Source organism: Centroberyx gerrardi, chromosome 13 (genome assembly GCF_048128805.1).
Source record: "Centroberyx gerrardi isolate f3 chromosome 13, fCenGer3.hap1.cur.20231027, whole genome shotgun sequence".
In the NCBI taxonomy this organism is placed as follows: Eukaryota; Metazoa; Chordata; class Actinopteri; order Beryciformes; family Berycidae; genus Centroberyx; species Centroberyx gerrardi.
In genome coordinates this window covers 31,065,496-31,137,584 of record NC_136009.1, presented here as the reverse complement: position 1 = coordinate 31,137,584, position 72,089 = coordinate 31,065,496, and the positions used below count along the sequence as shown (strand labels likewise).

The following is a 72,089-nucleotide window of genomic DNA, read 5'->3' as shown; positions in this document are numbered from 1 at the left end:
TAATACTAGTAACAGTAGTAGTAGTAGTAGAAGTAGTAATACTAGTATCAGTAGTAGTAGTAGTAACAGTAGTAGTATTAGTAGTAGTAGTAACAGTAGTAGTATTAGTAGTAGTAGTAACAGTAGTAGTATTAGTAGTAGTAGTAACAGTATTAGTAGTAGTAGTAACAGTATTAGTATTAGTAGTAGTAGTAACAGTAGTAGTATTAGTAGTAGTAGTAACAGTAGTAGTATTAGTAGTAGTAGTAACAGTAGTAGTAGTAGTAGTAGTAACAGTAGTATTAGTAGTAGTAGTAACAGTAGTAGTAGTAGTAGTAGTAGTAACAGTAGTAGTATTAGTAGTAGTAGTAACAGTAGTAGTAACAGTAGTAGTAGTAGTAGTAGTAGTAACAGTAGTAGTATTAGTAGTAGTAGTAACAGTAGTAGTATTAGTAGTAGTAGTAACAGTAGTAGTATTAGTAGTAGTAGTAACAGTAGTAGTATTAGTAGTAGTAGTAACAGTAGTAGTAGTAGTAGTAGTAACAGTAGTATTAGTAGTAGTAGTAACAGTAGTAGTAGTAGTAGTAGTAGTAACAGTAGTAGTAGTAGTAGTAGTAACAGTAGTATTAGTAGTAGTAGTAACAGTAGTAGTATTAGTAGTAGTAGTAACAGTAGTAGTATTAGTAGTAGTAGTAACAGTAGTAACAGTAGTATTAGTAGTAGTAGTAACAGTAGTAACAGTAGTATTAGTAGTAGTAGTAACAGTAGTAGTAGTAGTAGTAGTAGTAACAGTAGTAGTATTAGTAGTAGTAGTAACAGTAGTAGTAGTCAGTCTTCAGGTCAGTCAGTGTTCTCTCTTCATTTTCTCCACTAGATGGCTCTGTGTTGTTTTCACAGCTGCAGAAATAATAACAGAAGAACCTTCATGATGTCATCAGGTTGGATTCACTGTTGGTTCTGGTCTGACTGAAGGACTGGACTGTATGAACTTCACTTTAACAGTCACATCCACTAACAGTATTGTTTCTTCAGTAAAAACATGAACCAATGTGCTGTTTCCCATTTAACTCAACATCTTCCAACAAGACAAATCACTCCTCCTCTGTCAAGACAGTGTCTCCTCTTCATCACCTCCTCTTCATCACCTCTTCATCACCTCCTCTTCATCACCTCCTCTTCATCACCTCTTCATCACCTCCTCATCACCTCTGATCAGCTTCAGTTCCTAGATCAGCAGGGAGGTCAGAGGTCAGAGGTCAGAGGTCACAGCAGCAGATAACAGATAACTAATATTCCTGATGATCACTGTCAGTTATTCTGGATAAAAACATCAACTAAATGACTAAAGTGTAAGAATTTCAAAGTAGTTTTTCCTCTGTATTCTCTCTCTGTACTGGATGGCAGGTTGAACCTTTAATGCAGAAAGTGTAATTCTGTAGGGAAACATCTAGTTCAACACAATCCAAATAAATCCAGTTCCCTCTCAACATGGTGACAGGATATATACTGACTGTTTCACCTTTTCAAATCCTTTTAAAAGACCACATGAAGACTTCATTATTCACTTTATTATTCAATCATTGTAAAATCTGTTGGATCCGGTCTGTAAAGTGTCTCCGTCATTAAAAATACCGTCGTTTGGTTTGACTTTGTGCTATGAAGCATTTTGTCAGAGGAAATCTCACTTCAAAATATCTCACTTTAAAATATTGATGTCATATCATCACAGAATCAAACTCCATATCGGTGTGATTTTCTTGGTGATCAGGTTTCATCTGGACTGGGACTAAAACTCTGACAACTGAGACGGTTTGACATCTGGACTCTATTCAATTCTGTTTTTGTCTGAACTGAAGTTTATATTTTACTAAAACACAACAAGGGAAAAATATTTTCTGCCGTGAGTCAGTTTCCTGTTTCAAAGCCAATGGAAGGAGAAAATATTCATTTAAATCAGAATATTAAAACAAGTGGACAGCAGCATCTGTTTGTCTCTGTTTCTATTATTGACTATATTTTCTAATTCTTTGTTATTGACTGTATTATCTAATTCTCTGGTATTAAAACTTTCTTATTGATTATGGATGAGTGTGTATGGTTTTGTGTTTTAAAGGACAGTTCCTGCCAGCAGCAGCCTGTTGTGTTTCAGAGGATTTAGGTAATATTAGCTGGTTTCCAATAACTAATCAATTCTTCATCATTCATGTTTTTGATTCTAATTGATCACTGTATATAGAATATGGTATATAGTGAAAACAATATTTGATTGATAGAAATATTTCTCTCTTATTTTTTATCATTTCTGTTTCCAGTTGTTAAATATAGTAGTGAGATTTCTGAATAACAGCTGGTGGCTTTTATTTTGTTCTACATTCAGAATTCTGTATTTTTGTTGTTTTGTTTTTTAATTGCTGGAAATTAATTAAATGAGAAATTTCACAAATATACAATAATTCATCCTCTTTATTATGATCTGAGCAGCAACATAATAAATTCAGTTTTTATTTTTAAAAGTTTTTAAATCCAAATTTGAATGTGAAGTGTTCTCTAACAAAAGAATGTTGATTATGTAAAAAAAAAAAAAAAACTAATAAAAAGGTAAAGAACAAAAATTAGATTAACATAAATCAAGAGATTTTAAAATGGGAGTATTATATTCAATAAAGTTGAATTGTATTCAGTATTGTGTTCATTTTTTTTTATTTCATCCATGGTAAATTCATAAATTATATTTTCAATTTGATTTCAGTGTAACTTTACAAGAAATTTTTATTTTATATGATTTGCAAAATGTCTAATTGATGTTTTCTATGATAACTGTGTCACGCTGCCTTTGTTAATATTCTAAATATTCAGCAGTAATTTACATAATGAATGTTTTGCTTTATTAAACTGCAAATGGGAGAAATAGATTTATAAATTAGTTCTGCTGCTTCTTGGGCTGATCATAATGTAATCCAATATATTTAGTATATAATAATATAAAGTCAATATATACTAAAAGCCATTTCTCTGTCATCATGTTGTTTATTTTGTTTATATTTGTAGTTTATTTATTTGTTGGGTTGAGACTCATTTCCACCATGATGCAGTTTCTACAGAATACGACATATTTAGTGAAAGAGCAGCAGGCTGATGCTGGATCCAGTCGTCCATCTGGATGGTAACTGTGTTTTGGAAAGTGCTTTATGAATACAGATGATTATGTTCAGTGTTAAAATAGTGACTAACTCTCTGATGTGTTCTAGGATCCAGGATCCAGTCGTCCATCTGGATGGTAACTGTGTGCTGCCTGTTGCTCCTCTGGTCCGCCTCCTCTCCCCTTTAAAACCTCTGACACAATGGAAAACTACACCATAGGTTCAACTGAGCTGTCGATCACAACCGGCGGCCTTATCTGTCCACCGCAGGGAGCGATGGGAGGTTTGAGGACCTGTTAGAAACCACGCGGCCCTCATGTGATCTCACAAGCCGTCCTTATCTGGCCTCAGCTGAACCGGAGCCGCACTTCTACCAGGTTCAACAGAGGAAACGTCACTGGAGAAAATGCTTTTCCTCCCAAGTGTTGCTCTGTGCTCTCTGTGTTTAGGTGAGTGTTTCCAACCAATCAGGATCCAACAAACTCAACATTTAACAAACTCTGTGACAGTAACCTTCATTTATGTGTCCGTTTCTCTACAGCAGCGGTTGCCATGGCAGCAGAGCTGCTTCAGGACCAGTTATCATTGACCAGCAAAGTTAATGAGAAGGTTTCCTTCAGCTGTAAAGACACTGACCAGTGTTACTTGGATTATGTATACTGGTACCAGAAGAAAGAGACAGAAACATTCACAGTGATTATTCGTATTGATATTAGCGATGGTGACGTTAATTCAGATTACAACCATCCTCAAATAGCTGATTTCTCAGTTGAAAGAAAGGGGAAAGGCTGTGAGTTGCGGATCAATAAAGTAAAACTCCTCCATTCAGCCACCTACTACTGCTCCTGTTGGAAGTCAGGTTCCCACAGTGAGAAGTGATACCTCCACCCTGTACAAAAACTCTGCAGCGTTAACCAAGAAATGAACAGATGGCGACTCTGTTTCTCAGAGGAAGAGACATTGATCTGAGAGCAGGAAACCACAGCCCAGGTTCAGATATTTCACCTCCCATCTCAGTTGTCATCTGGTTCTTAGAGGACACTGCTGAAGACACAGAAATGTCTCTGAGCTCTGAAGCTTTTCTTTACATTGTGTCGTTGCCACCGTGAGTTCTTCAAACCCATCTGCCGATAAAGAACCAATATCCTGGGTGTTGAATAAACTGAGGTACAAGTCCTCAGTTCTCCAGCTTCCTCCAATGTGTACACATCTAAAGAAGCGTACACATTGAGCTTTGGACAGTGTAACCCCCCCAATATTATATCCATTTTTAAACTTTGAAGAAGAGCTTTGACTTCAAACAACAATGTTATCAAGTCAGAAATTACTGCCAGGAAATCTGATTCAGACTAAAATACATTTGACAGAAATACACAGTGGAAATACTCTGTAACACCGTCACATCTGTACCACAAAACCACAGATAGATTTAATGATCAACCTGCCAGGGTCTTTACTGCTGGGGTTGATTTATACATTTGATCTGATGATTAGATGTAAGACAGACAGACAGACAGACAGACAGACAGACAGACAGACAGACAGACAGACAAACAGACAGACAGACAGACAGACAGACTTACTCTAAAACAGGTAGTATGTAAAAGAGAAAGAGAAAACGAGAGAAAAGAGAAAAAGACAACTATTCCTAATTTCTACATGTAATTTTTTATATATTGTTTAGACTTTTGTGTTGTTTCTAATGAAAGAGAGAGAGAGAGACAGAGAGAGAGAGAGAGAGAGAGAGAGAGAGAGAGAGAGAAATGCCAATAGACATTTTGCTGAGGCTGGCCACCTTTTTGATGTCATTAATCTGGGGGGCACATCGTTGGGTGATAACCTAGCACCCCCTCTTGTTGATATTGACCCCATAGAACCCATAAGACACCCTCCACATTTTCCTCTCCATCTCTTTACTCCCAGGATGATTGCTGATGCACGGCAAGCAATTGATACCAAGAGTTCTACTGGGGAAGATGGGCTAGACCCCTTCTTCTTGAAACTCTGTGCCTCTTTGCTTTCAGAGGAAATATCACACATTTTTAATCTTACTATTGTTTCTGGTATTATTCCTCAAACTTGGAAGACTGCCCATGTTGTCCCATAATATAAAGGCGGTGAAAAAAGTGACCCTAATAATTACCGCCCTATTTCTAAATTGCCCTGTCTAGCAAAACTCTCTAGTAAATGATCAACTGAAAAGATTTCTTTTGCAATACTCAGTCTTGAGCCCCTGTCAGTCCGGTTTTAGGGCAAATCATAGTACAATAACTGCCACCTCCTTGATTGTAAATGACTTTGTGTCTGCATTGGACTGGAAACAACATTGTGCTGCTCTTTTTGTAGACCTGTCAAAAACTTTCGACACTGTCGACCATTCTCTACTTTTGCAAAAACTGCAATCCATAGGTTTTGACTCATCTGCACTTGGATGGTTTCAAAATGATCTAGCTGATAGATACCAGTGCATAAAGGTGGGGAATGTTGTCTCAGAATATCTTCATATAACGAAAGGGGTTCCCCAAGGTTCAATATTAGGTCCAGTACTATTCAGTATTTATATTAATGATATTGTTTCAGCCTTAAACATCTTTCATTTCCATCTTTATGCGGATGACACTATCTTATATTGCTTCGCTGACTCTGTACAATTAGCCACCGAGAAGCTACAACTCTCTTTTAATGTCCTGCAACGTGCACTTATCGATCTTAAATTGGTATTGAATGTACATAAAACAAAATTTATGGTGTTCTCTAGAGCCAGGAATACTGAGTACAACAACCTGCAGATTTCCACTGTAAATGGATCTAACATTGAGAAAGTTACTGAATACAAATATCTGGGCATTTGGTTAGATGAGAAGTTTACTTTTAAATACCACATAGACAACCTAGTTAGTAAATTACGGCAAAAAATCGGCTTCCTATACAGAAATAGAACCAGCTTTCCTATGTTTAGCAGGAAAAGGATTGTTGAAGCAGTATTCATGTCAGTCTTGGACTATGGGGATGTCATTTATAGGCACGCAGCTGCTTCCACACTTAAGCCTCTGGATTCAGTGAATCAATCCGCTCTACGTTTTATCACTGGTGATCCATATGACACCCATCACTGTATCCTCTACCAAAAGGTTGGCTGGTCTTCTGTGTCGATTAGACGAGATAATCACTGGTATTTATTTATCTACAAAGCCCTTATTGGTAAAATACCATCTTACCTAACTACATTATTGGACTGGAAACATTTACTAAATTAGACTTTAACTCACTGGAAGTTGCTCTTCTGCAGCCGATTGAAACTGCTTTTGAAACTTTATTTGTCATTCCTACAGTTTCACAGCTTCACTCTTGAGCAGGGGGTTCAGCGCCTTGCTCAAGGGAACCTCAACAGGATTAAAGGAGGGGAGAGCGTTACTCCTTACTTTCCTTGGACACATTTGAACAAGGAGTCTTGGGATTTGAACCAGCGACCTCTCAGCCACAAACCTGCTTCTTTAACTTCCAGGTTTACAGGTGCACAGACAATAATCTTCTACTCAACTCATCAAAAACTCAAGAACTCATTATCGACTTCAGATGCAAGTCACGCTCCGAAACCCCTGTACTCATCTCTGGCGAACCCATATCCATCACTGACTCATTCAAATTTCTTGGCACTCACATAAGCAATAACTTTAAATGGAAGATCAACACAGACCACATCTTCAAAAAAGCCCAGCAAAGACTATTCTTTCTCCGTCAGCTCAAGAAATTCAGAGTGAGGAAACATCTCCTGCTCCATTTCTATTCAGCCATCACAGAAAGCATCCTCACTTCATCCATAACAGTCTGGTACAGCAGTTTGGACACTCACTCCCGGAATAAATTACAGTGCATTGTCAACAAATCATCCAAAATCATTGGCATCCCCCTCCCATCAATCGAATCACTTCATCACAAACAGACAGTGAAAAGGGCAAGAAAATTTATTTCTGACCCCACTCACCCAGCACACCATGTTTTCCTGCTGTTGCCCTCTGGGAGGCGCTACAGTTCTCTGCTCACCAAAACAACCCGTTTTAAAAAAAAGCTTCTTTCCAACGGCCATACGAACTCTGAACTCCCTCTGACAAATTCCATTATGTCTACGCTGTGTCTATGCTGTTTTGTTTCATATTCAGTGATCTATTACTATGGCCATGAAACTTGGGCAATATATGTTATGTTTACTGTACTGTGATGTGGGTCCTGTACTGTGTATTGTACTGATTGTATGTGTACTGATGTGCTTATGTTTTTATGTTGGAACCTTGCTTAATGTATTGAAAACAAATTCCACCAGCCTGGCTGTGTGGTCATTAAAGAATCTAATCTAATCTAATCTAAACTGATAGACAACACGTCTCCTCTGTTGCACTCATTTTAAATCTAGGAGGAATCTAGGATCCCGCCTCTTTCTGCCTCAGTGGCTCAAATAAAGGACCAGAAATGAAGATTTGACAGTCATGTTGATATGAACATTAGAGAAACATCATGAAGCCCAAATATGAGACTTGATCAATAATTTGGACATGTTCACCTCAGCTGACAGATGGAACAACACAGACAGTTTATGTTACAGGATATTTCACTGTGGGAGGCTACTTGTACGGGATCTTTGGTTCTGGCACCAGACTGTATGTGACAGGTAAGACAAAATGTTCCTTTTTCCTGCAGTGAAAATGTGTCTTTAGTTTGTTTTCTGCTGCTTTAGGCTTTACATGTTAGTCTTTCATCACTGGTTGAGAATTCAATATGCAGCCATTCATACATTAAAAACTAAATTAGTATGTGAAGGACGTTTGTGTTGCTTCATCATTTTCTTGTGCAGCCGAACATCTTAAAAATCTGCCAAGTGATTTGAGAAACTCAGCACTGATTCTCTAATTCCATTCTATATTATCACAGGCTGATATTCAATGTATGTGACTGAATTATCATGATGGAGGAAAAGGATTTCTATTGCTTCATATTCATACAGCCCATAATAACATCCTCTTAATCTGTAGGTTACAGATATTTTATTTATTATTTGATCTATCTCATTTATTTGTAAGGGACCATGTACAATGTTAAACATCAATGTTACCATTTGATGTATTGTACCAGATTTAGCTTAGAGCTCATTTTCATCTGCAGTCCCTTGGCAGGTTACAATTCAAAACATACATATATACAATCTGCAGCAAATACAAACACACAACATTAACACATAATAGACATTGAAGTATACAAAATGTAAAAACCAGTGCAGAGTGCATGTGCTTTAAAAATGAAGTCAGTTACAGTCTACAAATCAGTGGTTGCATGTTTGTTTAGCTTTAAGCCAGATTTTTAATTCAGCTTTAAAACTGCTAAAGGAATATACAAAATATCATAAATAATTGTAATTATTCAATGATGGTTCATATATTTTATATAGTATATAATGGTAAATATATTTTGATGGTCGATGATGTTAAATCTATTTTATATAGATGTTCTATATTAAAATATATTTACCATCATATAATAGGCCTATATAAAATATATTTACCATATGTATTTTATATATTATTTATATGTATTTGTTTATTTGATAATAAAAAAAAAATGCACAGCCATCAGTCATGCATTAATTAAAATCATCCAGGAAAACACATAAAGTTTCCAAAACTTATTTCCAATGTGTTCCTCTTTATATGATGGGAAATATATTTGATATATTATCTGATGGTAAATGTGTGTTGTATGGTATCTGATGGTAAATGTGTGTTGTATGGTATCTGATGGTAAATGTGTGTTGTATGGTATCTGATGGTAAATGTGTGTTGTATGGTATCTGATGGTAAATGTGTGTTGTATGGTATCTGATGGTAAATGTGTGTTGTATGCTTCATGATGTGATGTGGTGTTTTATCTCTGGCTGTAAACTGCTGTTGACTAGATGAATGTGTGACTGTCTTGTCAAACCTCAGCTGAGCGAGTCGTGAAGCCCAAAGTGAGCGTGTACCCAGCGTCCAGAGCGGACCTGAAGGGGAAGAGCTCCCTGCTGTGTCTGGCCACATCCATGTTTCCTCCTCTGGTCCGGTTCTCCTGGAGGAGAGAGGAGACCGGGACTACCGAGGGAGAGACGGTGGAGCTCGGAGAGCCGGGCCGCCCCGCCGCCATCCTGCTTATCGATCGGGAAAAGGCGGCGGCGTATCCATACGTCTGCTCCGTGAAGCACCAAGGAGGCGCGGTGGAAGCCCTGATACCAGCACAAACTGACTGTAAGATCACCTGCTGCCTTTGCAAATTCACAACAAATCATTTGTACAGTTTGGGGGATTTACAGTGTGTGATGATCAGAATCTAAACGGCTTTCCTGAAGACTAAATGCAAAACATTTCCATAGTTGGATGAATGAGCAAACAGAGAGGAATGGTTGACTTGTGCTGTTTGTCTTGTCTCCAGTCTCCTTCCAGTCCCAGTGCAGGGTGAAGCTGCTCTCTCTGGTTTACACAGTGATGATAGTGAAGAGCATGGTGTACTGCTGTGGACTCTCTCTCCTCATGATCCATACAAACAAGGGAGGCTCCACCAACACACATGCTGACTGACTGCCATGTTCCTCTGCTTTCTGTCCAGCTTTTCATCCGTACAAATGTTTCTCTCATCTTGTTGTTCCTGTTTCAAATTGTTTCAATAGAGGAAAAAATTGAGTTTTTTATTCCAGATTCATGATTGTGTATTTGTGTTGTTTTATTTGGTATTAATTAATAAAAAGAAACAGTTTTAATAAATTTGTTTAAAAAATAATCCAATCTGTCTCATAATTGAGTTCACCAGAACAATCTGAGCAGCAATCATAACAAATTCAGATTATGTTTGTCTTATTTAGCCAAATTGTGAATTTGACATTATTATTAAAACAAATGTAATGAACATGTTTGATGTGTTAAGATCATTAAAGGATTTTATGAAGGCAGCATTGTACTTTCAGATATAAATTTTCATTGATATAGTTTCTTTCTTTCATCTAGATAGTTTCTTCTGCTGCCTTTTATCTTTTTAATCTGTTTTCAGAGAAACTTTACAAAATATTTAAGTTAGTATCAGTTACAGCATTTGTAATTTTTTGTCTATGATAATATTCTGAACATTTATTTGAACAATGAATGCTTTGCTCTATAATATCGTATTGCTTTGCTCAGCAGTAGATATATTGTTTATTATTGTCTACTATTGCTTCTCTTTTTTCTTAACATCTGCATTCTGTCAGGAACGTTTTATTCTTATTTTATTTTTGTGAAGCGCTTTGTAAGCATTTTTAAAAAAGTGCCATATAAATAAAGACATGAAATTGTACATTTTGTCATTTTAAGAACACTGAGCATGATGGTTGTAATTTCTCTGAGAAATATCAGTTTTTTTTCATGAAGACCTTGTCAGTAATTCAGTGGTAATTCCATTATTCAGTGTAATGAAGTGTGTTTTGCTTCAGTTCATTGACTTTATATAATGTTTGTCAGGTTTGCTGCTTGCTGTACAGTGTCAGCAGCTGAAATGTTGCTGTAAGATGAACTCAAACAGAAATAAATGGGACTGAAATAATAATAATAATCCCTTTGTGAATTGCCAATCTGTTGTTACATTTCAGACTGTGTGTTTATGAAGTCAACATTCGTGTATCATAATGTTGGTGAATGCTGAGCAGCGATGAGGCGGGAAGGGTCGGGTTCAGGCTGTAAACGAGCTGATGTGGTTTCTGTTTCAGTCTTACTGTGTGGAAACAAAACCACTTCCTCAACAACATGATTAGCTTTTTAATGCTGCTATTCTTCCTCCTAGAGATAGAGAGAAAGAGGAGATCATATGAAAGATGGAGCAGGAGTAAGTCAGTCAGTAAAGCTTCACTTAAATAGACACTTTTTAAAACTCACAGTTTACAAAGCGCTTCCCAACAAGAGGATGAAAGACAGAAAAGACATGAAAGACAGAAAAGATTGAAGAGAAGACAAAAGCATCTTAAAACAACACAACCATACATATAGAAAGTAAAAACAGTAAAAACCATGAAGCATTTCAAACCCCATGATGATGAAAAGGTTAAACCTATACAATACACACATAAACTCCTCCATACACACAAGTCCTAACCAAATAAAGAGCAGAGACCCGTCCAGCCCCTCGTCAGGAAGGCCGGCCTGTAGAAGTGGGTTTTCAGCAGCTGCTTAAAGGAGACAACAGACTCTGATCTGATCGGCAGAGGGAGACGATTCCAGAGAGTTGGGGCCAAAACTGCCGAGACACGTTCTCCCTTAGTTTGGAATCTAGAATTGGAGACGACCGGCAGACCTCCACCTGAGGACCTAAGTGAAGTCACGGGCCGATAAAGAGTCAGCGGCTCACAGATAGAACCGGGTTCCAGGCCGGTCCAGGCCTTGTAGGTGATTCAGAGGATCTTAAAGCAATATTCCACTTAGTTTTAACATGGGGGTTATTTATTTGAAAAGCAGAATATAAACTACTCACCAAGACCAGATGCAGCTGGACCAGTTTGTAGAGTTTGAATGAGCCACCAAAATCTCCTGAAAACTGACATTGAACACGTTGGTGAACAGATTCAACAACAGATCCTGCTGGAAGACAATAAAGCAGCAACTGGTCCGTCCTCATTTTGCATTTCTATTCTTGCTTTACACTAAAATGAGTCAAATAAAAGTAGATCCGGTCTCCCCAACAGGAACTATCTCTCCTAAATGGTATCCCTCCGCTGTGTTCTCTTCTATCAATAAAAATGCTGTTTGGTGAAATTCTGTTCTGAAGCGTGGGACCAACAGTCAGCTGGAAATCACAGCAGCAGATCTGTTGTTGAATCTGTTCACCAACGTGTTCAATGTCACTTTCCATTCAAATGAATGGGAAGTCAAAATCTGAACGCTACAAACTGGTCCGGCTGCATCTGATCTTGGTGAGGAGATTATATTCTGCTTTTCAAATAAATAAGTCCATGTTGAAACTAAGTGGAATATTGCTTTAATATGCTGATTATGATCTGATTATAAGCCTATGCATATAATAGCTTTATTAAGGCAAGGGTTTCAGCATCTGTGACTGAAGTAAAATTAATTAATGATATTCCTAAAGGCTGGCAATTCAACAACGCTCAGAATGAAGAAATAATTAATGCAAACTGAGCATAGGTTGCTTTAACTTCACTTTGATCTTTTTACAACAGCAGCGTAACGTTCATAGTTCGCCTCTATGGGTTTAACATATTGTTGACAGTTCAAAACATATAAGCATATTAGCAAGTTATGGCATAAGATGGAAAATGTTTAATAAGCAACGGTAACTTGCTTGATGATCTGCGGCCCTTGGCGGTCATGATCGTTTGTTTTCGTGAACGGCCGAATGGTGCGTCGCTTTAAATGTTGCTGCCGCAAGGGATTGTGGGACTACATTATCTCTCATTGAAGCACCTTTCCTTAGCATTTAGAGATATAGAACCTCCTTGATTTAAAGAATTAGAGAATTAGAATTAGATTTAGATTTAGAGAATTCGACCAGCTCTTATCATGGCTGCCACTTAGGTACTTCCGGGTCATTTCACTCAGCTAGGAACCTTCCGATTGGGCCTACTCGACCGCTATACGGCTGGACCGTATTCCGGCCGACTTCCGTCTTCATAGCAACACTTTCTGGTGTGATATGTATGATTGTTCCTTAAGTGTTGTTGATATGTCGTCAGTATGTCCTTATGAAATGGTGTAAATAAGTATATTGGGTTTCATGGTAAGGTTAGACACCTTTCCATAAAGGGAAATATTGGGGGTTATCGCCGGAAGTATAGCGAGCATTTTATTTTACGAACTGCGCTCGCCGCACTTCCGTTGGCTTTACTTTCCGGTGGCTTTACTTAACTCTTTGTTTCGGGACTTTTACCGGGAAGGTACGCAGTCTCTCTGCTCTCTGCACTGTCGCTGTTTTTGTTGTAAATGTGAAGTTAAGTTACTTAAAAACATATGTAAAGTCAGTGTATTAACATTGTTATGTTTTAGAGTTGCAATTTTATTTCTTTTCATGCGTAAATCTGCTAATTAGGGGAGAAGTGTGTGGAGGCCTGTGTGTGTTTCAGGGCTGCCGTGTAGTTTGTCAGCTAGAGTGTACTGTTGAGCCTGTTTGCTGGCATGGGGCATTTAGTGACTTTACTGTGATGTTACACAGGGCTGAGAGCATTTATGCGAGAGAAACCCTGTGAATGTTTTGTTTCTTCACAACTACAGGTACGTGGGTTTATGCATGTTTTTTTTAAAATTTTCTGATAGAAAATACAGTATGTTAGATTAATTTATTTATATAATTTGCATTTTGTTTATTCTTTTTTTTTTTGTAATGCTACTGTGCATATTCTCTTTGTTTCGGGACTTTTACCGGGAAAGCGCTGAGAGCATTTATGTGAGAGAAACCCTGTGAATGTTTTGTTTCTTCACAACTACAGTTGCTGTTGCCGCTGGTTGGCAAATAAATTGCTCAGAGACAGTCCCAGGAAGTGTGTCCTTGCCTTCTACACAACACGACGCAGAGTCAGACCCACTCCATATGCAGCTTGGGGGGCTGGTCATTTCATACCTGGCAAGATGAAGAGACATTTAGCGCAAGAAGCTTTGGAGAGAATCGCGCAGCCTGCCGACAGCGAGCGGCCTGTGTCGGATGAGGATGAGCAAGCCTCCGAAACTGAGGACGATAACACGGATGATGAAGTCTGGAAGCTGATTCCTCCGGTTGAGTCGGATTCCTCCGATGACTCCGCTGAGAGTGGGGAGGACACGGAGGAGACGGCGGGTCCTTCTGATGAATGGAAATCAAAGAATGGGCAAATTGTCTGGTCTCCCACTCACGGCGAGACGCTGCGCTACGTTCCAGCCACCGGTGTGATCCCGGGACCCACACGGTACGCCACCACCCGTATCAGCAACGTGAAGTCCTGCTTCGATCTCTTCATGACAGAAAAGATCATCCAGCTTCTTCTGGATATGACAAACCTGCAGGGGAGACGCTCCGTCACAGATTGGAAAGACATAGATGCCACTGACATGCAGGCGTACATCGGGCTGCTGATTCTGGCCGGTGTGTACAGGTCACGCAACGAGTCGACCCGCAGCCTGTGGGATGGCCACACCGGACGGGCCATCTTCCGGGCCACCATGTCCCACCATACATTCAGCCTCATAAGCTCAAACCTGCGGTTCGACGACAGGCTGACACGACCTGCGCGTCATCTTAAGCACGACAGGCTGGCTGCCTTTCGGACCATCTGGGAGAAGTGGGTGCATCGCCTCCCCCTTCTATTCAACCCGGGCCGGGATGTCTGTGTAGATGAGCAGCTCGTCCCGTTCAGAGGCCGCTGTAGATTCCGCCAATACGTGCCCAGAAAACCTGCAAAATATGGGATAAAGATTTGGGTCGCCTGCGACGTCGTCACATCGTACGCATGGAAGATGCAAATCTACACGGGAAAATCTGACGGCAGTCCGGAGGTGAACCAGGGAAAGAGGATCGTCCTGGACTTGACGGAGGGGCTCCAGGGGAACACCGTGACTTGTGATAATTTTTTCACCTCCTACGCACTGGCGGAGGAGCTTCTGAGAAGGAAAGTGGCCCTGGTCGGTACGATTCGGAAGAACAGGCCAGAGCTTCCCCCGCAACTGCTGCGGACAAAGCAGAGAGCGCCCCGATCCTCCCTCTTCGCCTTCACCAAGACGCACACAGCGGCGTCCTACATACCGAAACAGGGGAAGAACGTGCTGCTCCTCAGCACCAAGCACCGCGAGCCGGCCGTGAGCGACGCGGAGCACCAGAAGCCAGCGATAATCACCGACTACAACCGCTGCAAAGGAGGTGTCGACAACCTGGATAAGGTATGTGCCGTTACGCATCGATTACGCAGCACTTATTTATTCTTACTGAACTGATGTGCTTGTCTGAGATATATTTAGTGCTTTTATTATTCAGTATTTCTTGCATTTATATAAAGAATGAATGATATATTTGTGTATGATGAGGAAGAATATTTGTATTTATTCATTTTTTCTTTGGTCTTTGTTTGTTTCTGTTGCAGGTTGTCGGCACCTACAGCTGTAGGAGAAGGACCTGTCGGTGGCCGCTGGTTCTCTTCTACAACATCCTGGACGTCTCTGCCTACAACGCCTTTGTGCTGTGGGCAGCCGTGGATCCCTCCTGGAACCAGGCCAAGACCTTCAAACGGAGGCTGTTCATGGAGGAGCTGGGGAAAACGCTGGTGTCCCCGCAAGTGCTTCGCAGAGAGCGCCTCCCCCGCACGCCGGCCGCCGCCGCCATGGTGGCGGATCTACAGGACTCGGGGGACAACCCGGTCCCGGACGGCACCGACGGCAAAAGGAGGAGGTGGTGCGAGTTCTGCACTGGCAAAAAAAAGAAAACTGCCACCACCTGCATCAAGTGTAGCAAGTATACCTGCAAAGACCACACATCCCCATACTGCAGCTCCTGCTGCACATGAACTGAACTCTCTCTCTCTCTCACACACACACACACACACACACACACACACACACACACACTCTCACTCTCTCTCTCTCTCTCTCTCTCTCTCTCTCTCTCTCTCTCACACACACACACACACACACTCTCACTCGCTCTCTCTCACACACACACTCTCACTCTCTCTCTCTCTCTCTCACACACACACACACACTCTCTCTCTCTCTCTCTCACACACACACACACTCTCACTCTCACTCTCTCACACACACTCTCACTCTCACTCACACATACTAGTATTTCTGTTCTGAATTTTTTGATATGTTCAATGTTCTTGAATTTTGAAAAATAAATCTTGTTCTTCTTCAAAGTGATCTTGTATTTTTGCTTTATTTCTAGAGCAAAATAAGGTAATAGGCTATTAGAAGGTAAAAACTTTGAAGGGTAATAGGAGCAATAAAAAAAGCAATAATGGACATTTTACATGGACTATAAGTTAACAGGTGAGATTCTTTACTTTAATCTAATAATAATGCATAAAAATCAATGTTGTTGCTAATCACTGACATATCCCAGACTGTGATAATAAAAAAACAACTTCCCCCTAGCCTTTAGTGTATTTAGTGTGTTTTTTCTTTTATAAAAATTAGTGGTATGTAGCGATACCAGGGAGACATTTGCAGAAAGCCCACAACCTTTCTGTTGCTTTCTTGAATCAACACCAAATGGCCTATCACAACAAGTGGCCATAAAGGTGTCTATTAAGACAGTCCATGGCTCGAGGAGTTGAGTCTGTCAGCCAGAGTGTCTCCGCAGGACAGCTCAGGAAATTAACGACAGGATACCAACCCGGCGAAGAGGTTTGAAACTCTCTCACACATTCCACAGTTAACAACCTTTATCTTTCAGCCATCAGGAGGAGAAGGACTCAGTAATACTAATGAACTATACAATCACACATCCATACTTCTCACACATCTGAATATAGGGAATCACCCTCCTTTCTTCATTTGGAGTACCAGACTGTTCTGGTTAATCAGAAGGGACAGTCACCATTGGGTGAGAACGGGAATACACACCGTGTCAATATGAAGGAACCAATGACTGCTGTTGACACTTTCCAGAGTCTCATCACCCCCCCCCCCCCCCCCCCCCCTCTCTGAAACAGGACAGTCATAAATCTCTTCCCTTTTCACATTCCTTTAAAACCTACTTTCAACTATATTTTCCAAATGTCTTTAATGGATCTATTTTGTAGTTTGAAGTACACTAGATGTGTTAACTATAGGCCCATATATATGTTGAAGATGTTTAATCAATAGCTAAAGTTACATGCACAGACCATGATGTGTTAAATGATTGAAGTGTATCAGATATTCATCCAGAAACACTCTCCTATTTTCCTGGTCCTACACTGCCACCTTGTGGTCATTTATAGCAACGACATGTCAGTATAAAATATCAGTGCGTCCGAATGTATTAAATGATTAAATTGTCTTTTGATATTAATCACGCAGTTAGAAACACAAGTCACATATATGAGTTAACTTGGTGAAGACTTTATAGCCACAGATTTGACCAGGAAGGTTTATTTGATGTCCTTATATTGATGTGCTAGCTATATAAGTTTGAATGTAAGTTCACAGGTTTTTATTATTTCGATCAATTGACAACAGTTATTGGTGGAGATGTAAAATACCGACGTATTACTTTAAAATAAATCTTTATTAAGATCACTTAGTAATGGAAAAAACTCACTTAGTAATGGATCCCAAACGTTTTATATCTCTTTGAATTTTCAGGCGTGGTTTGCCATGCAAATCAAAGAGCTATAAAATGTTCTTATCTGGGTTTTCAGACAGTTCAACATTTCGCCCTCGCTAAGAAACCTGCTGAAGCCAAGACCAACAATTTAGCTACAATTCGACTTTAGTTAGCTGAAACTTAGAGTTTGAACCTGGAGTTAGAGACGTCTTCTCCAGATGAACTTAAGAATCTCTTACAAGAAGTTTGAACCTCGCGTCTAATAGTTAAGAAGTTATCAACGCTCGGAAGGAACGAGATCATTTAGTTTTATAACAGTTAGCAGAGCTAGAAACTTCAACTCTTCTGACCAGCAGCCAACACTGGTTCAACATCGCCGTGTTTCCACATCCAGAGAGGCCTGTTGTCTACAGCTGTGAAAAGCCGGTAGCGCTGCTTGCCTCGTGACGATAACACGTCAGAGACCAGCTGTTCCAGCGTCTGCCGTTGCCAGGTAACCGGCCAAGCCGAGCCCGTCTCTCCGAGCTCAGCTGGACCAGACAACCCGACCGGCAGGACTTCTCAACTGAACAAAGTAGGCTCTGATTATCCACGTCTTTACTGCTGAGAGTTGATGCAAAAGTTTAGATTCAAATTACTTAAATAGATCAGGAAAAGTTTAAAGGCTTTTATAGTTTAGTTGCCCCGTAGCTTTCCGCCTCGTTTCTCTGGTTGATTGATCCATACATACCTCCATTTACTGCTGCCAATTCTTATTCCCACATTTCATTATCATTTCCCTTTCATTCTTATTTTGTTTCATTGCATTTCATGTCTATTTTTAGTCTATAGTTTCCGTGCTTCATTCTGGTGATCAGGGTTAAAGGGTTAAAATTCTGATGATAATCAGGACTGAGGTTGGTTAAAAAATGTAATAATATTAATATATAGTATTTTTATGGCAGTTTTAGGAAGGGGACATTTTTGTCCTCTAAGGTAACAAGTGTGATTTTTCTTTAATCTGACACTGCACAAAAAATAATAATGCATCAAAATCAATGTTGTTGCTAATCACTGACATATCCCAGACTGTGATAATCCAAAAAAAAAAAAATCCCCTAGCATTTAGTATATGGAAAATAATTCATTTTTGAACAACCTAGAAATTCGACCCAAAGGGGTCGACAACATCGTGGCTGATGCATTGTCCCGTGAGTGGACGTGACGTGTCACTCAAACAAGTTTGAAAGGGTCTGTACCAACTGTAAATAATAGTGTAATGTTTATTGTAGCCTTGTGTTATATATTGTATAGCCTACTGTATTTTTAGATAATTATTCCAACTGTATGTTTGTTCTTATGGGAGGGGGTGTTACGGCCTATGCCAGATCCTGGCCATGGTTTGGGGTGTGTTGCTGTCTGTCTCTCTCTATTTCAGACCCGCCCCCTTTGACTCAGTGATTGGTTGTGAAGTGGCCTCACCTGGAGCTTGTTGGCCATCAGGACCGGTATAAAAGCTGGAGAGAAGCTCCAGTCACTGCCACTTGGCCACTCGACAGCCATCCCCTCAGTTTATGTGTGTGCCTGTTGTAGCGGTTGCTAATCACTGTTGGTTCAAAATGTATTTATTAGGATAAACCCCTTGAGATGTACCATCTCGTTTTCAAGGGGGTCCCAACATATATCACAATCACTACATAACACCAGAGGCGTGTCAAAATAAATAAAAAGATAGAAATACAATTATCAATACGGCAACGTACAGACGGACGACAGAGAAACAAAACAAGACAAAAAAAAAAAACACACATTAATTAATGAAAACATTGAAAACAAGGTGGCCAAACACAAGGTGGCCAAAGTGGCCAATAATAGATAAACAGTAGAGTGTGAGTGGATCACCAAATACACTCAGGTATAAACTGTGACAGCTTCATTGATAACAAGAGCAGTCCATCTCAAAGTAAGGAGACAGGGCAGCTTAAACATACCAAATGATGAAATGGATCTAATATCAACAGGTAAATTATTCCAATCTGCTCGGGCTTTAAACATAAAAGCTCTTTTGCCAATTGTTTTCTTAGCATGAGGGACAGAGAAATAGAGCTGAGCAGAGTGCCTAACATGATCATTTGAAGTAAAAGGTACAAGATACTGTTGTAAATAAGGAGGATAATTGAAATGAATACATTTAAATATAAGTGAAGCCAGTGAATGTGTCTTCTTACATTTGGAGATGGCAATTTAAGTACATCATACATTGTACAGTGATGAGTGAGAGAAGGACATCCAAGGACAAATCTACAGAGTCTATTATATGCTGTGTTAAGCGGAACAAGGTCTGATTTTGATGCGTTTTGATAGACAACATCACAACAGTCAAGCATCGGAAGTATAAGTTGAGAGACAAGTTTCTTACGAACACTGCGTGTGAAGCAGTTTCGAGATCGATCTAAAACATTGATTACAAAGTTGACTTTACGTAAGACATGAGCAATGTGTGATTTGAATGAGAGTTTGGAATCAAGCCATATTTAATATTATCAACTTTATGCCGAGGAGTGCCATCATTACAGGTTATTACACAAGAACCAGGTTTGGATTTGAGTTTCTGTCTGGTACCAAAGATCATAATATAGGACTTTGTTTTGTGGAGCAGTAGTTTATTATGTGAAAGCCAATCTTGTAAGATGTTGAAATCAGACTGAAGAGAAGCTTGAATTTGTGGTAGATCAGGTTTAGATGTGTATATGACAGTGTCATCAGCATAAAGTTGAACAGAAGTTATTGAAAATTGATGGTAAATTGTTTACATAAATAGAGAAGAGAAGTGGTCCCAGTGTTGAACCCTGGGGCGCACCTCTTTGTTGAATCAACAGATCAGATTTATTCCCATGTAAGACGACACATTGTTTTCTGTTATGAAGGTATGAACTGAACCACAGAACTGTTTTCAGAAAGGCCGATAGCATGGAGTTTATCTAAAAGCAGATAGTGATCAACAAAATCAAAAGCTTTAGTTAAATCAATAAAGATTGCACCTGTAAGATCATCATTATCTGCAGCAGAGAACACAGCATTGGTGAATTTAAGTAAGGCAGTAGTTGTGGAGTGATTAGGCCTGAAGCCAGATTGAAATGGTGATAAGATATTGTTAATGCTGAGATAATGTGAAAGTTGATTATAAATTAGTTTTTCAAAGACTTTAGCAATAGAACAGATAATAGATATAGGTCTATAATTGTTACGATCAAGTACATCGCCTCCTTTATGGAGTGGAGTAATGCGTGCACATTTCCAGATAGCTGGTAACACGCATGTAGACAAAGAAAGGTTGAATAAATCCGCAAGTGGATACATAAGAATATCGGAGGCTACTTTAATAAACCTGTTTTCCATTCCATCAAGTCCAGCACCACTGTTCACATTCAATTCATTGATGGCATTCTGAAGTTCAGTTGGTCAAATTTTCCTAAAAGAACAATGGTACTGTCACTTATCAGACAGGTTCGAAAGTAGTTGGATCCAAAAATGCAGTACAGGGTTGTAAAGATTGCAAGATTCATTAGTTACAGCAGACACACAAAACACATAAACACAAAAAAATAAACACAAAACAACCACACTGTTGTGTTTCTTCTCTTACACTAACAGCAATAAAATGATGAGTTGAACCACGAGATACAGTTTAGGGTCTTTACTGCTCAAGTGCAAATTCAATCACAACAGGTATCCCTACGCTGACGTATGACTTAACCTATTAAAGGTATGCTGACCATTGTATCACTTAACAAAAGTAGTGCCAAATGCCTATTCTAAATACTGAAATAATGTATTATTTTTCCAAATACATAACACACCCCCTTCAAGAACGACCCAGCAACCCCAGACACCATATCCCAGAGCATTTCCGTGATTAAACCAAACTGTGTAGGTAAAGACCATCTATTAACCTCAAGGCTCAATCTGCATTAATAAGAAAAAGAAGAAGAAAGCGTAGCTCAAAAAAGATACTTCACAAGCAGCATTAAACGTTAACAGCTGAGGCAGTAGTAGCCTAATATGCTAGCAGGCTCTCACGTGCCAAAGAAGTGACGCAATCAGCTTTGCGACGGCAGAATGTAAACAAACACTTTTTTTTCCTTTTTAAAATAAAAAGTTTTATAAACAAAGGAATAATATACAAACATTCAGGTAAACAATAGCAGCACATATCAAATTTAAGGACACAAATGTATATGGGGAACATAGAGGGAAAATTTAAAAGACAATTACATAAAAATAAAAACAGGAGTACACATACACACAAATATAACATATTTAGTCAGAGATTTCAGGGAAAAAAGTTCCAGAATGTTTCAACAGCTTATTAATGTAAACAAACACCAACTGAGAGAGATCAATACCTGTTGCATCCAACAACAACTAAAACACAAGAAGAGTATCAACAACACCTCAAGCAATAACATCACAGCAGCGCAGTCGCGTCTTTTGAAAAAAAATTAAATAAAATAAAAAAAAACAGAAAAAGAAAGAGAAAGAGTCAGTTTGATGGACTGTCGGACTGAAGGCTAGTGTGCTACGATTAGCCGCAGCATCAGTCAACAACCCCACCTCAACAGGTTATCATTATCCTGGAGAAGTCGAAGAGGACATGAATGCAGCTTCAGCGACTTTGTGGCAGCTGAAACCTTGTTTGCCATCAACAATAACAAAGCGTGCAAGGACAGCGGAGAAAGTACTTCATATTGAGTTCACGAAGCTTGCGTTTGACAGGATCAAAGCTCTGGCGCCTCCTCGTCAGGTCAGCACTGAAGTCTGGATAGATGTAGATGCTTGTCCCGTTATATTCTGGCTTCTTTTTCTCCCTGGCAAGGCAAAGGATTTTCATCTGATCCTGGAAGTTAAGAAGTTTGATCATAATAGACCTGGGACCGGCTCTGTCGCTTTGTCGGACAGTCGGAGAGCGGTGGGCCCTCTCAATGATCGGCGGAGTGGGGAAGTTGTCCCGTCCCAGAAGCTGTGGGATCAGCCGGGACATTAAACCACTGATATCATTGCCTTCAGCAGACTCTTGAACTCCAACGAAGCGAAGATTAGAGCGTCGGCTTCGGTTCTCCAAGTCATCCACTTTGTCCATCAGGTAGGAGTTGTCTTTCTCTAGCTGTGGAAACCGAGCGACAAACTCCTGAACATTGTCCTCATTAGCCCCAACACACTGCTCTAACAGGTTCACTTGTTCTCCCAAAGTAGTTCAGGAATTCTGAATGCTGCTCAGACTACTTTGAATGGGATCCACTTTTGCATCAAAATGCGTCAGCATGTCAGTCTTAATTTGTTGAATGGCGTCCCACAAAGTTTGGAGTGAAATGTGCCGCTCGTCCATTGTGGCACGGGCGCAAAAAGATCAAATAAACAAATCTCGTGGCTGTGTAGAAAGACTTAGTTAATGCTTGACTTATTTAGAGTCAATTCAGGTCAAAAATATGTGGATCAGGATAAAGGAGAACTTAAAAAGCTACTATAACAGCGACAAGCAGACTTGAGCTTGAGACGCGTTCACTCACGCTGCGGCCATCTTGAGACACTGGTTTGCCATTTGTAAAGTGTTTCTTTGCTGGCTCATATTGTGGAAGCTCTGTAAGGGTGTGCTGCCACTTGTTTTACTCCCCCCTTTTCTCCTGTTTGGTCAGTCAGGGAGTTTAGAATTGTACTTTTTGTTTAACCCAGTTTAGCCATCTTTGTTTCTAGGCGAGCTGTTGGTAAAATAAATAATCTTTTGTTCACTTTATCCCTGTTTTGCTCCCTTTCTCCTGGACTTAGCTTATGTTACCCCCTTGGCACCCTAGACAGCATTTAGGGGTTGTAACAGTGACGCTGACGATAACAGACAGGCTGTGGTTTCACTGCAGCTCCACACCGCTCACTGTGGTTTGTCATATCAACAAAATGACAGTTACAATTATTTCTTTTGGTTAAGAATCCTTCCAGGAAGCCCGGCTTTATTTCCACAGAGTCTCAACTCAATCTGTGGGATTTTCCTGACCGAAGTCACATGTGAATTCAAAGCACATGTGCATTTTGGACACGTGTTGCTTTTCACATGTGAACGTCTTGATTTGTTTTACATTGTATTCTGACATCATGTGACAGTTTTTACTTCAGATGTGAACATTTCAGTTCATAGCTGAAGTGTTTTTTTCATCTTCCATTACATGTGAAAACTTAATTTCACATGCAAACAGACAGTTTGTGACCTTGGAATTATACGGTTCTATGTGACTTTTTGTCCAAACTGAGTTGGTCACATAAACCTGTGGAACCTATTCTACCTATTTTTGAGTCTGTCATTTCTAAAACAAAAGGCCCCGACTCCATTTAACTCAGTGGATGCTGAACATTTTGAAGCTCAATATGTCAAAACTCCTGAAGGGAGATGGAACCATATAATTCTAAGCTCATATATTTCACTCATTCAGTCATTTCCACAGAGGAAATGAGAAATTTCACCTTCAAATCTGAAAAGCAACAAAAAGCACATGTGCTTTGAATTCAATGAGGCTTTTCACATGTGACTTTGTTCTCAAAAAACGTTTTGTCTACTAATTGTTTATGTATTCATTTTTCAGTGTTTTCTATTTGCATTTTCAGCGTCACATCACAAGTCGCTCTGCAGCAAGATTTCCAGAAATCCTCCTTCGACGTCACTGCTACACTAAAACATTTGAAATCATATATAATAAACATTATGATTTATCAGACTGAAAGCACAAAAACACACTGAGACGGTTCAGTGTGAAGTTTCTGTGCAGCAGCAGCCAAGACTCTCAGTTTCCTGTTTCAGGAACAAAAAAACATGTCGGTGTTTAGTTTTTCTAAGCAGAACTTCGATGTCAGCGTTGATTCCTCACAGCGCAGAGGAATGAACTGCTGTTCAGTTCATTAGTTAAATAGCTTCATAAAGTTCATAGATTCCTGCAGAAAAACATGTGGAGTGTGGTTGTGATCAGTGAGGGATAAATCTGACTGAAGCAGCTGTCTGCACTATAGAGACAGCAGATACGACTCAGTAACTAACAGGAGAAAACTGCTTTCTTTACAGCTGAATTCTACACAAGCTGATGGAAACTAAAAGCCTTCGTCACGTGACGTTTTGCCAAAGTCAGCGCCAAGAGAGCAGAGAAATGACAGAGAGCATCCAATAAAAATAAGGATCTTCACACAACTCAGACAGTGATGATGCAGTTTATTGACAATATCTATCTAATAATTCATTTGATTTTAGTCATATTTATTTGTTTATAAGTGACGAGGCCGCTCCAGTTAGTGATCCAGTCAGAAAACAGTCAGTCAGCATGTGTGTTGGTGGAGCCTCCCTTGTTTGTATGGATCATGAGGAGAGAGAGTCCACAGCAGTACACCATGCTCTTCACTATCATCACTGTGTAAACCAGAGAGAGCAGCTTCACCCTGCACTGGGACTGGAAGGAGACTGGAGACAAGACAAACAGCACAAGTCAACCATGAGTGTAGATCTGAACAGGAATGACGGTTCTATCACTTCAGATTCTATGTTTGATTCCTGCAGCAGTCAGTTGATCCTGCAGTGAGCTGACTGAGCTCAGTCTGCATCAAATCACCAGACAGAACAAATAAAACAACAAGAACAAATGTTAAGATACAACAAATGATATTTGTAATGTAACAGCTGGTTGACAGGCAGGAGATCCTGACTGAACTCTGTGGTAACAGTAACAGCAGATGAAGCAGACTATCTGTAGTGAGGTGTCGCCCCCTGCTGCCTGCAGGCCGCAGCTACAGCGGAGCGCTACTGTCAGCTGGAAAGTCAAATAGAACCAAACGGTTCCACTGCATTGGTCACAACTCCGCCATCTTTTACCTGATTCCTTAGCTACTTTCAAACAAAGTAAAGGCAAGTCCAAGAAGCCTGCAGACCGAATCTGGAGTCATTCTGACCTGCGGTTCATAAGAAGATTTTTGAAGCTTTTTCCAAAAATCCAAAACGGCAGAATGTTTTGTAGGCGGAGCTTATGGGTCCAAGAGGCAAAACTGTTCATCATGATCAGATACATATCTGTACCAAGTTTCACATCTCTACGACTAACAGGACGGCGGGGCTGAGACTGACTGACTCAGACTTTGGGAGCTTATTACAGCGCCCCCTATGGGCCAATCAGTGACATCATTTGTTTCCCAGTAGCAGTTGACCTGAACTATCAATATGTCAAAATGGACAAAGAGTTATCAATGTATGGACGAGTTATTGGACAAAATACATGGAAATACTGCTAATAATAGGAATTACAGCAATTGAATTTCTCGTGCATTTTAACTTGAATTCAGGCATTAGCAAATGATCGCTGATTCAGATAATAGTTTGATTAGAGTTTTAATTGACAGGCCTAGTTAGGATTTCCTCAGTGAAGTTGAGAAGAGACAGGAGACGGTCAGGAGTTTAGGACTTGCTTCTGAAATAACAAAATGCGATTTTTCCTATCTTTGACATTTAGGACAGAACAAACACTCAGGATGTTTTAATAAAGAAAAGATTCACTGGAGCCAGGGGCGGAAATCACGGGGGGGACAGGGGGGTCCGGACCCCCCCTTCCTGGGACTAACAGAGAGTTGTCCCCCTCAATATATCATTGTAAACATAACTATATAATTTTAAATAATATAATAATATGCATTGAAAGCACTTGTGCTAATTATAGACGCAAAACAATGCGTTTTTAAGTTTCGAAAGATTGCGTCCCCCCCTCATACGCCTCACAGTGGTTTGGTCCACTGCCTACCTGCCTCCCCGAACCCCCACACACACACATTAGCCCTCGGTACGAGTGTGTGTGGAGGATCTCTGGAAGTGGTGGCAGAACTCCAGTAAGAAGTTACTTTGCAGAGGTTAACTTAAAACAAAGGATGTGTCAGACATTTTTCTTTACTTCTACCACTCAATAGAATAAAACACTTTCACAATTGTAATCAGACTACATTTTGTTCCGTTACCTCGCGGTTGAATCTCGTGCGTCAGCGTGTTGGTACGGAGCCGCGTCTCCTAATGCATGTGTGTGTATGGAGGCAGGAGGTCTGTCCACAATTAAAATCCTCATAACTCACTGAATTTTCGACCGATTTTCAAGCGGTTTGGTTTGTTACAAATGCCAGACATGTATTTATGATACAGGATAGTTGGTTAAATTAAAATGCGGGATTTCATACCAAAATACTTTATCTTTTGTAGATGGTAACAGTAATATTTCTATAATATAATATTTAAGATTAACTTACCCTATGTAATTAGGTTCTAAGTATATTATTTTTTTCTTACTGCATGTAAAATGGCTGCCACTATGTTATTTTGTTCATAATTTTGGAAATAAATGAAGACTTAATTAATAAAAAAGACATAATTACAACAAACATTATGTTAAATATAAGTACGTTTCTGGCAGGCTTCATAGCGTTCTGGACTTTTACACATTGACAGCAAAACATTAGAGATCTGCTTTTTCGGGAAAACAAAATCTAATTAGGCATATATTAGCTTTAGTTCAGTTAATGGGTGTTGCATCTCACCTACTACTGTAAATAACCTACATGCTGTGTGTGTGTGTGTGTGTGTGTGTGTGTGTCTATTTGTCAGCCAGCCAGGTCAGTTAAAATGGCAGAGAAAAGAAAAACAGACATCCGATCATTTTTCAGTGCACCGAAACGCCAAGTAGAAAGACCCCAGTAATATCAAAGGCAATTTGATAAAATCTTCATAAGAAAGGAATGAAGTGCTTATGGAAATGTTTCATAATGGACCTCTATATACATTTAATACAACAGTACTTTTGGCGGCACCTTTGGTGTCCCCTTCAGGAATTGCTCTTGAGAAATTTTTCTGTTTATTGTCCCCCCCCAACAGTGAAATGAAATATCCGCCCTTGGAATGACGGTTCTATCACTTCAGATTCTATGTTTGATTCCTGCAGCAGTCAGTTGATCCTGCAGTGAGCTGACTGAGCTCAGTCTGCATCAAATCACCAGACAGAACAAATAAAACAACAAGAACAAATGTTAAGATACAACAAATGATATTTGTAATGTAACAGCTGGTTGACAGGCAGGAGATCCTGACTGAACTCTGTGGTAACAGTAACAGCAGATGAAGCAGACTATCTGTAGTGAGGTGTCGCCCCCTGCTGCCTGCAGGCCGCAGCTACAGCGGAGCGCTACTGTCAGCTGGAAAGTCAAATAGAACCAAACGGTTCCACTGCATTGGTCACAACTCCGCCATCTTTTACCTGATTCCTTAGCTACTTTCAAACAAAGTAAAGGCAAGTCCAAGAAGCCTGCAGACCGAATCTGGAGTCATTCTGACTTGCGGTTCATAAGAAGAAGATTTTTGGAGGTTTTTCAAAAAATTCAAAATGGCAGAATGTTTTATAGGCGGAGCTTATGGGTCCAAGAGGCAAAACTGTTCATCATGATCAGATACATATCTGTACCAAGTTTCACATCTCTACGACTAACAGGACGGCGGGGCCTAGCCTCAGACTTTGGGAGCTTATTACAGCGCCCCCTATGGGCCAATCAGTGACATCATTTGTTTCTCCAGTTGCAGTTGACCTGAACTATCAATATGTCAAAATGGACAAAGAGTTATCAATGTATGGACGAGTTATTGGACAAAATACAGGGAAATACTACTACTACTAATACTACTACTACTGTTACTAGTATTTATATGCATCTTCTGAAAGGACCTCGGACCTCTGCAGCTACTGAATGCCATATAATATCTGAGGAGAGACACAGGTAACAACAGGAAACACACAACCACACTACGGCCGTAACCCTTGGATTGGTTGGCTGGTAACAGAACAGAACAAATGAGAACAAAATCAATAGGATGTTCACAATTTCAATGTATTTTAAACAACATTAAATATTCCTCTTTTACAATGAATCATTAATTCTGCAGAATCCATATATACAGGCCTACCGATCTGAATGGCATCAAACATTGTAATCAAACAAACAGTAACAATCATCAGAAATAAATAGCCATTCTATACATCAAGAAACAAACCATAAATCTACTAAACAGAAGTTAACATCCTTGAATGAATAAACTGAACTTACTGATCATTCACACAATCCAAACTAAGGAGGAACAATACACCAGCCTGCAGTCTGCCTCTTTGTCCAAAGAGTTTGCCGCAAGTGGACCTGATTGCATTTGTAGATAACGGGGCTCCGCCTACCCAAACAGGAAGTCAGGAAGGCAAAGGCAGGGGTCTTGTGGGGATTTTCCACAACTACTACTCAGGGCCGCCGCGTATTGCCCATGCCCGGGACAAAATGATCCCAAAAGGCCCCGAAAAAATACACATTGGGCCTTTAAGCAGCCCAAAAATAAAATAAACACAAACATTATAAACCAATATATTCATTAACCACTGTTAATAGCCCACCACTGTTTTTCAGTCACCACAGTCAATCTTTCAAGCTAAATGCGTAAAATAATGTTACCAACTCAACATAAACAATCCAGTAAGCTACTGGCTGTTCTCTATCTATTGGCCTATAGCTTATTTCCACACAGTCATATCACTGAGCAATATAGGCAGGTCATGAGATGATGGCATTCGAAAACCTGTGCGTAAGCTGTACTAACCTTTTCTTTGCCACACAAGAAAACCATGTCAAAATAATCCCATTAATTCCTACATGTCTTGCTGTCGGAGCGGCATGTTCAGTGTTGAACTCCAAATGTCAAGCGCTGAACTTTCCTGGTGGCAAAGTCATTTATGTCCAGTCCAGTTTCTGGGCAAGTTGGAGCTCAGTGGAGAACATTGCCAAACTGTTTACCCTCTCCGGACATATGTCAAATAGTTTTTTATGAGCATCAATTTACTGAAGGCCCGCTCGCCCCCTGCCACAGTCACTGGCAGAGATCTGAAAATGCACAACAGGATGCACAGGTCTCCAAAAATGCTCTGTAGCTCCATATTATATGGCATTCACTAGCTGCAGAGGTCCGAGGTCCTTTCAGAAGATGCATATAAATACTAGTAACAGTAGTAGTAGTATTAGTAGTAGTAGTATTTCCATGTATTTTGTCCAATAACTCGTCCATACATTGATAACTCTTTGTCCATTTTGACATATTGATAGGTCAGGTCAACTGCTACTGGGAAACAAATGATGTCACTGATTGGCCCATAGGGGGCGCTGTAATAAGCTCCCAAAGTCTGAGGCTCAGCCCCGCCGTCCTGTTAGTCGTAGAGATGTGAAACTTGGTACAGATATGTATCTGATCATGATGAACAGTTTTGCCTCTAGGACCCATAAGCTCCGCCTATAAAACATTCTGCCATTTTGGATTTTTGGAAAAAGCTTCAAAAATCTTCTTCTTATGAACCGCAGGTCAGAATGACTCCAGATTCGGTCTGCAGGCTTCTTGGACTTGCCTTTACTTTGTTTGAAAGTAGCTAAGGAATCAGGTAAAAGATGGCGGAGTTGTGACCAATGCAGTGGAACCGTTTGGTTCTATTTGACTTTCCAGCTGACAGTAGCGCTCCGCTGTAGCTGCGGCCTGCAGGCAGCAGGGGGCGACACCTCACTACAGATAGTCTGCTTCATCTGCTGTTACTGTTACCACAGAGTTCAGTCAGGATCTCCTGCCTGTCAACCAGCTGTTACATTACAAATATCATTTGTTGTATCTTAACATTTGTTCTTGTTGTTTTATTTGTTCTGCCTGGTGATTTGATGCAGACTGAGCTCAGTCAGCTCACTGCAGGATCAACTGACTGCTGCAGGAATCAAACATAGAATCTGAAGTGATAGAACCGTCATTCCTGTTCAGATCTACACTCATGGTTGACTTGTGCTGTTTGTCTTGTCTCCAGTCTCCTTCCAGTCCCAGTGCAGGGTGAAGCTGCTCTCTCTGGTTTACACAGTGATGATAGTGAAGAGCATGGTGTACTGCTGTGGACTCTCTCTCCTCATGATCCATACAAACAAGGGAGGCTCCACCAACACACATGCTGACTGACTGTTTTCTGACTGGATTACTAACTGGAGCGGCCTCGTCACTTATAAACAAATAAATATGGCAAAACGTCACGTGACGAAGGCTTTTAGTTTCCATCAGCTTGTGTAGAATTCAGCTGTAAAGAAAGCAGTTTTCTCCTGTTAGTTACTGAGTCGTATCTGCTGTCTCTATAGTGCAGACAGCTGCTTCAGTCAGATTTATCCCTCACTGATCACAACCACACTCCACATGTTTTTCTGCAGGAATCTATGAACTTGATGAAGCTATTTAACTAATGAACTGAACAGCAGTTCATTCCTCTGCGCTGTGAGGAATCAACGCTGACATCGAAGTTCTGCTTAGAAAAACAAAACACCGACATGTTTTTTTGTTCCTGAAACAGGAAACTGAGAGTCTTGGCTGCTGCTGCACAGAAACTTCACACTGAACCGTCTCAGTGTGTTTTTGTGCTTTCAGTCTGATAAATCATAATGTTTATTATATATGATTTCAAATGTTTTAGTGTAGCAGTGACGTCGAAGGAGGATATCTGGAAATCTTGCTGCAGAGCGACTTGTGATGTGAGGCTGAAAATGCAAATAGAAAACACTGAAAAATGAATACATAAACAATTAGTAGACAACAACTTTTTTGAGTGTTTTTGAGAACAAAGTCACATGTGAAAAGCCTCATTGAATTCAAAGCACATGTGCTTTTTGTTGCTTTTCAGATTTGAAGGTGAAATTTCTCATTTCCTCTGTGGAAACGACTGAATGAGTGAAATATATGAGCTTAGAATTATATGGTTCCATCTCCCTTCAGGAGTTTTGACATATTGAGCTTCAAAATGTTCAGCATCCACTGAGTTAAATGGAGTCGGGGCCTTTTGTTTTAGAAATGACAGACTCAAAAATAGGTAGAATAGGTTCCACAGGTTTATGTGACCAACTCAGTTTGGACAAAAAGTCACATAGAACCGTATAATTCCAAGGTCACAAACTGTCTGTTTGCATGTGAAATTAAGTTATTGCTTCATATGTAATGGAAGAATATTGTTTCACATGTAATGGAAGATGAAAAAAACACTTCAGCTATGAACTGAAATGTTCACATCTGAAGTAAAAACTGTCACATGATGTCAGAATACAATGTAAGAAAAATCAAGACGTTCACATGTGAAAAGCAACACGTGTCCAAAATGCACATGTGCTTTGAATTCACATGTGACTTCGGTCAGGAAAATCCCACAGATTGAGTTGAGACTCTGTGGAAATAAAGCCGGGCTTCCTGGAAGGATTCTTAACCAAAATAAATAATTGTAACTGTCATTTTGTTGATATGACAAACCACAGTGAGCGGTGTGGAGCTGCAGTGAAACCACAGCCTGTCTGTTATCGTCAGCGTCACCCAGCAGCAAATCACATGTTGCTTCACTGGCAGCAGGACGGGTTTGATGAGTCCTGACTGCTGAACAACTTTCTTTAAAGCAATATTCCACTTAGTTTCAACATGGACTTATTTATTTGAAAAGCAGAATATAATCTCCTCACCAAGATCAGATGCAGACCAGTTTGTAGCGTTCAGATTTTGACTTCCCATTCATTTGAATGGAAAGTGACATTGAACACGTTGGTGAACAGATTCAACAACAGATCTGCTGCTGTGATTTCCAGCTGACTGTTGGTCCCACGCTTCAGAACAGAATTTCACCAAACAGCATTTTTATTGATAGAAGAGAACACAGCGGAGGGATACCATTTAGGAGAGATAGTTCCTGTTGGGGAGACCGGATCTACTTTTATTTGACTCATTTTAGTGTAAAGCAAGAATAGAAATGCAAAATGAGGACGGACCAGTTGCTGCTTTATTGTCTTCCAGCAGGATCTGTTGTTGAATCTGTTCACCAACGTGTTCAATGTCAGTTTTCAGGAGATTTTGGTGGCTCATTCAAACTCTACAAACTGGTCCAGCTGCATCTGGTCTTGGTGAGTAGTTTATATTCTGCTTTTCAAATAAATAACCCCCATGTTAAAACTAAGTGGAATATTGCTTTAAGATCCTCTGAATCACCTACAAGGCCTGGACCGGCCTGGAACCCGGTTCTATCTGTGAGCCGCTGACTCTTTATCGGCCCGTGACTTCACTTAGGTCCTCAGGTGGAGGTCTGCCGGTCGTCTCCAATTCTAGATTCCAAACTAAGGGAGAACGTGTCTCGGCAGTTTTGGCCCCAACTCTCTGGAATCGTCTCCCTCTGCCGATCAGATCAGAGTCTGTTGTCTCCTTTAAGCAGCTGCTGAAAACCCACTTCTACAGGCCGGCCTTCCTGACGAGGGGCTGGACGGGTCTCTGCTCTTTATTTGGTTAGGACTTGTGTGTATGGAGGAGTTTATGTGTGTATTGTATAGGTTTAACCTTTTCATCATCATGGGGTTTGAAATGCTTCATGGTTTTTACTGTTTTTACTTTCTATATGTATGGTTGTGTTGTTTTAAGATGCTTTTGTCTTCTCTTCAATCTTTTCTGTCTTTCATGTCTTTTCTGTCTTTGATCCTCTTGTTGGGAAGCGCTTTGTAAACTGTGAGTTTTAAAAAGTGTCTATTTAAGTGAAGCTTTACTGACTGACTTACTCCTGCTCCATCTTTCATATGATCTCCTCTTTCTCTCTATCTCTAGGAGGAAGAATAGCAGCATTAAAAAGCTAATCATGTTGTTGAGGAAGTGGTTTTGTTTCCACACAGTAAGACTGAAACAGAAACCACATCAGCTCGTTTACAGCCTGAACCCGACCCTTCCCGCCTCATCGCTGCTCAGCATTCACCAACATTATGATACACGAATGTTGACTTCATAAACACACAGTCTGAAATGTAACAACAGATTGGCAATTCACAAAGGGATTATTATTATTATTTCAGTCCCATTTATTTCTGTTTGAGTTCATCTTCCAGCAACATTTCAGCTGCTGACACTGTACAGCAAGCAGCAAACCTGACAAACATTATATAAAGTCAATGAACTGAAGCAAAACACACTTCATTACACTGAATAATGGAATTACCACTGAATTACTGACAAGGTCTTCATGAAAAAAACTGATATTTCTCAGAGAAATTACAACCATCATGCTCAGTGTTCTTAAAATGACAAAATGTACAATTTCATGTCTTTATTTATATGGCACTTTTAAAAAAATGCTTACAAAGCGCTTCACAAAAATAAAATAAGAATAAAACGTTCCTGACAGAATGCAGATGTTAAGAAAAAAGAGAAGCAATAGTAGACAATAATAAACAATATATCTACTGCTGAGCAAAGCAATACGATATTATAGAGCAAAGCATTCATTGTTCAAATAAATGTTCAGAATATTATCATAGACAAAAAATTACAAATGCTGTAACTGATACTAACTTAAATATTTTGTAAAGTTTCTCTGAAAACAGATTAAAAAGATAAAAGGCAGCAGAAGAAACTATCTAGATGAAAGAAAGAAACTATATCAATGAAAATTTATATCTGAAAGTACAATGCTGCCTTCATGAAATCCTTTAATGATCTTAACACATCAAACATGTTCATTACATTTGTTTTAATAATAATGTCAAATTCACAATTTGGCTAAATAAGATAAACATAATCTGAATTTGTTATGATTGCTGCTCAGATTGTTCTGGTGAACTCAATTATGAGACAGATTGGATTATTTTTTAAAACAAATTTATTAAAACTGTTTCTTTTTATTAATTAATACCAAATAAAACAACACAAATACACAATCATGAATCTGGAATAAAAAACAAAATTTTTTGCTCTATTGAAACAATTTGAAACAGGAACAACAAGATGAGAGAAACATTTGTACGGATGAAAAGCTGGACAGAAAGCAGAGGAACATGGCAGTCAGTCAGCATGTGTGTTGGTGGAGCCTCCCTTGTTTGTATGGATCATGAGGAGAGAGAGTCCACAGCAGTACACCATGCTCTTCACTATCATCACTGTGTAAACCAGAGAGAGCAGCTTCACCCTGCACTGGGACTGGAAGGAGACTGGAGACAAGACAAACAGCACAAGTCAACCATTCCTCTCTGTTTGCTCATTCATCCAACTATGGAAATGTTTTGCATTTAGTCTTCAGTAAAGCCGTTTAGATTCTGATCATCACACACTGTAAATCCCCCAAACTGTACAAATGATTTGTTGTGAATTTGCAAAGGCAGCAGGTGATCTTACAGTTTGTACGATTTTGTAAGGTTTGTGCTGGTATCCGGGCTTCCACCGCGCCTCCTTGGTGCTCGAGACTGCTCAAGACTGGAGACGAGACAAACAGCAGGAAATGTTTTGCATTTAGTCTTCAGGAAAAATCAAGAACAAAACACATCTGCACATCCAGAAGAAAGGTGCCGGATCAAAGAAAATATCAAGTGAAGGACAGAAGATCCGCACACAGAAACGCTCCCATATGAAAACTTTATAAAGAAGTGACGTTTGGAGCAACAAGCTCTTCCTCAAACTGATTCCAAACAGCAGAGAATCTCCATCTGAAATACCCAGAAACCCTAGCAGAAAATCAGGTGACATAACACACCTGTTCCAAGGTGATGATCATACACAACAACATGTAGAAAACTCTAGACCAAAACAGTCAGTTTAAATGTAGCTTGTGCTCCTCACAGCTGTAAAGCCCCAAACTGTCCAAATGCTGAGTAGTGAATGTGCAGCAGCAGGTGATCTTACAGTCAGTCTGGTGAGCTGTGTCTCTTTCTGGAGGGCCGCTGGCTGCAGCAGCTGTTGTTGGAGCCACAGGAGGCTCTGAAATAGAAAAGGAGTCCAATGTGAAAAATGAAGCTAAATCAGCGCTAAACACAAGCGGCCGGCCTTCATTACCTGCTGGTATCCGGGCTTCCACCGCGCCTCCTTGGTGCTTCACGGAGCAGACGTATGGATACGCCGCCGCCTTTTCCCGATCGATAAGCAGGATGGCGGCGGGGCGGCCCGGCTCTCCGAGCTCCACCGTCTCTCCCTCGGTAGTCCCGGTCTCCTCTCTCCTCCAGGAGAACCGGACCAGAGGAGGAAACATGGATGTGGCCAGACACAGCAGGGAGCTCTTCCCCTTCAGGTCCGCTCTGGACGCTGGGTACACGCTCACTTTGGGCTTCACGACTCGCTCAGCTGAGGTTTGACAAGACAGTCACACATTCATCTAGTCAACAGCAGTTTACAGCCAGAGATAAAACACCACATCACATCATGAAGCATACAACACACATTTACCATCAGATACCATACAACACACATTTACCATCAGATACCATACAACACACATTTACCATCAGATACCATACAACACACATTTACCATCAGATACCATACAACACACATTTACCATCAGATAATATATCAAATATATAAAATATATTTCCCATCATATAAAGAGGACCATATTGGAAATAAGTTTTGGAAACTTTATGTGTTTTCCTCGATGATTTTAATTAATGCATGACTGATGGCTGTGCATTTTTTTTTTTATTGTCAAATAAACAAATACATATAAATAATATATAAAATGCATATGGTAAATATATTTTATATAGGCCTTTTATATGATGGTAAATATATTTTAATATAGAACATCTATATAAAATAGATTTAACATCATCGACCATCAAAATATATTTACCATTATATACCATATAAAATATATGAACCATCATTGAATAATTACAATTATTTATGATATTTTGTATATTCCTTTAGCAGTTTTAAAGCTGAATTAAAAATCTGGCTTAAAGCTAAACAAACATGCAACCACTGATTTGTAGACTGTAACTGACTTCATTTTTAAAGCACATGCACTCTGCACTGGTTTTTACATTTTGTATACTTCAATGTCTATTATGTGTTAATGTTGTGTGTTTGTATTTGCTGCAGATTGTATATATGTATGTTTTGAATTGTAACCTGCCAAGGGACTGCAGATGAAAATGAGCTCTAAGCTAAATCTGGTACAATACATCAAATGGTAACATTGATGTTTAACATTGTACATGGTCCCTTACAAATAAATGAGATAGATCAAATAATAAATAAAATATCTGTAACCTACAGATTAAGAGGATGTTATATGGGCTGTATGAATATGAAGCAATAGAAATCCTTTTCCTCCATCATGATAATTCAGTCACATACATTGAATATCAGCCTGTGATAATATAGAATGGAATTAGAGAATCAGTGCTGAGTTTCTCAAATCACTTGGCAGATTTTTAAGATGTTCGGCTGCACAAGAAAATGATGAAGCAACACAAACGTCCTTCACATACTAATTTAGTTTTTAATGTATGAATGGCTGCATATTGAATTCTCAACCAGTGATGAAAGACTAACATGTAAAGCCTAAAGCAGCAGAAAACAAACTAAAGACACATTTTCACTGCAGGAAAAAGGAACATTTTGTCTTACCTGTCACATACAGTCTGGTGCCAGAACCAAAGATCAAGTACCAGTAGCCTCCCACAGTGAAATATCCTGTAACATAAACTGTCTGTGTTGTTCCATCTGTCAGCTGAGGTGAACATGTCCAAATTATTGATCAAGTCTCATATTTGGGCTTCATGATGTTTCTCTAATGTTCATATCAACATGACTGTCAAATCTTCATTTCTGGTCCTTTATTTGAGCCACTGAGGCAGAAAGAGGCGGGATCCTAGATTCCTCCTAGATTTAAAATGAGTGCAACAGAGGAGACGTGTTGTCTATCAGTTTAGAAACATTTACTAAATTAGACTTTAACTCACTGGAAGTTGCTCTTCTGCGGCCGATTGAAACTGCTTTTGAAACTTTATTTGTCATTCCTACAGTTTCACAGCTTCACTCTTGAGCAGGGGGTTCAGCGCCTTGCTCAAGGGAACCTCAACAGGATTAAAGGAGGGGAGAGCGTTACTCCTTACTTTCCTTGGACACATTTGAACAAGGAGTCTTGGGATTTGAACCAGCGACCTCTCAGTCACAAACCTGCTTCTTTAACTTCCAGGTTTCTCTCTCCTGGAAGTGTGGAACCTTAAAGGTGCGTTCACATCAGCACCAGCAATCGGCTTGGCTTCCCATTGACGTCAATGGAAAAGCAGGTGAAGGTGTTGCCTTCCATTAACTAACTAGATCTTCAGCTGCAGATGATGTTGCTCTCTGAACAGAGAAATGTTCTCTCTGGTATCTAGATCCACTGAATTTCCACCTAAATAAACGTTTCAATTGGGCCGGAACGATCCGGCAGCCTCAGTTTAAAGAAAAGTTTTAAGTCAAGTCAAGTTTATTTATATAGCCCTTTATCACAAGCATGTCTCAGAGGACTTTACAGAGAATGTGTCTAGCTAGAACTAACTAAACACAATCAGTGGTAAACAAAATGATGTAGGACAAACATAGTGAAAAACACAAGGTAGGTAGGAGCAGATTTAGCAAGACAAACAATCTACCTGTTCTACAGCCTAACCTACCTGGCAACCCAGCCTTAGACCCTAATACACACAAGGAAAAACTCCCAGGAAAAACCTTAGTAGGGAAACTTGGAAGAAACCTTGGGCGGGCTGAGGCAGAGAGGGATCCCCCCCGGGACGGCTTAGCGTGTGATAGGTGCCGGGCAAAACATTGACAGAGTCATGGGCAACAATGATGACAGGAGAAAACAGAGAGAGACAAAAAGAAGGAGAAGCAGCATGCGGCGGTGGGGGGGGGCTGAGGTCAGCGCTGAAGGAGCGAGGGCAGCGGTCGTAATTCAGCGTCCAGGAGGGAACAGCAGCAGGGAAGAGGAAGACAGCGCTGACGACGAAGAGCAGGGCAGCACCCGTCACTGCCAGGTAGACCACTGACCTGGAGTCAGAGAGGAGGAGAGAGAGGAAGCAACGTACACACACACACACCCAGACACACACACACACAACACACCCAGACACACACACACGTACAGACAAAAGGAAGAAAACAGCTGCACACAGAACACACAGGGTCAGAGACAGGATGGGAGGGAGCAGCAATCAAGGAAATTTCTCTGGCATTTCTACTTTTTTGCTGATCGAAAACGTATCGAACCATGACACCTCTACTATCTGTCTGTCTGTCTGTCTGTCTTACATCTAATCATCAGATCAAATGTATAAATCAACCCCAGCAGTAAAGACCCTGGCAGGTTGATCATTAAATCTATCTGTGATTTTGTGGTACAGATGTGACGGTGTTACAGAGTATTTCCACTGTGTATTTCTGTCAAATGTATTTTAGTCTGAATCAGATTTCCTGGCAGTAATTTCTGACTTGATAACATTGTTGTTTGAAGTCAAAGCTCTTCTTCAAAGTTTAAAAATGGATATAATATTGGGGGGGTTACACTGTCCAAAGCTCAATGTGTACGCTTCTTTAGATGTGTACACATTGGAGGAAGCTGGAGAACTGAGGACTTGTACCTCAGTTTATTCAACACCCAGGATATTGGTTCTTTATCGGCAGATGGGTTTGAAGAACTCACGGTGGCAACGACACAATGTAAAGAAAAGCTTCAGAGCTCAGAGACATTTCTGTGTCTTCAGCAGTGTCCTCTAAGAACCAGATGACAACTGAGATGGGAGGTGAAATATCTGAACCTGGGCTGTGGTTTCCTGCTCTCAGATCAATGTCTCTTCCTCTGAGAAACAGAGTCGCCATCTGTTCATTTCTTGGTTAACGCTGCAGAGTTTTTGTACAGGGTGGAGGGATCACTTCTCACTGTGGGAACCTGACTTCCAACAGGAGCAGTAGTAGGTGGCTGAATGGAGGAGTTTTACTTTATTGATCCGCAACTCACAGCCTTTCCCCTTTCTTTCAACTGAGAAATCAGCTATTTCAGGATGGTTGTAATCTGATTTAACTACACAATTCGCAGAAACCTTAATATTAATACGAAGAATCACTGTGAATGTTTCTGTCTCTTTCTTCTGGTACCAGAATACATAACTGTTCTGATCTGAATAGGTGTAACACTGGTCAGTGTTTTTACAGCTGAAGGAAACCTTCTCATCTTCTCTGCTGGTCAATGATAACTGGTCCTGAAGCAGCTCTGCTGCCATGGCAACCGCTGCTGTAGAGAAACAGACACATAAATGAAGGTTACTGTCACAGAGTTTGTTAAATGTTGAGTTTGTTGGATCCTGATTGGTTGGAAACACTCACCTAAACACAGAGAGCACAGAGCAACACTTGGGAGGAAAAGCATTTTCTCCAGTGACGTTTCCTCTGTTGAACCTGGTAGAAGTGCGGCTCCGGTTCAGCTGAGGCCAGATAAGGACGGCTTGTGAGATCACATGAGGGCCGCGTGGTTTCTAACAGGTCCTCAAACCTCCCATCGCTCCCTGCGGCGGACAGATAAGGCCGCCGGTTGTGATCGACAGCTCAGTTGAACCTATGGTGTAGTTTTCCATTGTGTCAGAGGTTTTAAAGGGGAGAGGAGGCGGACCAGAGGAGCAACAGGCAGCACACAGTTACCATCCAGATGGACGACTGGATCCTGGATCCTAGAACACATCAGAGAGTTAGTCACTATTTTAACACTGAACATAATCATCTGTATTCATAAAGCACTTTCCAAAACACAGTTACCATCCAGATGGACGACTGGATCCAGCATCAGCCTGCTGCTCTTTCACTAAATATGTCGTATTCTGTAGAAACTGCATCATGGTGGAAATGAGTCTCAACCCAACAAATAAATAAACTACAAATATAAACAAAATAAACAACATGATGACAGAGAAATGGCTTTTAGTATATATTTAGTTTATATTATTATATACTAAATATATTGGATTACATTATGATCAGCCCAGGAAGCAGCAGAACTAATTTATAAATCTATTTCTCCCATTTGCAGTTTAATAAAGCAAAACATTCATTATGTAAATTACTGCTGAATATTTAGAATATTAACAAAGGCAGCGTGACACAGTTATCATAGAAAACATCAATTAGACATTTTGCAAATGATATAAAATTTTAATTTCTTGCAAAGTTACACTGAAATCAAATTGAACAATAATTCATTAATTTACCATGGATGAAAAAAAAAAAAAATTGAACACAAACTGATTACAATTCAACTATTTTTAATATAATACTCCCATTTTAAAATACATTGATGTATGTTGAGCTACTTTCTGTTCTTTATATATATATATATATTTTACATAATCCAACACTCTTTTGTTAGAGACCACTTCACATTAAAAATGTGGATTAAAATTAAAAAAAATAAAAACTCTGAATTTATTATGTTTGCTGCTCAGATCATAATAAAGAGGTTGAATTATTGTTTATTTGATTTGCGAAATTTCTCATTTAATTAATTTCCAGCAAATAAAAAACAAAACAACAAAAATACAGAATTCTGAATGTAGAACAAAATAAAAGCCACCAGCTGTTATTCAGAAATCTCACTACTATATTTAACAACTGGAAACAGAAATGATAAAAAATAAGAGAGAAATATTTCTATCAATCAAATATTGTTTTCACTATATACCATATTCTCTATACAGTGATCAATTAGACTCAAAAACATGAATGATGAAGAATTGATTAGTTATTGGAAACCAGCTAATATTACCTAAATCCTCTGAAACACAACAGGCTGCTGCTGGCAGGAACTGTCCTTTAAAACACAAAACCATACACACTCATCCATAATCAATAAGAAAGTGTTCCATAATACACTATTAATAGCAGAGAATTAGATAATACAGTCAATAACAAAGAATTAGAAAATCTAGTCAATAATAGAAACAGAGACAAACAGATGCTGCTGTCCACTTGTTTTAATATTCTGATTTAAATGAATATTTTCTCCTTCCATTGGCTTTGAAACAGGAAACTGACTCACGGCAGAAAATATTTTTCCCTTGTTGTGTTTTAGTAAAATATAAACTTCAGTTCAGACAAAAACAGAATTGAATAGAGTCCAGATGTCAAACCGTCTCAGTTGTCAGAGTTTTAGTCCCAGTCCAGATGAAACCTGATCACCAAGAAAATCACACCGATATGGAGTTTGATTCTGTGATGATATGACATCAATATTTTAAAGTGAGATATTTTGAAGTGAGATTTCCTCTGACAAAATGCTTCATAGCACAAAGTCAAACCAAACGACGGTATTTTTAATGACGGAGACACTTTACAGACCGGATCCAACAGATTTTACAATGATTGAATAATAAAGTGAATAATGAAGTCTTCATGTGGTCTTTTAAAAGGATTTGAAAAGGTGAAACAGTCAGTATATATCCTGTCACCATGTTGAGAGGGAACTGGATTTATTTGGATTGTGTTGAACTAGATGTTTCCCTACAGAATTACACTTTCTGCATTAAAGGTTCAACCTGCCATCCAGTACAGAGAGAGAATACAGAGGAAAAACTACTTTGAAATTCTTACACTTTAGTCATTTAGTTGATGTTTTTATCCAGAATAACTGACAGTGATCATCAGGAATATTAGTTATCTGTTATCTGCTGCTGTGACCTCTGACCTCTGACCTCTGACCTCCCTGCTGATCTAGGAACTGAAGCTGATCAGAGGTGATGAGGAGGAGGTGATGAAGAGGTGATGAGGAGGATGTTATGAAGAGTCCAGATGTGATGAAGAGGAGGTGATGAAGAGGAGGTGATGAAGAGTCCAGATGTGATGAAGAGGAGGTGAAGAAGAGTCCAGAGGTGATGAAGAGGAGGTGATGAAGAGTCCAGAGGTGATGAAGAGGAGGTGATGAAGAGGTGATGAAGAGGAGGTGATGAAGAGGAGGATGTGACAAAGAGGTGATGAAAAGGATGTGATGAAGAGTCCAAAGTTGATGAAGACTCCAGAGGTGATGAAGAGGAGGTGATGAAGAGGTGATGAAGAGGAGGTGATGAAGAGGTGACACTGTCTTGACAGAGGAGGAGTGATTTGTCTTGTTGGAAGATGTTGAGTTAAATGGGAAACAGCACATTGGTTCATGTTTTTACTGAAGAAACAATACTGTTAGTGGATGTGACTGTTAAAGTGAAGTTCATACAGTCCAGTCCTTCAGTCAGACCAGAACCAACAGTGAATCCAACCTGATGACATCATGAAGGTTCTTCTGTTATTATTTCTGCAGCTGTGAAAACAACACAGAGCCATCTAGTGGAGAAAATGAAGAGAGAACACTGACTGACCTGAAGACTGACTACTACTACTGTTACTACTACTACTAATACTACTACTGTTACTACTACTACTAATACTACTACTGTTACTACTACTACTAATACTACTACTGTTACTACTACTAGTACTACTGTTACTACTACTACTAATACTACTACGGATACTAGTATTACTACTACTACTATTACTACTACTACTGTTACTACTACTAGTACTACTATTACTACTACTACTAATACTACTACTGATACTAGTATTACTACTACTACTGTTACTACTACTACCACTACTACTACTGATACTACTACTACTAGAGATAACAATGTACGCCCAGATGAAGGTGCAGACAGGTTCAGGTAACAAAAAAGATAATTTGAATTTAAAAAAGACGTTTATTCATAGTCAGGATATACAATATGATTGACCTATATCATAGAAGACCGAAAATAAAAAAATAAATAAACAAAATAAAGCAATAAATACAAGGAAAAAAGATAACAAATTCAGAGATAGCAAGTCCTCCTCAACACAGCACAACACGTCCCCAACACCCCAGATGTTCACAAAAGCATCAATGTTATCAGTCAGTTTGTAATATTCAAACTCCACCCTGAGCCGGGCTGAACAGACCAGTCAGCATCAGACCAGGATCCACTGACCCCCGACCCTGAATCTGATTCTTTCTGCTTTTCCATATCGACAGTTTGGCCTCCTGACAGCATGTTAACCAGCACACACACAGACTTTTTTGACCATAGATAAAAAAAGTCAAAAGAAAAACCTTCCCCCAGACCCTGAGAGTCTAACAACCTAAATAAAGCAGTAAGTCTAGGACACAGGATGAAAAGATGTTGTAAAGACTCCTCCCTAGAACAGACAGGACATCCCTCCCCTATTCTGGGATCAAGGTGCACCAGATGTCTGTTTGTAGCTACGGCCCCGTGTACGATGCCGGTCAGGTCCACAACCTCAGGCCGGAGCAGGAACAGCTGCTTGACGTATCCGAGGCCGCCGGCCCTCCTCAGTAACAACCGAGCGGCGTCCTGCCATCCGAGGCCTAACCCTAACCCTAACCCTAACCCTCTCAACTCAATCAGGAATATCAACTGTCCAATTACCTTCAAATAAAACTTTTTAAAGAAAGAAAGATGCTTTCTAGATTCAGACTGTCCGACCACAACTGGAGACTGAAAGGGAAGCAGCTGAAAACTCAGAGGCTGTAAACACTGTGATCTAAATAAGACAGAGACAGAGACACACTTTCTGTTTGAATGTCCAACATATAACTCCATGAGAGTGTTGCGGCCGTGGCCGTACCCCCAGAAGACTCCCGAGTGTTTCCTTGTGTTTCCCCTTCCCTGTGTTCCTAGTGCTCCCCTGTCTGTCTCTCTCTCTTGGTCTATGTTTTGTTTGTGTGTGTATTGGCGTGGGCGTGGTCTCCCTTCCTCGTTCTCCTGGCTCCCGGCTCTGCTCATCCTGCACACCTGTCACAATCTGCTCCTCGGTTTCCCTTGTCGACCACTCTTTCATCCCCAGCCCTCCACATTGCTCTCGGTCCCTGTCTCCAGCCCCTGCTCTCTTCTCCCAGGCCGTGTTCTTTCCTTCAACTCCCCAGTCCTGCCATCCTCTAGCCGTCCGCCAGATGTCCTCGGACTTTCCCTCCTTTCCTGATCACCTGTTTCCACTTCTCATCAGCCCTGCGGTCACCTGAGCTTTCCCTCCCGTCTCCCCACCTGCACCTCATTCCCTATCAGCCTTCACTACTTATACCAGTTCACTTGCTTTGTTCCCTGCCAGATCGTTAAGTCAAGTTGCCGTGTGCTTCATGTCTTGCTCTAGTTTCCGTATCCTGTTCTTCTGTTGTCCCTGAGGCCTGTTACCTGCCTGTTTTGGACCTTGCTTGTTTATTGGACTTTTTGATCCTTGCCTGCTCCTTGTCGGATTTGTTTGCCAGTTTGGACTGCCTTGTCCGGTTTTGACCCTTGCTTGCCTCACCATCCCGTAAGCCTTTGTACCTCATTGTGTAATAAAATCACTGAACTGCATCAGCTCTGCCTCAGGCGTCTGCATTTGGGTCCTATCCCCTGTGTTCCTGTACCCTGCTAGCACCAGCCGTGACAGAGAGAGACTTATTTTAATAGGTTAGTGGTGCAGGTGGGCAAGTGGCTCACTGAGTGCACTGCCCCCTCTCCTCAGCTGCTGATGGTTAGGAAGCTATATAGTGTCACTACTACCTCTGTCCATTGACTCTGATGAAGATGCAGTAGCATCGAAACGTTAGTCTTTGCACCTTCAATAAAAGGCTAAATTGTCCGTGTGCTCCAGTGAATCTTTTCTTTATTAAAACATTAAAACATCCTGAGTGTTTGTTCTGTCCTAAATGTCAAAGATAGGAAAAATCTAATTTTGTCATTTAAGAAGCAAGTCCTAAACTCCTGACCGTCTCCTGTCTCTTCTCAACTTCACTGAGGAAATCCTAACTAGGCCTGTCAATTAAAACTCTAATCAAACTATTATCGGCGATCATTTGCTAATGCCTGAATTCAAGTTAGAATGCACGAGAGAAGTTTAATTGCTGGAATTATTAGTATTTTGTCCAATAACTCGTCCATACATTGATAACTCTTTGTCCATTTTGACATATTGATAGTTCAGGTCAACTGCTACTGGGAAACAAATGATGTCACTGATTGGCCCATAGGGGGCGCTGTAATAAGCTCCCAAAGTCTGAGGCTCAGCCCCGCCGTCCTGTTAGTCGTAGAGATGTGAAACTTGGTACAGATATGTATCTGATCATGATGAACAGTTTTGCCTCTTGGACCAATAAGCTCCGCCTATAAAACATTCTGCCATTTTGGATTTTTGGAAAAAGCTTAAAAAATCTTCTTCTTATGAACCGCAAGTCAGAATGACTCCAGATTCGGTCTGCAGGCTTCTTGGACTTGCCTTTACTTTGTTTGAAAGTAGCTAAGGAATCAGGTAAAAGATGGCGGAGTTGTGACCAATGCAGTGGAACCGTTTGGTTCTATTTGACTTTCCAGCTGACAGTAGCGCTCCGCTGTAGCTGCGGCCTGCAGGCAGCAGGGGGCGACACCTCACTACAGATAGTCTGCTTCATCTGCTGTTACTGTTACCACAGAGTTCAGTCAGGATCTCCTGCCTGTCAACCAGCTGTTACATTACAAATATCATTTGTTGTATCTTAACATTTGTTCTTGTTTTATTTGTTCTGTCTGGTGATTTGATGCAGACTGAGCTCAGTCAGCTCACTGCAGGATCAACTGACTGCTGCAGGAATCAAACATAGAATCTGAAGTGATAGAACCGTCATTCCTGTTCAGATCTACACTCATGGTTGACTTGTGCTGTTTGTCTTGTCTCCAGTCTCCTTCCAGTCCCAGTGCAGGGTGAAGCTGCTCTCTCTGGTTTACACAGTGATGATAGTGAAGAGCATGGTGTACTGCTGTGGACTCTCTCTCCTCATGATCCATACAAACAAGGGAGGCTCCACCAACACACATGCTGACTGACTGTTTTCTGACTGGATTACTAACTGGAGCGGCCTCGTCACTTATAAACAAATAAATATGATAAAATCACATGAATTATTAGATGGATATTGTCAATAAACTGCATCATCACAGTGTCTGAGTTGTGTGAAGATCCTTATTTTTATTGGATGCTGTCTGTCATTTCTCTGCTCTCTTGGCGCTGACTTTGGCAAAACGTCACGTGACGAAGGCTTTTAGTTTCCATCAGCTTGTGTAGAATTCAGCTGTAAAGAAAGCAGTTTTCTCCTGTTAGTTACTGAGTCGTATCTGCTGTCTCTATAGTGCAGACAGCTGCTTCAGTCAGATTTATCCCTCACTGATCACAACCACACTCCACATGTTTTTCTGCAGGAATCTATGAACTTTATGAAGCTATTTAACTAATGAACTGAACAGCAGTTCATTCCTCTGCGCTGTGAGGAATCAACGCTGACATCGAAGTTCTGCTTAGAAAAACAAAACACCGACATGTTTTTTTGTTCCTGAAACAGGAAACTGAGAGTCTTGGCTGCTGCTGCACAGAAACTTCACACTGAACCGTCTCAGTGTGTTTTTGTGCTTTCAGTCTGATAAATCATAATGTTTATTATATATGATTTCAAATGTTTTAGTGTAGCAGTGACGTCGAAGGAGGATTTCTGGAAATCTTGCTGCAGAGCGACTTGTGATGTGAGGCTGAAAATGCAAATAGAAAACACTGAAAAATGAATACATAAACAATTAGTAGACAACAACTTTGAGGTTTTTGAGAACAAAGTCACATGTGAAAAGCCTCACTGAATTCAAAGCACATGTGCTTTTTGTTGCTTTTCAGATTTGAAGGTGAAATTTCTCATTTCCTCTGTGGAAACGACTGAATGAGTGAAATATATGAGCTTAGAATTATATGGTTCCATCTCCCTTCAGGAGTTTTGACATATTGAGCTTCAAAATGTTCAGCATCCACTGAGTTAAATGGAGTCGGGGCCTTTTGTTTTAGAAATGACAGACTCAAAAATAGGTAGAATAGGTTCCACAGGTTTATGTGACCAACTCAGTTTGGACAAAAAGTCACATAGAACCGTATAATTGCAAGGTCACAAACTGTCTGTTTGCATGTGAAATTAAGTTTTCACATGTGAAACAAATATTGCTTCACATGTAATGGAAGATGAAAAAAACACTTCAGCTATGAACTGAAATGTTCACATCTGAAGTAAAAACTGTCACATGATGTCAGAATACAATGTAAAACAAATCAAGACGTTCACATGTGAAAAGCAACACGTGTCCAAAATGCACATGTGCTTTGAATTCACATGTGACTTCGGTCAGGAAGATCCCACAGATTGAGTTGAGACTCTGTGGAAATAAAGCCGGGCTTCCTGGAAGGATTCTTAACCAAAATAAATAATTGTAACTGTCATTTTGTTGATATGACAAACCACAGTGAGCGGTGTGGAGCTGCAGTGAAACCACAGCCTGTCTGTTATCGTCAGCGTCACCCAGCAGCAAATCACATGTTGCTTCACTGGCAGCAGGACGGGTTTGATGAGTCCTGACTGCTGAACAACTTTCTTTAAAGCAATATTCCACTTAGTTTCAACATGGACTTATTTATTTGAAAAGCAGAATATAATCTCCTCACCAAGATCAGATGCAGCCGGACCAGTTTGTAGCGTTCAGATTTTGACTTCCCATTCATTTGAATGGAAAGTGACATTGAACACGTTGGTGAACAGATTCAACAACAGATCTGCTGCTGTGATTTCCAGCTGACTGTTGGTCCCACGCTTCAGAACAGAATCTCACCAAACAGCATTTTTATTGATAGAAGAGAACACAGCGGAGGGATACCATTTAGGAGAGATAGTTCCTGTTGGGGAGACCGGATCTACTTTTATTTGACTCATTTTAGTGTAAAGCAAGAATAGAAATGCAAAATGAGGACGGACCAGTTGCTGCTTTATTGTCTTCCAGCAGGATCTGTTGTTGAATCTGTTCACCAACGTGTTCAATGTCAGTTTTCAGGAGATTTTGGTGGCTCATTCAAACTCTACAAACTGGTCCAGCTGCATCTGGTCTTGGTGAGTAGTTTATATTGTGCTTTTCAAATAAATAACCCCCATGTTAAAACTAAGTGGAATATTGCTTTAAGATCCTCTGAATCACCTACAAGGCCTGGACCGGCCTGGAACCCGGTTCTATCTGTGAGCCGCTGACTCTTTATCGGCCCGTGACTTCACTTAGGTCCTCAGGTGGAGGTCTGCCGGTCGTCTCCAATTCTAGATTCCAAACTAAGGGAGAACGTGTCTCGGCAGTTTTGGCCCCAACTCTCTGGAATCGTCTCCCTCTGCCGATCAGATCAGAGTCTGTTGTCTCCTTTAAGCAGCTGCTGAAAACCCACTTCTACAGGCCGGCCTTCCTGACGAGGGGCTGGACGGGTCTCTGCTCTTTATTTGGTTAGGACTTGTGTGTATGGAGGAGTTTATGTGTGTATTGTATAGGTTTAACCTTTTCATCATCATGGGGTTTGAAATGCTTCATGGTTTTTACTGTTTTTACTTTCTATATGTATGGTTGTGTTGTTTTAAGATGCTTTTGTCTTCTCTTCAATCTTTTCTGTCTTTCATGTCTTTTCTGTCTTTGATCCTCTTGTTGGGAAGCGCTTTGTAAACTGTGAGTTTTAAAAAGTGTCTATTTAAGTGAAGCTTTACTGACTGACTTACTCCTGCTCCATCTTTCATATGATCTCCTCTTTCTCTCTATCTCTAGGAGGAAGAATAGCAGCATTAAAAAGCTAATCATGTTGTTGAGGAAGTGGTTTTGTTTCCACACAGTAAGACTGAAACAGAAACCACATCAGCTCGTTTACAGCCTGAACCCGACCCTTCCCGCCTCATCGCTGCTCAGCATTCACCAACATTATGATACACGAATGTTGACTTCATAAACACACAGTCTGAAATGTAACAACAGATTGGCAATTCACAAAGGGATTATTATTATTATTTCAGTCCCATTTATTTCTGTTTGAGTTCATCTTACAGCAACATTTCAGCTGCTGACACTGTACAGCAAGCAGCAAACCTGACAAACATTATATAAAGTCAATGAACTGAAGCAAAACACACTTCATTACACTGAATAATGGAATTACCACTGAATTACTGACAAGGTCTTCATGAAAAAAAACTGATATTTCTCAGAGAAATTACAACCATCATGCTCAGTGTTCTTAAAATGACAAAATGTACAATTTCATGTCTTTATTTATATCGCACTTTTAAAAAAATGCTTACAAAGCGCTTCACAAAAATAAAATAAGAATAAAAAGTTCCTGACAGAATGCAGATGTTAAGAAAAAAGAGAAGCAATAGTAGACAATAATAAACAATATATCTACTGCTGAGCAAAGCAATACGATATTATAGAGCAAAGCATTCATTGTTCAAATAAATGTTCAGAATATTATCATAGACAAAAAATTACAAATGCTGTAACTGATACTAACTTAAATATTTTGTAAAGTTTCTCTGAAAACAAATTAAAAAGATAAAAGGCAGCAGAAGAAACTATCTAGATGAAAGAAAGAAACTATATCAATGAAAATTTATATCTGAAAGTACAATGCTGCCTTCATAAAATCCTTTAATGATCTTAACACATCAAACATGTTCATTACATTTGTTTTAATAATAATGTCAAATTCACAATTTGGCTAAATAAGATAAACATAATCTGAATTTGTTATGATTGCTGCTCAGATTGTTCTGGTGAACTCAATTATGAGACAGATTGGATTATTTTTGTTAAACTAATTTATTAAAACTGTTTCTTTTTATTAATTAATACCAAATAAAACAACACAATACACAATCATGAATCTGGAATAAAAAACTCAATTTTTTGCTCTATTGAAACAATTTGAAACAGGAACAACAAGATGAGAGAAACATTTGTACGGATGAAAAGCTGGACAGAAAGCAGAGGAACATGGCAGTCAGTCAGCATGTGTGTTGGTGGAGCCTCCCTTGTTTGTATGGATCATGAGGAGAGAGAGTCCACAGCAGTACACCATGCTCTTCACTATCATCACTGTGTAAACCAGAGAGAGCAGCTTCACCCTGCACTGGGACTGGAAGGAGACTGGAGACAAGACAAACAGCACAAGTCAACCATTCCTCTCTGTTTGCTCATTCATCCAACTATGGAAATGTTTTGCATTTAGTCTTCAGTAAAGCCGTTTAGATTCTGATCATCACACACTGTAAATCCCCCAAACTGTACAAATGATTTGTTGTGAATTTGCAAAGGCAGCAGGTGATCTTACAGTTTGTACGATTTTGTAAGGTTTGTGCTGGTATCTGGGCTTCCACCGCGCCTCCTTGGTGCTCGAGACTGCTCAAGACTGGAGACGAGACAAACAGCAGGAAATGTTTTGCATTTAGTCTTCAGGAAAAATCAAGAACAAAACACATCTGCACATCCAGAAGAAAGGTGCCGGATCAAAGAAAATATCAAGTGAAGGACAGAAGATCCGCACACAGAAACGCTCCCATATGAAAACTTTATAAAGAAGTGACGTTTGGAGCAACAAGCTCTTCCTCAAACTGATTCCAAACAGCAGAGAATCTCCATCTGAAATACCCAGAAACCCTAGCAGAAAATCAGGTGACATAACACACCTGTTCCAAGGTGATGATCATACACAACAACATGTAGAAAACTCTAGACCAAAACAGTCAGTTTAAATGTAGCTTGTGCTCCTCACAGCTGTAAAGCCCCAAACTGTCCAAATGCTGAGTAGTGAATGTGCAGCAGCAGGTGATCTTACAGTCAGTCTGGTGAGCTGTGTCTCTTTCTGGAGGGCCGCTGGCTGCAGCAGCTGTTGTTGGAGCCACAGGAGGCTCTGAAATAGAAAAGGAGTCCAATGTGAAAAATGAAGCTAAATCAGCGCTAAACACAAGCGGCCGGCCTTCATTACCTGCTGGTATCCGGGCTTCCACCGCGCCTCCTTGGTGCTTCACGGAGCAGACGTATGGATACGCCGCCGCCTTTTCCCGATCGATAAGCAGGATGGCGGCGGGGCGGCCCGGCTCTCCGAGCTCCACCGTCTCTCCCTCGGTAGTCCCGGTCTCCTCTCTCCTCCAGGAGAACCGGACCAGAGGAGGAAACATGGATGTGGCCAGACACAGCAGGGAGCTCTTCCCCTTCAGGTCCGCTCTGGACGCTGGGTACACGCTCACTTTGGGCTTCACGACTCGCTCAGCTGAGGTTTGACAAGACAGTCACACATTCATCTAGTCAACAGCAGTTTACAGCCAGAGATAAAACACCACATCACATCATGAAGCATACAACACACATTTACCATCAGATACCATACAACACACATTTACCATCAGATACCATACAACACACATTTACCATCAGATACCATACAACACACATTTACCATCAGATAATATATAAAATATATAAAATATATTTCCCATCATATAAAGAGGAACACATTGGAAATAAGTTTTGGAAACTTTATGTGTTTTCCTCGATGATTTTAATTAATGCATGACTGATGGCTGTGCTTTTTTTTTGATTATCAAATAAACAAATACATATAAATAATATATAAAATACATATGGTAAATATATTTTATATAAGCCTTTTATATGATGTTAAATATATTTTGATATAGAACATCTATATAAAATAGATTTAACATCATCGACCATCAAAATATATTTACCATTATATACCATATAAAATATATGAACCATCATTGAATAATTTAAATTATTTATGATATTTTGTATATTCCTTTAGCAGTTTTAAAGCTGAATTAAAAATCTGGCTTAAAGCTAAACAAACATGCAACCACTGATTTGTAGACTGTAACTGACTTCATTTTTAAAGCACATGCACTCTGCACTGGTTTTTACATTTTGTATACTTCAATGTCTATTATGTGTTAATGTTGTGTGTTTGTATTTGCTGCAGATTGTATATATGTATGTTTTGAATTGTAACCTGCCAAGGGACTGCAGATGAAAATGAGCTCTAAGCTAAATCTGGTACAATACATCAAATGGTAACATTGATGTTTAACATTGTACATGGTCCCTTACAAATAAATGAGATAGATCAAATAATAAATAAAATATCTGTAACCTACAGATTAAGAGGATGTTATTATGGGCTGTATGAATATGAAGCAATAGAAATCCTTTTCCTCCATCATGATAATTCAGTCACATACATTGAATATCAGCCTGTGATAATATAGAATGGAATTAGAGAATCAGTGCTGAGTTTCTCAAATCACTTGGCAGATTTTTAAGATGTTCGGCTGCACAAGAAAATGATGAAGCAACACAAACGTCCTTCACATACTAATTTAGTTTTTAATGTATGAATGGCTGCATATTGAATTCTCAACCAGTGATGAAAGACTAACATGTAAAGCCTAAAGCAGCAGAAAACAAACTAAAGACACATTTTCACTGCAGGAAAAAGGAACATTTTGTCTTACCTGTCACATACAGTCTGGTGCCAGAGCCAAAGATCTTGTCGCCCACAGTGAAATATCCTGTAACATAAACTGTCTGTGTTGTTCCATCTGTCAGCTGAGGTGAACATGTCCAAATTATTGATCAAGTCTCATATTTGGGCTTCATGATGTTTCTCTAATGTTCATATCAACATGACTGTCAAATCTTCATTTCTGGTCCTTTATTTGAGCCACTGAGGCAGAAAGAGGCGGGATCCTAGATTCCTCCTAGATTTAAAATGAGTCCAACAGAGGAGACGTGTTGTCTATCAGTTTAGAAACATTTACTAAATTAGACTTTAACTCACTGGAAGTTGCTCTTCTGCGGCCGATTGAAACTGCTTTTGAAACTTTATTTGTCATTCCTACAGTTTCACAGCTTCACTCTTGAGCAGGGGGTTCAGCGCCTTGCTCAAGGGAACCTCAACAGGATTAAAGGAGGGGAGAGCGTTACTCCTTACTTTCCTTGGACACATTTGAACAAGGAGTCTTGGGATTTGAACCAGCGACCTCTCAGTCACAAACCTGCTTCTTTAACTTCCAGGTTTCTCTCTCCTGGAAGTGTGGAACCTTAAAGGTGCGTTCACATCAGCACCGGCAATCGGCTTGGCATCTCTCTCTCTCTCTCTCTCTCTCTGTGTCTCTATCTCTCTCTCTGTCTGTCTCTCTCTCTCTCTCCCTCTCTCTTTCTCTCTCTCATCAGAAACAACTGTCTGTCTGACTGTCTGTCTGTCTGTCTGTCTTACATCTAATCATCAGTTCAAATGTATAAATCAACCCCAGCAGTAAAGACCCTGGCAGGTTGATCATTAAATCTATCTGTGATTTTGTGGTACAGATGTGACGGTGTTACAGAGTATTTCCACTGTGTATTTCTGTCAAATGTATTTTACCATAAATCCTCTAATAGTGGCCTGTAGTCAATTACAGTTTTTCTCAGTCGCTTTGGAACATTTCTCGAATCATCCTTAACATTTGCAAAACAGTAAGTGCATTTCTCGAAACAATTCGTACAAACAGCACCACACACTGGATTACCTGCAAAAGCCGTAACTTGCTCAAAACCCTTAGTCTATCTCTCAAAAGTAAATATTTATGTCAGTGAACATGTCAGTGAACATGTCAGTGAACATGTCAGTGCCATCAGAATGACAAGTCCTTGTGTCATTGTTTACAAACAAGACAGTCAAAATGCTTAGCCATGTTGTCAATATAACAGTGACTCTGTAAGTATTTTCTGATGTAAACTATGGCTCAGGTTTTGATGACAATGATTGAAAATGCACAAGGCTGCACTTTTTCTGTATGGCATGTATCAATTTCAACAGTACAAAGTTCCACATTACTGCATGTGGGAGACTGATTGCAAGAGATTGGACAGGATTCACATTTACGCTTTTACTGTTTGTACTGTAATTTGTTGACAGACCATGTCACTGCGATACAGAAAAGAAAAAGACAAGACTGTTTCACAGCACTGTATAGCACAAAGGAAAAAAATACAAAATTAGAAATGTAAACATCTATATATGCTTGCCAATTAAAGGTTCATGAGATGCACCTCTGAGATATTTTAGAGAACCGGTTGATCATTGGTTGATCAACCGGTAACCCTAACCCTACGCATCACACATTCCCCTTCTTTAGTGAAAGTCAAGATTCACCTGAGAGCAATTCATCAATTCAGGACACATTTACAAAAAAAGTCTAATAGAAATGTATAGAAAATATGCTTGACAGATTATGACAACTGGTTCAACCATTTTGCATGTAATGACTTATGCAATGAACTAATGCCTAGATGTTTTGGGGGGTAAGACTATTCAACAGAGAACCAGTATAATACATTTTGATCAACATGACATGAGCAATTGATAATGTAGGAAACAGCAGACAATTGTACATAATCATTTGCATGAATGTGCCAAAGCATTTGCAATTTGTTCAAAAGAATGAGAAATTGCTTTTATGATGTGCACAAGTGACTAGATGATGTGGAGGTTGAACAAGAAGTTTTGAGAATTTCAATTCTGATCTGAGAAATGTACCAAAGCCACTGAGAAAAACTGTAAAAGCCGGGTCTCCGATAATGGCCGGGGGCGTGGTCGACACGAACAAATAAAGGCCGGCCTCAAATACAGCCCGGGGAAAAAAACAAAGGAAACAAGACTAGCCCTCGGCGTGCCGAATCCTCCAACGGCGATATGAAATAACTGTATAGATTCTATTCTTAGCTTCAGTTAGCTTCAGCTTACATGCAAACAACGGTGGATACCGGTAAACTCCTGCTGCCTGTTTGTAACTGTAGTTTGTAGTAACGTACAAGTGCCACAAAACGGCTACCTAACGAACCCCGACAGAAGCAGATCAGAAAACAAGGAGGCTTCGTACTAAAATATGAGCAAATATACTTATCAAACAGAGGGAATTAGAAATAAAGGCCTGTTTCTAATATGAGCCTGCTTCCAATAAAGGCCTGGTACCCTCTGCAGTTGAGGTAAATAAAGACCTGGGCCGATATTAGAGGAATTACGGTAGTCTGAATCAGATTTCCTGGCAGTAATTTCTAAATTCTAAAAAAATCTGTCTGTCTGTCTGTCTGTCTGTCTGTCTTACATCTAATCATCAGATCAAATGTATAAATCAACCCCAGCAGTAAAGACCCTGGCAGGTTGATCATTAAATCTATCTGTGATTTTGTGGTACAGATGTGACGGTGTTACAGAGTATTTCCACTGTGTATTTCTGTCAAATGTATTTTAGTCTGAATCAGATTTCCTGGCAGTAATTTCTGACTTGATAACATTGTTGTTTGAAGTCAAAGCTCTTCTTCAAAGTTTAAAAATGGATATAATATTGGGGGGGTTACACTGTCCAAAGCTCAATGTGTACGCTTCTTTAGATGTGTACACATTGGAGGAAGCTGGAGAACTGAGGACTTGTACCTCAGTTTATTCAACACCCAGGATATTGGTTCTTTATCGGCAGATGGGTTTGAAGAACTCACGGTGGCAACGACACAATGTAAAGAAAAGCTTCAGAGCTCAGAGACATTTCTGTGTCTTCAGCAGTGTCCTCTAAGAACCAGATGACAACTGAGATGGGAGGTGAAATATCTGAACCTGGGCTGTGGTTTCCTGCTCTCAGATCAATGTCTCTTCCTCTGAGAAACAGAGTCGCCATCTGTTCATTTCTTGGTTAACGCTGCAGAGTTTTTGTACAGGGTGGAGGGATCACTTCTCACTGTGGGAACCTGACTTATAACAGGAGCAGTAGTAGGTGGCTGAATGGAGGAGTTTTACTTTATTGATCTGCAACTCACAGCCGTTCTCTGTTCTTACAGCTGAGAAATCATCTTTTTGAGGATGGTTGTAACTTGAATCAACTTCACCATCCCTCCTATTAATATCAAGAATCACTCTGAATGTTTCTGTCTCTTTCTTCTGGTACCAGTATACATAACTGCTCTGATCTGAAAAGGTGTAACACTGGCCAGTGTTTTTACAGCTGAAGGAAACCTTCTCATCTTCTCTGCTGGTCAATGATAACTGGTCCTGAAGCAGCTCTGCTGCTATGGCAACTGCTGCTGTAGAGAAACGGACACATAAATGAAGGTTACTGTCACAGAGTTTGTTAAATGTTGAGTTTGTTGGATCCTGATTGGTTGGAAACACTCACCTAAACACAGAGAGCACAGAGCAACACTTGGGAGGAAAAGCATTTTCTCCAGTGACGTTTCCTCTGTTGAACCTGGTAGAAGTGCGGCTCCGGTTCAGCTGAGGCCAGATAAGGACGGCTTGTGAGATCACATGAGGGCCGCGTGGTTTCTAACAGGTCCTCAAACCTCCCATCGCTCCCTGCGGCGGACAGATAAGGCCGCCGGTTGTGATCGACAGCTCAGTTGAACCTATGGTGTAGTTTTCCATTGTGTCAGAGGTTTTAAAGGGGAGAGGAGGCGGACCAGAGGAGCAACAGGCAGCACACAGTTACCATCCAGATGGACGACTGGATCCTGGATCCTAGAACACATCAGAGAGTTAGTCACTATTTTAACACTGAACATAATCATCTGTATTCATAAAGCACTTTCCAAAACACAGTTACCATCCAGATGGACGACTGGATCCAGCATCAGCCTGCTGCTCTTTCACTAAATATGTCGTATTCTGTAGAAACTGCATCATGGTGGAAATGAGTCTCAACCCAACAAATAAATAAACTACAAATATAAACAAAATAAACAACATGATGACAGAGAAATGGCTTTTAGTATATATTTAGTTTATATTATTATATACTAAATATATTGGATTACATTATGATCAGCCCAGGAAGCAGCAGAACTAATTTATAAATCTATTTCTCCCATTTGCAGTTTAATAAAGCAAAACATTCATTATGTAAATTACTGCTGAATATTTAGAATATTAACAAAGGCAGCGTGACACAGTTATCATAGAAAACATCAATTAGACATTTTGCCAATTACATAAAATTTAAATTTCTTGCAAAGTTACAATCAAATCAAATTGAAAAATAATTCATTAATTTACCATGGATGAAAAAAAAATAAATAAATTGAACACAAACTGATTACAATTAAACTATTTTTAATATAATACGCCCATTTTAAAATCCATTGATGTATAATAAGCTACTTTCTGTTCTTTATATATATATATTTTACATAATCCAACACTCTTTTGTTAGAGACCACTTCACATTAAAAATTTGGATTAAAAATATTTAAAAATAAAAACTCTGAATTCATTATGTTGCTGCTCAGATCATAATAAAGAGGATGAATTATTCTTTTTTTGATTTGTTAAATTTCTCATTTAATTAATTTCCAGCAAATAAAAAACAAAACAACAAAAATACAGAATTCTGAATGTAGAACAAAATAAAAGCCACCAGCTGTTATTCAGAAATCTCACTACTATATTTAACTGGAAACAGAAATGATAAAAAATAAGAGAGAAATATTTCTATCAATCAAATATTGTTTTCATTATATACCATATTATATATACAGTGATCAATTAGAATCAAAAACATGAATGATGAAGAATTGATTAGTTATTGGAAACCAGCTAATATTACCTAAATCCTCTGAAACACAACAGGCTGCTGCTGGCAGGAACTGTCCTTTAAAACACAAAACCATACACACTCATCCATAATCAATAAGAAAGTGTTCCATAATACACTATTAATAGCAGAGAATTAGATAATACAGTCAATAACAAAGAATTAGAAAATATAGTCAATAATAGAAACAGAGACAAACAGATGCTGCTGTCCACTTGTTTTAATATTCTGATTTAAATGAATATTTTCTCCTTCCATTGGCTTTGAAACAGGAAACTGACTCACGGCAGAAAATATTTTTCCCTTGTTGTGTTTTAGTAAAATATAAACTTCAGTTCAGACAAAAACAGAATTGAATAGAGTCCAGATGTCAAACCGTCTCAGTTGTCAGAGTTTTAGTCCCAGTCCAGATGAAACCTGATCACCAAGAAAATCACACCGATATGGAGTTTGATTCTGTGATGATATGACATCAATATTTTAAAGTGAGATATTTTGAAGTGAGATTTCCTCTGACAAAATGCTTCATAGCACAAAGCAAACCAAACGACGGTATTTTTAATGACGGAGACACTTTACAGACCGGATCCAACAGATTTTACAATGATTGAATAATAAAGTGAATAATGAAGTCTTCATGTGGTCTTTTAAAAGGATTTGAAAAGGTGAAACAGTCAGTATATATCCTGTCACCATGTTGAGAGGGAACTGGATTTATTTGGATTGTGTTGAACTAGATGTTTCCCTACAGAATTACACTTTCTGCATTAAAGGTTCAACCTGCCATCCAGTACAGAGAGAGAATACAGAGGAAAAACTACTTTGAAATTCTTACACTTTAGTCATTTAGTTGATGTTTTTATCCAGAATAACTGACAGTGATCATCAGGAATATTAGTTATCTGTTATCTGCTGCTGTGACCTCTGACCTCTGACCTCTGACCTCCCTGCTGATCTAGGAACTGAAGCTGATCAGAGGTGATGAGGAGGAGGTGATGAAGAGGTGATGAAGAGGAGGTGATGAAGAGGTGATGAAGAGGTGATGAAGAGGAGGTGATGAAGAGGAGGTGATGAAGAGGTGATGAAGAGGATGTGATGAAGAGGAGGTGATGAAGAGGTGATGAAGAGGAGGTGATGAAGAGGTGATGAAGAGGTGATGAAGAGGAGGTGATGAAGAGGAGACACTGTCTTGACAGAGGAGGAGTGATTTGTCTTGTTGGAAGATGTTGAGTTAAATGGGAAACAGCACATTGGTTCATGTTTTTACTGAAGAAACAATACTGTTAGTGGATGTGACTGTTAAAGTGAAGTTCATACAGTCCAGTCCTTCAGTCAGACCAGAACCAACAGTGAATCCAACCTGATGACATCATGAAGGTTCTTCTGTTATTATTTCTGCAGCTGTGAAAACAACACAGAGCCATCTAGTGGAGAAAATGAAGAGAGAACACTGACTGACCTGAAGACTGACTACTACTACTGTTACTACTACTACTAATACTACTGTTACTACTACTACTAATACTACTACTGTTACTACTACTACTAATACTACTACTGTTACTACTACTACTAATACTACTGTTACTACTACTACTAATACTACTACTACTGTTACTACTACTACTAATACTACTACTGTTACTACTACTACTAATACTACTACTACTGTTACTACTACTACTAATACTACTACTGTTACTACTACTACTAATACTACTACTGTTACTACTACTACTAATACTACTACTACTGTTACTACTACTACTACTACTGTTACTACTACTACTACTGATACTACTACTACTACTAATACTACTGTTACTACTACTACTAATACTACTGTTTCTACTACTACTAATACTACTACTGTTACTACTACTACTAATACTACTGTTACTACTACTACTAATACTACTACTGTTACTACTACTACTACTACTACTACTACTAATACTACTACTGTTACTACTACTACTACTACTACTACTAATACTACTGTTACTACTACTACTACTACTACTACTACTGTTACTACTACTACTACTACTACTACTACTACTACTAATAACAATACTACTACTGTTACTACTACTACTACTACTACTACTACTACTACTACTAATACTACTGTTACTACTACTACTACTACTACTACTGTTACTAGTATTACTGCTACTAGTACTGCTATTACTACTATTACTACTACTACTACTACTGTTACTATTTCTGTTACTAATATTACTACTACTACTACTGATACTAGTATTACTACTACTACTACTACTACTACTACTACTGTTACTAGTATTACTGCTACTTGTCAGTAAAAGAAAACGACACCTAAAACACTGAACTGTTCACTTTTTCCTCGTCTTTAACAGAAATGTGAAGTTGTGTTTTTGGTCTGTTAGACTGATCCTGGCACCATGGAGCTTCCCAACAGCATCTCTCTCTCCTACAGATGTGTTGTTGTTGTTTCTTCATTTAAAGGCGATATAATTCAGGTGTTTGCTGCCTCATTTCACAGACAGACCATAATAAATCTGTGGGTTTGATCAGCTTCACTGTCCGTGTTGAAATGGCTTTTAAAACTCACTTTCTGGCCCCAACTGTTTTGGAACCAAATCTCTCCTGTTGTAATTCCCACTGGTCGCCAGTAGAGGCCGATAGAGGCGATAGATCATCTGTGTGTTGATTTTACCGTTTGACCTCATTGATCTTTCTGTTTCATTGATCTGTCCTGTGTCTTTTATCTCTCCTGATTGTGCAGCACTTTGTAACTTTGTTTTGAAAAGTGCCTTATAAATACAGATTATTATTATATATTATTATAACACACCTTGAACTACTTCTTCCTTCAGCCTTCAGTGTTCATTTTCACTGCAAGGCCTGTCTATTCAAATTCTAATCGAACAATTATCTGAATCAGCGATCATTTTCTAATGCCTGATTTCAACTTAGAATGCACACAAGAGTTTATTTGCTGGAATTACTGAAATTCCAATTATTATTATTATTATTATTATTATTAGTATTAGTATTAGTGTTAGTATTGTATTTTGTCCAATAACTCGTCCATACATTGATAACCCTTTGTCCATTTTGACATATTCATAGTTCAGGTCAACTGCTACTGGGAAACAAATGATGTCACTGATTGGCCCATAGGGGGCGCTGTAATAAGCTCCCAAAGTCTGAGGCTCAGCCCCGCCGTCCTGTTAGTCGTAGAGATGTGAAACTTGGTACAGATATGTATCTGATCATGATGAACAGTTTTGCCTCTTGGACCCATAAGCTCCGCCTATAAAACATTCTGCCATTTTGGATTTTTGGAAAAAGCTTCAAAAATCTTCTTATAAACCGCAGGTCAGAATGACTCCAGATTCGGTCTGCAGGCTTCTTGGACTTGCCTTTACTTTGTTTGAAAGTAGCTAAGGAATCAGGTAAAAGATGGCGGAGTTGTGACCAATGCAGTGGAACCGTTTGGTTCTATTTGACTTTCCAGCTGACAGTAGCGCTCCGCTGTAGCTGCGGCCTGCAGGCAGCAGGGGGCGACACCTCACTACAGATAGTCTGCTTCATCTGCTGTTACTGTTACCACAGAGTTCAGTCAGGATCTCCTGCCTGTCAACCAGCTGTTACATTACAAATATCATTTGTTGTATCTTAACATTTGTTCTTGTTGTTTTATTTGTTCTGTCTGGTGATTTGATGCAGACTGAGCTCAGTCAGCTCACTGCAGGATCAACTGACTGCTGCAGGAATCAAACATAGAATCTGAAGTGATAGAACCGTCATTCCTGTTCAGATCTACACTCATGGTTGACTTGTGCTGTTTGTCTTGTCTCCAGTCTCCTTCCAGTCCCAGTGCAGGGTGAAGCTGCTCTCTCTGGTTTACACAGTGATGATAGTGAAGAGCATGGTGTACTGCTGTGGACTCTCTCTCCTCATGATCCATACAAACAAGGGAGGCTCCACCAACACACATGCTGACTGACTGTTTTCTGACTGGATCACTAACTGGAGCGGCCTCGTCACTTATAAACAAATAAATATGACTAAAATCAGAGGAATTATTAGATAGATATTGTCAATAAACTGCATCATCACAGTGTCTGAGTTGTGTGAAGATCCTTATTTTTATTGGATGCTCTCTGTCATTTCTCTGCTCTCTTGGCGCTGACTTTGGCAAAACGTCACGTGACGAAGGCTTTTAGTTTCCATCAGCTTGTGTAGAATTCAGCTGTAAAGAAAGCAGTTTTCTCCTGTTAGTTACTGAGTCGTATCTGCTGTCTCTATAGTGCAGACAGCTGCTTCAGTCAGATTTATCCCTCACTGATCACAACCACACTCCACATGTTTTTCTGCAGGAATCTATGAACTTTATGAAGCTATTTAACTAATGAACTGAACAGCAGTTCATTCCTCTGCGCTGTGAGGAATCAACGCTGACATCGAAGTTCTGCTTAGAAAAACAAAACACCGACATGTTTTTTTGTTCCTGAAACAGGAAACTGAGAGTCTTGGCTGCTGCTGCACAGAAACTTCACACTGAACCGTCTCAGTGTGTTTTTGTGCTTTCAGTCTGATAAATCATAATGTTTATTATATATGATTTCAAATGTTTTAGTGTAGCAGTGACGTCGAAGGAGGATTTCTGGAAATCTTGCTGCAGAGCGACTTGTGATGTGAGGCTGAAAATGCAAATAGAAAACACTGAAAAATGCACATCATGAATACATAAACAATTAGTAGACAACAACTTTTTTTTTTTTTGTTTTTTGAGAACAAAGTCACATGTGAAAAGCCTCATTGAATTCAAAGCACATGTGCTTTTTGTTGCTTTTCAGATTTGAAGGTGAAATTTCTCATTTCCTCTGTGGAAACGACTGAATGAGTGAAATATATGAGCTTAGAATTATATGGTTCCATCTCCCTTCAGGAGTTTTGACATATTGAGCTTCAAAATGTTCAGCATCCACTGAGTTAAATGGAGTCGGGGCCTTTTGTTTTAGAAATGACAGACTCAAAAATAGGTAGAATAGGTTCCACAGGTTTATGTGACCAACTCAGTTTGGACAAAAAGTCACATAGAACCGTATAATTCCAAGGTCACAAACTGTCTGTTTGCATGTGAAATTAAGTTTTCACATGTGAAACAAATATTGTTTCACATGTAATGGAAGATGAAAAAAACACTTCAGCTATGAACTGAAATGTTCACATCTGAAGTAAAAACTGTCACATGATGTCAGAATACAATGTAAAACAAATCAAGACATTCACATGTGAAAAGCAACACGTGTCCAAAATGCACATGTGCTTTGAATTCACATGTGACTTCGGTCAGGAAAATCCCACAGATTGAGTTGAGACTCTGTGGAAATAAAGCCGGGCTTCCTGGAAGGATTCTTAACCAAAATAAATAATCGTAACTCTCATTTTGTTGATATGACAAACCACAGTGAGCGGTGTGGAGCTGCAGTGAAACCACAGCCTGTCTGTTATCGTCAGCGTCACCCAGCAGCAAATCACATGTTGCTTCACTGGCAGCAGGACGGGTTTGATGAGTCCTGACTGCTGAACAACTTTCTTTAAAGCAATATTCCACTTAGTTTCAACATGGACTTATTTATTTGAAAAGCAGAATATAATCTCCTCACCAAGATCAGATGCAGCCGGACCAGTTTGTAGCGTTCAGATTTTGACTTCCCATTCATTTGAATGGAAAGTGACATTGAACACGTTGGTGAACAGATTCAACAACAGATCTGCTGCTGTGATTTCCAGCTGACTGTTGGTCCCACGCTTCAGAACAGAATTTCACCAAACAGCATTTTTATTGATAGAAGAGAACACAGCGGAGGGATACCATTTAGGAGAGATAGTTCCTGTTGGGGAGACCGGATCTACTTTTATTTGACTCATTTTAGTGTAAAGCAAGAATAGAAATGCAAAATGAGGACGGACCAGTTGCTGCTTTATTGTCTTCCAGCAGGATCTGTTGTTGAATCTGTTCACCAACGTGTTCAATGTCAGTTTTCAGGAGATTTTGGTGGCTCATTCAAACTCTACAAACTGGTCCAGCTGCATCTGGTCTTGGTGAGTAGTTTATATTGTGCTTTTCAAATAAATAACCCCCATGTTAAAACTAAGTGGAATATTGCTTTAAGATCCTCTGAATCACCTACAAGGCCTGGACCGGCCTGGAACCCGGTTCTATCTGTGAGCCGCTGACTCTTTATCGGCCCGTGACTTCACTTAGGTCCTCAGGTGGAGGTCTGCCGGTCGTCTCCAATTCTAGATTCCAAACTAAGGGAGAACGTGTCTCGGCAGTTTTGGCCCCAACTCTCTGGAATCGTCTCCCTCTGCCGATCAGATCAGAGTCTGTTGTCTCCTTTAAGCAGCTGCTGAAAACCCACTTCTACAGGCCGGCCTTCCTGACGAGGGGCTGGACGGGTCTCTGCTCTTTATTTGGTTAGGACTTGTGTGTATGGAGGAGTTTATGTGTGTATTGTATAGGTTTAACCTTTTCATCATCATGGGGTTTGAAATGCTTCATGGTTTTTACTGTTTTTACTTTCTATATGTATGGTTGTGTTGTTTTAAGATGCTTTTGTCTTCTCTTCAATCTTTCCTGTCTTTCATGTCTTTTCTGTCTTTCATCCTCTTGTTGGGAAGCGCTTTGTAAACTGTGAGTTTTAAAAAGTGTCTATTTAAGTGAAGCTTTACTGACTGACTTACTCCTGCTCCATCTTTCATATGATCTCCTCTTTCTCTCTATCTCTAGGAGGAAGAATAGCAGCATTAAAAAGCTAATCATGTTGTTGAGGAAGTGGTTTTGTTTCCACACAGTAAGACTGAAACAGAAACCACATCAGCTCGTTTACAGCCTGAACCCGACCCTTCCCGCCTCATCGCTGCTCAGCATTCACCAACATTATGATACACGAATGTTGACTTCATAAACACACAGTCTGAAATGTAACAACAGATTGGCAATTCACAAAGGGATTATTATTATTATTTCAGTCCCATTTATTTCTGTTTGAGTTCATCTTACAGCAACATTTCAGCTGCTGACACTGTACAGCAAGCAGCAAACCTGACAAACATTATATAAAGTCAATGAACTGAAGCAAAACACACTTCATTACACTGAATAATGGAATTACCACTGAATTACTGACAAGGTCTTCATGAAAAAAAACTGATATTTCTCAGAGAAATTACAACCATCATGCTCAGTGTTCTTAAAATGACAAAATGTACAATTTCATGTCTTTATTTATATCGCACTTTTTAAAAAATGCTTACAAAGCGCTTCACAAAAATAAAATAAGAATAAAACGTTCCTGACAGAATGCAGATGTTAAGAAAAAAGAGAAGCAATAGTAGACAATAATAAACAATATATCTACTGCTGAGCAAAGCAATACGATATTATAGAGCAAAGCATTCATTGTTCAAATAAATGTTCAGAATATTATCATAGACAAAAAATTACAAATGCTGTAACTGATACTAACTTAAATATTTTGTAAAGTTTCCCTGAAAACAAATTCAAAAGATAAAAGGCAGCAGAAGAAACTATCTAGATGAAAGAAAGAAACTATATCAATGAAAATTTATATCTGAAAGTACAATGCTGCCTTCATAAAATCCTTTAATGATCTTAACACATCAAACATGTTCATTACATTTGTTTTAATAATAATGTCAAATTCACAATTGGGCTAAATAAGATAAACACAATCTGAATTTGTTATGATTGCTGCTCAGATTGTTCTGGTGAACTCAATTATGAGACAGATTGGATTATTTTTTAAACAAATTTATTAAAACTGTTTCTTTTTATTAATTAATACCAAATAAAACAACACAAATACACAATCATGAATCTGGAATAAAAAACACATTTTTTCCTCTATTGAAACAATTTGAAACAGGAACAACAAGATGAGAGAAACATTTGTACGGATGAAAAGCTGGACAGAAAGCAGAGGAACATGGCAGTCAGTCAGCATGTGTGTTGGTGGAGCCTCCCTTGTTTGTATGGATCATGAGGAGAGAGAGTCCACAGCAGTACACCATGCTCTTCACTATCATCACTGTGTAAACCAGAGAGAGCAGCTTCACCCTGCACTGGGACTGGAAGGAGACTGGAGACAAGACAAACAGCACAAGTCAACCATTCCTCTCTGTTTGCTCATTCATCCAACTATGGAAATGTTTTGCATTTAGTCTTCAGTAAAGCCATTTAGATTCTGATCATCACACACTGTAAATCCCCCAAACTGTACAAATGATTTGTTGTGAATTTGCAAAGGCAGCAGGTGATCTTACAGTCAGTTTGTGCTGGTATCCGGGCTTCCACCGCGCCTCCTTGGTGCTTCACGGAGCAGACGTATGGATACGCCGCCGCCTTTTCCTGATCGATAAGCAGGATGGCGGCGGGGCGGCCCGGCTCTCCGAACTCCACCGTCTCTCCCTCGGTAGTCCCGGTCTCCTCTCTCCTCCAGGAGAACCGGACCAGAGGAGGAAACATGGATGTGGCCAGACACAGCAGGGAGCTCTTCCCCTTCAGGTCCGCTCTGGACGCTGGGTACACGCTCACTTTGGGCTTCACGACTCGCTCAGCTGAGGTTTGACAAGACAGTCACACATTCATCTAGTCAACAGCAGTTTACAGCCAGAGATAAAACACCACATCACATCATGAAGCATACAACACACATTTACCATCAGATACCATACAACACACATTTACCATCAGATACCATACAACACACATTTACCATCAGATACCATACAACACACATTTACCATCAGATACCATACAACACACATTTACCATCAGATACCATACAACACACATTTACCATCAGATAATATATCAAATATATCAAATATATTTCCCATCATATAAAGAGGACCATATTGGAAATAAGTTTTGGAAACTTTATGTGTTTTCCTGGATGATTTTAATTAATGCATGACTGATGGCTGTGCATTTTTTTGATTATCAAATAAACAAATACATATAAATAATATATAAAATACATATGGTAAATATACTTTATATAGGCCTTTTATATGATGGTAAATATATTTTGATATAGAACATCTATATAAAATAGATTTAACATCATCGACCATCAAAATATATTTACCATTATATACCATATAAAATATATGAACCATCATTGAATAATTACAATTATTTATGATATTTTGTATATTCCTTTAGCAGTTTTAAAGCTGAATTAAAAATCTGGCTTAAAGCTAAACAAACATGCAACCACTGATTTGTAGACTGTAACTGACTTCATTTTTAAAGCACATGCACTCTGCACTGGTTTTTACATTTTGTATACTTCAATGTCTATTATGTGTTAATGTTGTGTGTTTGTATTTGCTGCAGATTGTATATATGTATGTTTTGAATTGTAACCTGCCAAGGGACTGCAGATGAAAATGAGCTCTAAGCTAAATCTGGTACAATACATCAAATGGTAACATTGATGTTTAACATTGTACATGGTCCCTTACAAATAAATGAGATAGATCAAATAATAAATAAAATATCTGTAACCTACAGATTAAGAGGATGTTATTATGGGCTGTATGAATATGAAGCAATAGAAATCCTTTTCCTCCATCATGATAATTCAGTCACATACATTGAATATCAGCCTGTGATAATATAGAATGGAATTAGAGAATCAGTGCTGAGTTTCTCAAATCACTTGGCAGATTTTTAAGATGTTCGGCTGCACAAGAAAATGATGAAGCAACACAAACGTCCTTCACATACTAATTTAGTTTTTAATGTATGAATGGCTGCATATTGAATTCTCAACCAGTGATGAAAGACTAACATGTAAAGCCTAAAGCAGCAGAAAACAAACTAAAGACACATTTTCACTGCAGGAAAAAGGAACATTTTGTCTTACCTGTCACATACAGTCTGGTGCCAGAGCCAAAGATCCCGTACCAGTAGCTTCCCACAGTGAAATATCCTGTAACATAAACTGTCTGTGTTGTTCCATCTGTCAGCTGAGGTGAACATGTCCAAATGATTGATCAAGTCTCATATTTGGGCTTCATGATGTTTCTCTAATGTTCATATCAACATGACTGTCAAATCTTCATTTCTGGTCCTTTATTTGAGCCACTGAGGCAGAAAGAGGCGGGATCCTAGATTCCTCCTAGATTTAAAATGAGTCCAACAGAGGAGACGTGTTGTCTATCAGTTTAGAAACATTTACTAAATTAGACTTTAACTCACTGGAAGTTGCTCTTCTGCAGCCGATTGAAACTGCTTTTGAAACTTTATTTGTCATTCCTACAGTTTCACAGCTTCACTCTTGAGCAGGGGGTTCAGCGCCTTGCTCAAGGGAACCTCAACAGGATTAAAGGAGGGGAGAGCGTTACTCCTTACTTTCCTTGGACACATTTGAACAAGGAGTCTTGGGATTTGAACCAGCGACCTCTCAGTCACAAACCTGCTTCTTTAACTTCCAGGTTTCTCTCTCCTGGAAGTGTGGAACCTTAAAGGTGCGTTCACATCAGCACCAGCAATCGGCTTGGCTTCCCATTGACGTCAATGGAAAAGCAGGTGAAGGTGTTGCCTTCGATTAACGAACTAGATCTTCAGCTGCAGATGATGTTGCTCTCTGAACAGAGAAATGTTCTCTCTGGTATCTAGATCCACTGAATTTCCACCTAAATAAACGCTTCAATTGGGCCGGAACGATCCGGCAGCCTCAGTTTAAAGAAAAGTTTTAAGTCAAGTCAAGTTTATTTATATAGCCCTTTATCACAAGCATGTCTCAGAGGACTTTACAGAGAATGTGTCTAGCTAGAACTAACTAAACACAATCAGTGGTAAACAAAATTATGTAGGACAAACATAGTGAAAAACACAAGGTAGGTAGGAGCAGATTTAGCAAGACAAACAATCTGCCTGTTCTACAGCCTAACCTACCTGGCAACCCAGCCTTAGACCCTAAATGCACACAAGGAAAAACTCCCAGGAAAAACCTTAGTAGGAAAACTTGGAAGAAACCTTGGGCGGGCTGAGGCAGAGAGGGATCCCCCCCGGGACGGCTTAGTGTGCGATAGGTGCCGGGCAAACTTTGACAGAGTCATGGGCAACAATGATGACAGGAGAAAACAGAGAGAGACAAAAAGGAGAGGCAGCATGCGGCGGTGGGGGGGGGGCTGAGGCCAGCACTGAAGGAGCGAGGGCAGCGGTCGTAATTCAGCGTCCAGGTGGGAACAGCAGCAGGGAAGAGGAAGGCAGCGCTGACGACGAAGAGCAGGGCAGCACCCGTCACTGCCAGGTAGACCACTGACCTGGAGTCAGAGAAAAGGAGAGAGAGGAAGCCATGTACACACACACACACACCCAGACACACACACACACAACACGCCCAGACACACACACACGTACAGACAAAAGGAAGAAAACAGCTGTAACAGAACACACAGGGTCAGAGACAGGATGGGAGGGAGCAGCAATCAAGGAGATTTCTCTGGCATTTCTACTTTTTTGCTGATGGAAAACGTACCGAACCATGACACCTCTACTATCTGTCTGTCTGCCTGTCTGTCTGTCTGTCTGTCTGTCTGTCTGTCTTACATCTAATCATCAGATCAAATGTATAAATCAACCCCAGCAGTAAAGACCCTGGCAGGTTGATCATTAAATCTATCTGTGATTTTGTGGTACAGATGTGACGGTGTTACAGAGTATTTCCACTGTGTATTTCTGTCAAATGTATTTTAGTCTGAATCAGATTTCCTGGCAGTAATTTCTGACTTGATAACATTGTTGTTTGAAGTCAAAGCTCTTCTTCAAAGTTTAAAAATGGATATAATATTGGGGGGGTTACACTGTCCAAAGCTCAATGTGTACGCTTCTTTAGATGTGTACACATTGGAGGAAGCTGGAGAACTGAGGACTTGTACCTCAGTTTATTCAACACCCAGGATATTGGTTCTTTATCGGCAGATGGGTTTGAAGAACTCACGGTGGCAACGACACAATGTAAAGAAAAGCTTCAGAGCTCAGAGACATTTCTGTGTCTTCAGCAGTGTCCTCTAAGAACCAGATGACAACTGAGATGGGAGGTGAAATATCTGAACCTGGGCTGTGGTTTCCTGCTCTCAGATCAATGTCTCTTCCTCTGAGAAACAGAGTCGCCATCTGTTCATTTCTTGGTTAACGCTGCAGAGTTTTTGTACAGGGTGGAGGGATCACTTCTCACTGTGGGAATCTGACTTATAACAGGAGCAGTAGTAGGTGGCTGAATGGAGGAGTTTTACTTTATTGATCCGCAACTCACAGCCTTTCCCCTTTCTTACAGCTGAGAAATCATCTTTTTGAGGATGGTTGTAACCTGAATAAACTTCACCATCGCTAATATCAATACGAACAATCACTGTGAATGTTTCTGTCTCTTTCTTCTGGTACCAGTATACATAATCATCGTCACACTGGTCAGTGTCTTTACAGCTGAAGGAAACCTTCTCATTAACTTTGCTGGTCAATGATAACTGGTCCTGAAGCAGCTCTGCTGCCATGGCAACCGCTGCTGTAGAGAAACGGACACATAAATGAAGGTTACTGTCACAGAGTTTGTTAAATGTTGAGTTTGTTGGATCCTGATTGGTTGGAAACACTCACCTAAACACAGAGAGCACAGAGCAACACTTGGGAGGAAAAGCATTTTCTCCAGTGACGTTTCCTCTGTTGAACCTGGTAGAAGTGCGGCTCCGGTTCAGCTGAGGCCAGATAAGGACGGCTTGTGAGATCACATGAGGGCCGCGTGGTTTCTAACAGGTCCTCAAACCTCCCATCGCTCCCTGCGGTGGACAGATAAGGCCGCCGGTTGTGATCGACAGCTCAGTTGAACCTATGGTGTAGTTTTCCATTGTGTCAGAGGTTTTAAAGGGGAGAGGAGGCGGACCAGAGGAGCAACAGGCAGCACACAGTTACCATCCAGATGGACGACTGGATCCTGGATCCTAGAACACATCAGAGAGTTAGTCACTATTTTAACACTGAACATAATCATCTGTATTCATAAAGCACTTTCCAAAACACAGTTACCATCCAGATGGACGACTGGATCCAGCATCAGCCTGCTGCTCTTTCACTAAATATGTCGTATTCTGTAGAAACTACATCATGGTGGAAATGAGTCTCAACCCAACAAATAAATAAACTACAAATATAAACAAAATAAACAACATGATGACAGAGAAATGGCTTTAAATAGAGGAACTTATCGACTTAGAGTTAGACAGAAGGTGGATCCCAGATCAGAAATGTCTTTTATACATGAGGGATCAAAATCTAATTCAAACAAGAAAAATGTAGAATTTATATTTAGTTTATATTATTATATACTAAATATATTGGATTACATTATGATCAGCCCAAGAAGCAGCAGAACTAATTAATAAATCTATTTTTCCCATTTGCAGTTTAAAAAAGCAAAACATTCCTTATGTAAATTACTGCTGAGTATTTAAAATGTTAACAAAGGCAGCGTGACACAGTTATCATAGAAAACATCAATTAGACATTTTGTAAATCATATAAAATTCAAATTTCTTGTAAAGTTACACTGAAATCAAATTGAAAAATTATTTATTAATTTACCCTGGATGAAATGAACACAATACTGAATACAATTCAACTTTATTGAATATAATACTCCCATTTTAAAATCTGTTGATGTATGTTAATCTAATTTTTGTTCTTTACCTTTTTATTCGTTTTTTTTTTTTACATAATCCAACATTCTTTTGTTAGAGACCACTTCACATTCAAATTTGGATTTAAAAACTTTTAAAAATAAAAACTCTGAATTTATTATGTTGCTGCTCAGATCATAATAAAGAGGATGAATTATTGTATATTTGATAAATGTATTTAATTAATTTCCAGCAATTAAAAAACAAAACAACAAAAATACAGAATTCTGAATGTAGAACAAAATAAAAGCCACCAGCTGTTATTCAGAAATCTCACTACTATATTTAACAACTGGAAACAGAAATGATAAAAAATAAGAGAGAAATATTTCTATCAATCAAATACTGTTTTCACTATATACCATATTCTATATACAGTGTTCAATTAGACTCAAAAACATGAATGATGAAGAATTGATTAGTTATTGGAAACCAGCTAATATTACCTAAATCCTCTGAAACACAACAGGCTGCTGCTGGCAGGAACTGTCCTTTAAAACACAAAACCATACACACTCATCCATAATCA

At 39.5% G+C, this 72,089-nt stretch overlaps 4 protein-coding genes across 4 annotated transcripts; 1 reads left to right on the top strand and 3 right to left on the bottom strand.

Annotated features, from left to right (window-relative positions):
• Positions 1 to 3,525: 3,525 nt before the first annotated feature.
• On the top strand, positions 3,526 to 9,474 carry LOC144542171 (immunoglobulin lambda-1 light chain-like). Its single transcript, XM_078287909.1, has 4 exons — positions 3,526 to 3,556; positions 3,649 to 3,978; positions 7,738 to 7,785; positions 9,095 to 9,474. Exons 1-4 carry the CDS (start codon positions 3,526 to 3,528, stop codon positions 9,472 to 9,474), a joined length of 789 nt encoding a protein of 262 aa, XP_078144035.1.
• Positions 9,475 to 22,068: 12,594 nt separating this feature from the next.
• On the bottom strand, positions 22,069 to 40,118 carry LOC139925951 (uncharacterized). The gene is made up of 9 exons (XM_078287908.1): positions 40,039 to 40,118; positions 39,925 to 39,953; positions 39,685 to 39,791; positions 39,179 to 39,590; positions 36,874 to 36,921; positions 35,149 to 35,583; positions 34,645 to 34,722; positions 23,877 to 23,884; positions 22,069 to 22,530 (listed from the first exon to the last, which is right to left on the bottom strand). The coding sequence occupies exons 1-9, from the start codon at positions 40,116 to 40,118 to the stop codon at positions 22,069 to 22,071; spliced, it is 1,659 nt and encodes a 552-aa protein (XP_078144034.1).
• Positions 40,119 to 50,633: 10,515 nt separating this feature from the next.
• LOC144542151 (immunoglobulin lambda-1 light chain-like) lies at positions 50,634 to 56,417 on the bottom strand. Its single transcript, XM_078287858.1, has 4 exons — positions 56,387 to 56,417; positions 55,950 to 56,294; positions 52,679 to 52,735; positions 50,634 to 51,417 (listed from the first exon to the last, which is right to left on the bottom strand). Exons 1-4 carry the CDS (start codon positions 56,415 to 56,417, stop codon positions 50,891 to 50,893), a joined length of 960 nt encoding a protein of 319 aa, XP_078143984.1. The 3' UTR covers positions 50,634 to 50,890.
• A 4,804-nt stretch (positions 56,418 to 61,221) lies between these two features.
• On the bottom strand, positions 61,222 to 70,527 carry LOC144542170 (immunoglobulin lambda-1 light chain-like). Its single transcript, XM_078287907.1, has 5 exons — positions 70,497 to 70,527; positions 70,080 to 70,404; positions 67,747 to 67,793; positions 66,137 to 66,430; positions 61,222 to 61,325 (listed from the first exon to the last, which is right to left on the bottom strand). Exons 1-5 carry the CDS (start codon positions 70,525 to 70,527, stop codon positions 61,222 to 61,224), a joined length of 801 nt encoding a protein of 266 aa, XP_078144033.1.
• Between the last annotated feature and the right edge of the window lie 1,562 nt (positions 70,528 to 72,089).

What these genes read in the sequence shown, in the direction of transcription:
- LOC144542171 (XM_078287909.1), top strand. Translation starts at nt 3,526, where the DNA reads ATGCTTTTCCTCCCAAGTGTTGCTCTGTGCT. An exon ending in CCCAAGTGTTGCTCTGTGCT is followed by an intron (nt 3,557 to 3,648) that starts CTCTGTGTTTAG and finishes ATTTATGTGTCC; the next exon opens with GTTTCTCTACAGCAGCGGTT. An exon ending in CACCAGACTGTATGTGACAG is followed by an intron (nt 7,786 to 9,094) that starts GTAAGACAAAAT and finishes GTCAAACCTCAG; the next exon opens with CTGAGCGAGTCGTGAAGCCC.
- LOC139925951 (XM_078287908.1), bottom strand. Translation starts at nt 40,118, where the DNA reads ATGATGCAGTTTCTACAGAATACGACATATTTAGTGAAAGAGCAGCAG. An exon ending in TCCAGTCGTCCATCTGGATG is followed by an intron (nt 39,792 to 39,924) that starts GTAACTGTGTGC and finishes TGTCCGCCGCAG; the next exon opens with GGAGCGATGGGAGGTTTGAG. An exon ending in CACCAGACTGTATGTGACAG is followed by an intron (nt 35,584 to 36,873) that starts GTAAGACAAAAT and finishes GTCAAACCTCAG; the next exon opens with CTGAGCGAGTCGTGAAGCCC.
- LOC144542151 (XM_078287858.1), bottom strand. Translation starts at nt 56,417, where the DNA reads ATGCTTTTCCTCCCAAGTGTTGCTCTGTGCT. An exon ending in CTGCTCCTGTTATAAGTCAG is followed by an intron (nt 52,736 to 55,949) that starts GTTCCCACAGTG and finishes TTTATGTTACAG; the next exon opens with GATATTTCACTGTGGGCGAC. An exon ending in CACCAGACTGTATGTGACAG is followed by an intron (nt 51,418 to 52,678) that starts GTAAGACAAAAT and finishes GTCAAACCTCAG; the next exon opens with CTGAGCGAGTCGTGAAGCCC.
- LOC144542170 (XM_078287907.1), bottom strand. Translation starts at nt 70,527, where the DNA reads ATGCTTTTCCTCCCAAGTGTTGCTCTGTGCT. An exon ending in CCCAAGTGTTGCTCTGTGCT is followed by an intron (nt 70,405 to 70,496) that starts CTCTGTGTTTAG and finishes ATTTATGTGTCC; the next exon opens with GTTTCTCTACAGCAGCGGTT. An exon ending in CACCAGACTGTATGTGACAG is followed by an intron (nt 66,431 to 67,746) that starts GTAAGACAAAAT and finishes GTCAAACCTCAG; the next exon opens with CTGAGCGAGTCGTGAAGCCC.